The sequence below is a fragment of the Quercus robur genome, chromosome 8 (assembly GCF_932294415.1).
Source record: "Quercus robur chromosome 8, dhQueRobu3.1, whole genome shotgun sequence".
NCBI classification, from domain to species: Eukaryota; Viridiplantae; Streptophyta; class Magnoliopsida; order Fagales; family Fagaceae; genus Quercus; species Quercus robur.
The window spans coordinates 9,427,852-9,486,175 of NC_065541.1; the positions used below are offsets into that span (position 1 = coordinate 9,427,852).

At 34.2% G+C, this 58,324-nt stretch overlaps 5 protein-coding genes and 1 long non-coding RNA gene across 11 annotated transcripts; 1 reads left to right on the plus strand and 5 right to left on the minus strand.

Moving 5' to 3' along the window:
• Positions 1–6,307: 6,307 nt before the first annotated feature.
• LOC126694489 (protein HOMOLOG OF MAMMALIAN LYST-INTERACTING PROTEIN 5) lies at positions 6,308–15,800 on the minus strand. The gene is made up of 6 exons (XM_050390810.1): positions 15,507–15,800; positions 15,295–15,395; positions 10,511–10,620; positions 8,195–8,270; positions 7,930–8,064; positions 6,308–7,365 (listed from the first exon to the last, which is right to left on the minus strand). The coding sequence occupies exons 1-6, from the start codon at positions 15,598–15,600 to the stop codon at positions 6,556–6,558; spliced, it is 1,326 nt and encodes a 441-aa protein (XP_050246767.1). The 5' UTR covers positions 15,601–15,800; the 3' UTR covers positions 6,308–6,555.
• A 5,344-nt stretch (positions 15,801–21,144) lies between these two features.
• On the minus strand, positions 21,145–23,912 carry LOC126694493 (uncharacterized). The gene is made up of 2 exons (XM_050390811.1): positions 23,244–23,912; positions 21,145–21,407 (listed from the first exon to the last, which is right to left on the minus strand). The coding sequence occupies exon 1, from the start codon at positions 23,781–23,783 to the stop codon at positions 23,250–23,252; it is 534 nt and encodes a 177-aa protein (XP_050246768.1). The 5' UTR covers positions 23,784–23,912; the 3' UTR covers positions 21,145–21,407; positions 23,244–23,249.
• Positions 23,913–26,423: 2,511 nt separating this feature from the next.
• On the minus strand, positions 26,424–42,523 carry LOC126694495 (uncharacterized). 4 transcript variants are annotated; one of them, XM_050390816.1, is made up of 2 exons: positions 41,524–42,523; positions 26,424–26,444 (listed from the first exon to the last, which is right to left on the minus strand). In XM_050390816.1, the coding sequence occupies exon 1, from the start codon at positions 42,493–42,495 to the stop codon at positions 41,530–41,532; it is 966 nt and encodes a 321-aa protein (XP_050246773.1). In that variant the 5' UTR covers positions 42,496–42,523; the 3' UTR covers positions 26,424–26,444; positions 41,524–41,529. The 4 variants fall into 4 exon arrangements, with proteins under 4 accessions (XP_050246773.1, XP_050246770.1, XP_050246772.1 ...); XM_050390813.1 differs by lacking the exon at positions 26,424–26,444 and adding an exon at positions 40,192–40,429; XM_050390815.1 differs by lacking the exon at positions 26,424–26,444 and adding an exon at positions 40,192–40,451.
• Positions 34,562–36,892, minus strand: LOC126694494 (uncharacterized). Its single transcript, XM_050390812.1, has 2 exons — positions 35,691–36,892; positions 34,562–34,802 (listed from the first exon to the last, which is right to left on the minus strand). Exons 1-2 carry the CDS (start codon positions 36,660–36,662, stop codon positions 34,785–34,787), a joined length of 990 nt encoding a protein of 329 aa, XP_050246769.1. The 5' UTR covers positions 36,663–36,892; the 3' UTR covers positions 34,562–34,784.
• LOC126694497 (uncharacterized) lies at positions 42,072–52,595 on the plus strand. The gene is made up of 2 exons (XR_007645796.1): positions 42,072–42,162; positions 52,307–52,595. It is a non-coding gene; the product is annotated as an uncharacterized LOC126694497 (long non-coding RNA).
• LOC126694496 (uncharacterized) lies at positions 50,288–52,474 on the minus strand. Of its 3 annotated transcripts, none has more exons than XR_007645795.1 (2): positions 51,600–52,474; positions 50,288–50,532 (listed from the first exon to the last, which is right to left on the minus strand). XR_007645795.1 is itself a non-coding variant. In XM_050390817.1 (2 exons), the coding sequence occupies exon 1, from the start codon at positions 52,472–52,474 to the stop codon at positions 51,686–51,688; it is 789 nt and encodes a 262-aa protein (XP_050246774.1). In that variant the 3' UTR covers positions 50,288–50,532; positions 51,680–51,685. The 3 variants fall into 3 exon arrangements, 2 of the variants coding, with proteins under 2 accessions (XP_050246774.1, XP_050246775.1); XM_050390817.1 differs by having other exon boundaries at positions 51,680–52,474; XM_050390818.1 differs by lacking the exon at positions 50,288–50,532 and adding an exon at positions 50,539–50,795 and having other exon boundaries at positions 51,680–52,474.
• Positions 52,596–58,324: the final 5,729 nt, after the last annotated feature.

Sequence of the window (58,324 nt, forward strand, 5' to 3'; positions counted from 1 at the left end):
ACAATTAAAGTCTAATTTTGCGCCATATGTTTCAAAATTTTTCTAAATTTAGGTGTTAAGTGGGGACTACCCCATAAATATACATACAGATTTCCTCAAATCACGTATAACTCTTTAATGACTCTCTCTATCTCTTGTCTATATATATATATATATATATATATATATTAAAAGCCAAAGCTAAAAAAAAAAAAAAAAAATCAAATTAGAATCCAAATTGAATATGAATTGGAGTCCAATTGTGCGCCATGTGTCCCATTTAATTTTTAATTCTTGTGCCAAGTGAATTATTGAGTATAAAAATTGAAAATTCTTAATTCAATTAGGTTTTAAATTGGATTTCAATTGGAGTCCAATTTTGCGCCATGTGTCCCATTTAATTTTTAATTCTTGTGCCAAGTGAATTATTGAGTATAAAAATTGAAAATTCTTAATTCAATTAGGTTTTAAATTGGATTTCAATTGGAGTCCAATTTTGCGCTATGAATCCACCTAATTTTTTAATTTTTGTGGTAAGTGAATTATTGGGTGCAAAAACCAAAGAGTCTAAATGTGTATGTGTGTGTCTATATAGATATATTTAGAAACCATTACATATTTTAAAAATCTATGATTTAAAAAAAGTGTAAGCTAATACACTATGTATAATTTCAACCTCTTCTAATTATTTTTATTTTTTTTATTTTATAATTTGAATAGTATAATTGTGATTGTTTTAAATTGTACTTGTGCTTATGCATGAGATTACACGCTAGTATATATATATATATATATATAGATAAAAAGTCTTGTAAGAATATTATTAGGAATAAAATGTAAACTGTCTATGTTTATTTATTTATTTTTATTACTTCTTAATTTTTGTTATTGTGAAACACTTTTTTTATTCTTACGATTCACTTATTTTACACTCTTTGGTTTTTGTATTCAATAACTCACTTGGATGAATATTTATAATGTGATACCACATTTGATTTCTCTTTCTAAAAATAAATAATTTAGGAAACATGGTGCAAAATTAGACTATAATTTGAATTGTAATTGGACTTTCTCTAAATTTTTCTTATTAATATGTATACACACACACACACACTAGTGTGTAGCCCCGTGCATATGCACGGGTATATTTAAAAACAATCACAATTATACATTTTTTTTGGCAGAGATTCAAATTATACGTAGTATTAACTTATTTCTTTTTTTAAACCATACAGTTCTAAAATATTTAATGGTTTCTCATATTATATATATATATATATATAATTTAGAATTTAATAGGATTTAGACTTTTCGATTTTTTCATCCAATAATTCAATTGCCACAAAAAAAAAAAGAAGGATACGTGGTGAAAAATTGAAATCCAATTTAGAATCTAGTTGGATTTGGATTCTTCGATTTTTACACTCTATCATTCACTTGGCTCAAAATTAAAAATTAAATGAGACACATGGCATAAAATTGAGAATCCAGTTAAAATCTAATTGGATTTTCTCTAAGCTTCGGCTATTAATATATAGTAGCATGTAACTCTGTGCATATGCATAGGTACATTTAAAACCAATCACAATTATATATATATATATATTTATATTTATATGATTTGGAATCTAATTGGATCTAGACTCCTTAGTTTTTGCATCCAATAATTCACTTGCCAGCACATGACACAAAATTGAACTTCAATTAAAACTCAATTTAGAATCTAATTGAATTTAGACTCTTTGATTTTTGCACCTAATAATTCACTTGACACAAAAATTAAAAAATTGGATGAGACACATGGTGCAAAATTAGACATGATTTAGAATCTAATTGGATCTAGACTCTTCTGTTTTTGCACCCAATAATTCACTTGCCACAAAAATTAAAATATTAGATGGGGCACATGGCACAAAATTGAACTTTAATTAAAATTCAATTTAGAATCTAATTGAATTTAGACTCTTTGATTTTTGCACATAATAATTCATTTGACACATAAATTATATATATATATATATATATATGATTTGGAATCTAATTGGATCTAGACTCTTCAGTTATTGCACTCAATAATTCACTTGCCATAAAAATTAAAAAATTAGATGAAGCACATGACACAAAATTGAACTTCAATTAAAATTCAATTTAGAATCTAATTGAATTTAGACTTTTTGATTTTTGCAACTAATAATTCACTTGACACAAAAAATAAAAAATTAGATGAAACACATGGCGCAAAATTAGATATGATTTAAAATTTAATTGGATCTAGACTTTTACTCTTCGCTTTTTTCACCCAATAATTCACTTGTTACAAAAATTAAAAATTTAGATGGACACATGACGAAAAATTGGACTTCAATTGAAATCCAATTCTGAATCTAATTGGATTTGGTCTCTTTGATTTTTACACTCAATAATTCAATTGGCACTAAATTAAAAATTAAATGAGACACATGGCGCAAAATTAAGAATTCCTAAATTATTTATTTTTAGAGAGTTTTGTTTCCTAATTTTAGAATCAAATGTTGACCATATCATAAATATTCATCCAAGTGAGTTATTGAGTACAAAAATCAAAAAGTCTAAAATAAATTAATTGAAAAAAATAAGTGATTCACAATAACAAAAAATAAGAAGTAATAAATAAATATTGACAGTTTACATTTTATACCTAATAATATTCTTACAAGACTTTTTAAAGAGTTAACAAAATATAAGAAAGGCTATCAATAGTATTTAAATTATATATATAGAAATTATATTATGCATCTTATTTTATATCTTTAAGTGTATTAATATATACGCATAAAGTTACAAGCTAGTATATATATATATATATATATATGTGGTATTTAAAAATCAAATAAATGTCATATGTCACGTCTAGATAAAAATGAAAAGGAATCACTAGATTCAATTGAAGAATTCCATTGATGTGATCCATATCATAATCATTAACATGTCAACTTGTAAATATTTTGAAATAAAATTGTTAATAGTTTCCTTACCTTCATTACTGCTTATCCACCTTTTCACGAGGACAAATTTTCAAATGGTAAATGTGTTGATGAACAAGATCGACCTTGTAAATTAGCATGGTTATTGGACACAAAACAAGAAAGACAACATTTTACTTATATTGAGGACAAACCAAGGCCTTGTATTCAGTAGATAAGGTACTGAATGGTTAAGCATATTACTTTGGTCAATTAACTAAATTGGAAAATGGTTTATATCCCAAACTTTTTGACGGTTAGCAGTTGTATTACTTATGGTTTGTCTTGGTAGTATCTATTCATTAAGAAGAGTCTGCGTAAATGTTAAAAAGGGTCCTGAATTGAGATTAAGAATTTAGAACACACTGCCTGAACCCTGAAGACCTTATTCATGATGCCAATGTGGCCATGGGAATAGCAAGTACGAAGAAATGATTATTAGGTGCTCTCATAATATAATTGATGTAGTAGTACAATACAAATAAGTCACCTAATTCAAAATTTTAACTTTTTTTACACTTTTTAGTTTGAAGAACAAGGCAACTATTGCTATTGTGGAATTAGTGTCCCATCCAACTAGAATCATTCTGTTCCAAGTTTCAACATTGGAAGCTAATAAAATTTATCCATATATGCTACAATTAAAGGACACCTTAATTGGGCTTGGCTATCGTTCAATTAGGAAAGACTCCTAGAGTTGTAGTCCACGAAAACCATTTTTCTCGTTTTTGACTCTACTTGTGGGGCATGAAAATTGAAGAAAACACTTGTTCAATAACAAACCACCCTCTGAAGTTGCCATTAACAAAACACTGTACCAATTTGATACTCTCCTTTTTTTTTTTTTTTTTTTGATCATTAATTTGATACTCTCTAATAGTTTAGCTAGAAGCAAAGTAACTCAATTCTAACAATTCAATGGGCTGTACCAGAAAATAAGTAATTTGGTCAGGGTAAATAGTTGGGTAATAAATATATGTATCTACTCAACTGCAAGCAATTTTGTATTTTTTTACCCCCATTAACTGGACTGTTTTAACTTTATATTTATGTGAAGACAGCATATTGTGTATTAACTGGGCAGACACCACCAGTATCACGAAGTCCAAAAAACTTGGGCCACATAATGTTTGTTCTATGATCACTTCCCTTTCCTAATTATTCATATGACCACTTTTTGGCACGACACAACCGACACTACATAGTACATGGTACATACTTATTGAGATTTGAGACGGCCCAGAAGTAATGGCCTTTTCCTTTTCTGTTCTTACAAAACCACGCCTGAGTTGAGCCTCAGGCTCAACCAAACAATTGAGGGTTCCAAGATCACTGCCACTAGTTAACAATTTTGCCTTAATAATATGAACCACTTATTTTATGTGACAGGCATTCTGAGTCTCTGACATCACAATACTTTTTTGAGACAATTTAGAAGCAATTCTCTTTCTTCAGTTGTTATCAACATATGTTAACAACAGTGTCTTAACAATTCTGAACCAAAAAAAAAAGAAAGACATAGAAAGTATAGTCTGATGCTTGAGCCTCATGCTTGACTAATAACTTCCACACCAACGCATCTCTGGCATTACATTTGAGACAGTCCAGAAATTTGTTGCTCTTCTTGAGCTCTATGACCACTGACCACTGACCACTCCATCCTTCGACAATCCGACATTACATGCTTATTTGAGACAACCCAGAATTATTGCTCTTCTGGAGTTCTTACTGTTAGTCACATAAAGCTGAATCCAGACCCGATTCCCACTGTCCGTGGTTAGGTCTAAAATTAATATGTTCTTACATCAACGATTTTTATGTGCAAGGAGTGACTTGTAAGAGCATCTCCAACAGCCACTGTAAAGCCGTTTTTGGACCACCAAATGTTACTGTTCACGCTCCAACAGGTTCTCCAAACGCGTAGGTTCTCCAAATTTTTTTTGAAGTTGCTACAGTAGTTCTCTAAATCTAGAGAATACTGTAGCACCTTCAAATCAATTTTTTTGCTTAAAAAATTATCCCAGCTACTATTATATCAATTCTTGCTCTCTCCTCCGGATTTCTTTTTTTCTCTCATTCTCTCCGTTTCTCACATAATCCAAACACAAAACAAAATCTAATTCTTAAAATAAAGTTGAATCAGGACAAGCAAATATGAAAAAAAAAAAAAAAAAGAACAAGCCGATTTGACCCCGTTTCTCACATAATCCAAACACAAAATACAAAACAAAATCCAATTCTTAAAATAAAGTTGAATTAGAACAAGCCAAAAAAAAAAAAAAAAAAAAAAAAAAAAGAACAAGCCGATCTGATCCAAGCCGATCGGTGGGGAGGACGAGGAGCAGCGGTGGAGATGCATGCAGTGGAGGCCCAAGCCAATCTCTCCTCTCTCTCTCTCTCTCTCTCTCTTTTCTCTGATGTGAAGCGCTAGAATGTTCTTGAGGTGAAAAAGAAAATAAAAATAAAGGGGGGCTGTGTGTCTTGTGTGGAGGAGAAAAACAAGAAAAAGAAAAAAAGAAATGAAACATGGATGAAAATGAAATGAAAGGAAGAAAAATAATATAAAAAATAAAAAATCTTAATTGAAAAATACTACCACAATATTTTTACAATAAATTTTAAGTAATAGATTATTATTAGTTAATATTGGTGAGTAAAAAAATAATTTCAGTAGTGGGTTCAAATTAGAACTAGTAACAACTTTCCACATAAATTTTGTTGTAAAAGTATTGCGTAAAATGTTGTAAACATAACATTTCTCATTGAAAAATATAATTGTTAAAAAAAGAATAAATGATGATTAAAAAAAGAATAAACAATAAATGAAGAAATAATATTTGAATGAGATAAAGAATGGAATAGAGAATCTGTTGGAAGTGTATTTGAAAAAATAGGTAGGTAAAAACTAAATGTCACTGTTCATTCTCCAAACAGTAGAAAAACTTGGAAGCGGCTAGAGATGCTCTAAGGGGTTTAGGATTCGAAAAAAAAAAACATAGGAAACTATTATTGATCTTCTTGAGTTATTACTGTTGTCATATAAAGCTAAATCCAGACCGATTCGCACTGTCCATGGCCCGTTAAGTCTGAAATTAATATGTTCTTACATCAAAAGTTTTTTATGTGCAGGGACAACATGTACGGGGATTCAGGATTCAAAAACAACATAGGAAACATTATTACTGTTGTCACATAAAGTTGAATCCAGACTGATTCCCACAGGCCATTAGGTCTGAAATTAATATGTTCTCACATCAACATTTTTTATGTGCAAGGAGCAACATGTTAAGGGGATCTAGGATTCAAAAGCAACATAGGAAACAGTATTGGTCTGTATGATGGGAGGCAAACCCACTCCCACTTGTAACCATCTTGAATCCATATAATCAGACTCATAAAGCAGCAAAAGAATCTGTGGTGTATCAATAATTACATTCACATAGTCTCATAACATAAATAAAACCCTTGGCATTTCATTTATGATTCCAAATAATATTTACAAATCAAACCATGCAAAATACGAAACAGAATACAGAACCAACTCTAAAATGCCATTCTGCCAGACATTAAAGACTTAGTGACTGGCGGATGGTTTTGTCAGCAATTCAAGCGATTTCTTCAAGTAGTCTACTGCAATTGACACGTCGTCAAATGCCAGCGCCCCTACCGCAAATCTTGCAGCTTTATGTGCCTCGGCAATTTTCTCGGGTGATGGCTGATAGTTACTGTCATATTGATATGTTTGAGCAGCAGCAGGGGAAGGTTCTGAAACAGTCCCATTTGTGCTGCTCGAACGCTGTGGGGCATTTGGTGTGTAGTTTGTCGCAGGAGGAGCTGTGTGATGAGAGTAGGAAGCATCAGAGCCCTGATAGTAAGAAGGATAGTTAGATGGAACTGCAGGGAGGCTACTTTCTGAAAAACTTGGATAAGTTTGGAAATGGGGATAAGAGTAAGAGGAAGTTTCATGAGGAGGGAAATTGGAAGGCAGATGCTGTTGAGGTTCTTGTGGGTAAGATTGATGGTGGTATGGCTGAGGATAAGTAGGACTTTCTGAACTGTTTGTTGCGGGTGGTGGATGAAAGTCATGGGATGGGTAACTGGAAGTAGGGTAAGAAGGAGGTGATGGTGAAACATAGGTTGAACGCTGGTTGTCTTTATCATGGAACTGAACTGCTGGAGGAATGATTGGAGAATGTTGGTCATCTCTATCATGGAACTGAGCAGCTGGAGGAATGTTTGTAGAATGCGGATTGTCAATATCATGGCCCCGTGACGATGGAAGACTTTGTGTAGAATGCAGGCTGTTTCCCTTATCATGGAACTGAAGTGATGGATCAGATTCAGGTCCAGGACTGGTAACTGCAGTTTCGCTTGGCCCAATATCCTGCAAAGATGAATATAATAAAAGATTTCTTAGAATTGTCATTCTTAAGAATATTACCTAACACAAGCAACTTTTGATTTATGAGCAATTAAAAATCAAGAGTTTCGAAGTGAACATTTATTAAATCAGTGGGTAAAATGCAAAAAAAAAACACTTTTTTGGAGTCAGCTTCTTAAACTGTAAGACATTTTCCACAGTATCCAAGATTATGATCCATCATGGAAAAGCAAACAAATCGATTCCTTGCTACAATTAAGCAAAAATTATTTCTTCTTTACCATATTCATGAACCAATAAACTAAAATTATTTAAAATATAGTTTCATTTAACGTAATGAGCTAACAAGGGGAGAAGAAGAGTGAGAATATTATTGTATGAATGTAAACATGTTCCCCACCCCCCAGAAGAGAGAGAGAGAGAGAGAGAGAGGGCAAAAGGGTTCCCAAGAAAATATACACGTGCATATATGTGTGTGTCACATTTCATGCTTATTCCAGATAATTCTAATAAAATCCCGTTGTTTTATTTTACAAGAGTAATCTAAATTAGAGTTTAGAACCATACATATGAGCCACTAAGTGATGGAATTGACAGATCATCATCACCAGCAGGCGGGCCTGGGTTTGGCTTCCTTCCTTCTTTTAAAGCTTTCCTTATATCTGCTGCTTTCCAAGCTGCATACTTCTGCTTCTCCTCAAGCTGTAAAAGAGGGCTATTGCTTGAAAACTATAAAAATGCTATCCTATGTTTTTGATAAGTGAAAGCCTATTCTATGTTCCTAATATCACAAAGAGTTACTAAGGCCATAAATAACATGATCAGAACTCACATCAAATTGGAGTACCCCAAACTGGTTGATAATCTCAAAGAAAATGCTTGCAGCATAAAATGTTTTTGCAGTATTCCTGTAAAAAGTTCAAAAAAAATAAATGTGAAATCAGTTGCATTATGTATGTATATATGTATATATGATTCAATAAAAATTTAGTGAGTAGTTTAACATTGCTTAAAATCACATTAAGTGTAACTTGATCCTCATTGAGGGAAAACAACTCTTCTTTTTGTTTCATTTTTCCCCCTTTCAAGCATGATGAACAACTTTTATTTTTGTTTCTTTTTTCCCCCTTACAAACATAATGATTCATCAGAAGTGTTTTAAGGTGATTCACATTGCGAAGTCTCTACTAGTAAACTATAAGCCCTCAATGGCTCAGGTTTATTGATGACAATTAAAATGAAGTTGCAAGCCATATAAGTGCGAAAAGTTAGAAATAATGAGGAGTCCTAAAAGTCGTATCTCCTATATTATTAACTCTTTGTTCAAAGATTTAGGATAATCAAGGTAAAGGACAGATTGAGGAAGATGAAAATGGGAAGCCGTGAGAACAGGTGAAATCCTTGTTGAAGTTTGGAAGTGCTTGGATGATGTGGGTTAGTGCTGATTCACAAACTTTTTCAATGAGATCTAGTGTTAACAAAATGCCTAGTGAGTGGAGTACTCTAATAACTATTTACAACAGCAAGAGAGATCTTTAAAATTGTACAAAATACTGTAGAATTTAAATAAATAAATAAAATGAGTCACACTATGAAATTTTAGGAGAGAGTAATTGAACATAGGTTAATAAACAAAACAAAAATATTATAGAATCAATTTGGTTTTATGTCAAAGTGATTTGCATAGAAGCTATTTTCTTACTTAGATGCCTAATAGAAAAATATGGGAGAGGCCAGTAAAGATCTTCATATGGTTTTATTGACCTAGAAAAAGCATATGATAGGGTCCCAAGAGGGGTAAAAAAAGAAAAAGTTCCTTTGAAGTGTGTGTGTGTATATATATATATATTTTTTTGATAGGTAAAGTTCCTCTGAAATATATTAAGTTGATTAAGGATACATATTTTAACTAGTGAGAACAAGTGAAGGCATTATAAGTGAGTTTCCTATTACTATAGGTTTGCATCAAGAATCAGCACTAAGTCCAAATCTCTTTGCATTAGTGATGGATGAGCTCACTAGAATTGATTCAAGAGGAAGTCCTTGGTGTATGATTTTTGTAAATGATATGGTTTTAGTGGATGAAATCAAACATAGAGTTTATGTCAAGTTAGAAATTTGGAAAGAAGAATCTAAAGGCTTTCAATTAATTTGAAACAAAGATGAAAGGGTTATAAGACTTGACCAAAAAAGAGAGAGCTTATGATATCTTGGACCAATAATTCATAAGGATGGAGAGACTGAAGAGGATGTGAATCAAAGATAAGAGCAAGTGGATGAAGTGGACAAGTGCATCAAAAGTTGTGTCATCGTAGAATACCTATTAAATAAAAGATTTAATTTCATACAACCTGCTATGTTCTATGGTACTCTAAATGTTGGGTTGTTAAGAAACAACATTCATAAAATGAGTGTAATTAAAATGAGTGTTGAGAGTCACTTAAGATGGTTTGTCATGAGAGAGATTAATGCACCAGTGAGAAAGAGCGAGTTTATTCAAGTTAAGGAAACCAAAAAAGGTAGAGAAAGACCAAAAATGACATTTGTATTAGTGAAAAAAGACATGTCAATTAAGAAAGTAACAAAGAGTATGACTTTGGATAGAATAGAATGATGGAAAAAAATACATATAGCCAACCCTGACTAATCTGTTGAGAATTCATAGTCGATCCCAAAAATTTTGGAACTAAGCCTTGGTTGTTTTTTTTTTTTTTTTGATAGGTTGAACTAAGCCTTAGTTGTTGTCGTTGTAATGTTTTTACAAGATTGTTAATTCGTTATATCGATACCATACCCAACACCAGGCATTTACATACATTACAAATCACATATACCATCACTATACTCTACCACAACCATCAACTAATTTGCAAAAGTCATCAACCATCAACTGTTTAGGTCACATTGCTAGATTTCCATATTCAAATCTTGTGAAAATAACGAAACAAAGGACCCTCAAGTCATGAGTTATTCATTTCATCAGTGCCTCACAACAAGAGGTGTAGATAAACTATAGTCTCTAAGATTACAACTATAGGTGTAGACAGACTAGAGTCTCTAAGAATATAACTAGAGGTTAGTCAAGAGGCAATAGCATTCAACGTCTTTTAAAATGATAGTCATATATGAGAAACAAGATTCGACTTACAAGTCAGCTCGTCCTGCACGATCTTGCTTGTCTGCCTTCGCAAAGACATTTAAGGCAAAACCCTCCAGATGCAATCGGTCTTCAGGCCCCAACTTTAGTGACTTCTTGTCCTGTAAAGGACAAATGGCAATAGACATCAATATGGTGAGAGATATTGAGATTAAACAAACTTAATAAATTTCTATAGATCTTCAAGAGACAAGTTTTTTATGCTCCCTGTATACTTGGGCGACTCAATTTTTTTATATCAATGAATTTTTCCATTATTACTCTTAAAAAAAAAAAAGTTCTGCCTACATAATGCTTGAAGTTTTGAGGACTTTGTTTTATTGGATGTTAGATTGGGGTTCTTTTTCCATGTATTCATTAATAGATATGCTTGATCTTTGTACTTTGAAAGGTTGATTTTCATGCTCCCATGTATACTCCCTATGTACTTGGGGCTCTTTTTTTTTTTTATCAATAAGATTGTTATTTATCAAACACACACACACCAAGTTCCATCTATCTCCTACAACAACTCAATGTGAGTAGATATTCTTTCACAATATCTACCTGATAAGTCCATTGAAACTATAAAACTGAGTGATACGTATCCGTTTGGGAACAGCTTATCTAGCTTTTTGCTGAAAGTATTATAGATAAAAGGTAAAAGCTAAATAAAATAAGTGGGTGACTCACGTGAGACCCCCAAATAGTAAGAAAAATAAGCAATAAGTTAGCTTATAAGTGCTTCCCAAACAGGCATGTAGGATAGAAGGTATAGGATGGAACAGAATTGAGCCTATGGGCTAGTTGCTCCTTAGAATGCCCCACCAAAAAAAACATAATAATAATAAATAAAAATTCAAAGTTTCCACTCTTAAAAATAACTATGACATCTTATAAAGAATTAACCTCATGATGTTCTAAATTCTAATATACAACTATTTCAATGGTTTTCAATAATGATTTCAGCTTAAGTATTAGTCATCATCAAATGGGGCAATATCCCAAACTTCCATTTGAAACAATAAGAACTTGGAAATTTCCCTATAAATAAGCAAATCCAAGATTCAAATTTAACGCTTGGAGGACCGTAATAACTTCATGAACTTCGAAGTTCAAACAAAATTCTAGTTACAATGAGCGTCGCTTGTAGTAATTGCTTCCACCCTGAAGCACTAGAATTATAAACGAATTGATAAACCGAATGAAAACCCCACATTTTGAAAGAACATACTCTCCAGTCAAATCCAAAGAAGCAGCATATAAGAAGTAAAGAAATCATTTCATTCTTAAAAAATGACCAACTTTTGTTAAAGAAATCATTTCATTCTTTAAAAATGATCAACTTTTGTCACCATATTAATAACATTTAAGCCTAAAACCTATCCCACAAGCAACCACAAACTCTCACTATGGAGCAAAATATATGAACAATGTGAGGGCATTACAGGCAGAAGAAACATATTGTATAAAGTTCAAGCAGCGAAGTGGTTGCCAAAAAATGTTTTAGCACATTTGGATTAGGCAACAGGAAAATTGACACTCTGCTTGAAAGCCTCAGTACCAGTGCAAATACAAATCAGACCAACATTTAAATTTGCAACAGTTTTCCCAGCAGACAAACAGTATATGAAATATTTACTATTAATTCTAATATGCATGAAATATAGAACCAAAATAATGGTCTTAGAGCATGATTTCCACATAAGTATAATTCAACGTTAAATCAGGATATTATTAACCCCAAAGAATAGCACAAGCTGCTAGGGACCATGCCTCATGAAGAGGTGGTCACTAGTTTTAATCTCCCATTCACCCTCCCCTTGGGGCCAAATCTGAGAAAAGGGACATTATTCCAAACATTTCAAAATTCAAATTATCACTTGGAGCACCACAATAACTCCACAAACTTCGGACAACATTTTTCTTTTTTTCTTTTTTATGATGTGGAACCTCACCAAGGCAAGGCCCTTTGGACCTACCACTGGGGAGTAGACAATAACATTCTAGTTACTATTAGTTTCACACAAAGTAATTGCCTCCACGCTCAAAGCTACAAAATTTATAATTCTCCTTACCAAAACTATCAACAGAGTGAACAGACAACCCTAAACTCTACTCAAATACACATAAAAGGTACACAAAAAGTAAAGAAATCCTTTTGTTCATGATTAATAAGATTTAAGCACGAGACCTATCCAACTAAAGAGCAAAAATAAATTACCAGTGTCAATGAAAATTCATATGTGAGGGCATTACAGGCAGCAGAAACATATTGTATCAAGTTTAAGCTGCAAAGCGGTTCCCAAATTGTTTTAGCACATTCAGATTAGGCAACCGGCAAATTAATGCTCTGCTCGGAAGACTTAGTACCAGTGCAAATACAAATCAGACTAAATTTTTAGTTTCTATGAGTTTCCCAGCAACCAAACAATAAATGAAATATTTACTACATATATTCTAATATGCATAAAATATATGACTGTAACGATGGTTTTGAATCAAAATTTCAACAGGAAGTGCTGTTCATTTATAAAACAGGAAATTAATAATCCCAAGGGGTGGCACAATCAACTAGGGACCACACCTCATGAAGTAAGGTCACTATTATAAATCTCCCATTCCCCCTTCCCTTGAGGCTAAAGTTCAACCCAAAAAGAAAGAACATATTCCAAAATTCTTTGGAACCAAAGAGTTTGGATATTCCCCTATAAAATTAAGTCCAAAATTTGAATTATCACTCAGAGGACGATAATGACTTCACGAGAATTCATAAACGATGTGAGGGCATTACAGGCAGCAGAAACATACCACATAAAGTTTAAGCTGCAAAGCGGTTCCCAACAATTGTTCTGGCACACTCAGATTAGGCAACCGGCTAATTAACCTTTGCTTGGAAGCCGCAGTACCAGTGCAAATACAAATCAGACTAAACCTTTAGATTTTACCAATTATACCAGCAACCAAACGGTAAATGAATATTTCCTATTTATATTCTAAAATGAATAAAATATAAAACTGTAACAATGGCTTTGAATCATGATTCCACAGTAAGTATTATTCAACATTAAAATGGGATATTATGAATGCCAAACTGTAGCACATTCAGCTGGGAACCATGACTCATGAAGTAGAGGCCACTAGTTCAAATTTCTAATTCTCCGTCCCCTTGGGGCCAAAACTAAAAAAATAAGGACATTATTCCAAACCTCTTTTGTAATAAAAAAGAATTTGGAAATTTCCCTATAAAAACTGTCAAGTCCAAAATTGAACTGTCACTCTGAGCACCATAATAATAACTTCACAAACTTTGGGACAGCATTTTAGTTACCATTAGTTTCACACAAAGTAATTTTACCTCCACTCTCAAAAGCTTCAAAATCTAATCCTCCATACCAATACTATCAACAAATCAATGAATCTAATCTTTGATCAAATACAGATAAACGATACACAAAAAGTAAACAAATCCTTTCGTTCATAAAGTAATAAGATTTAAACCTAAGACCTATCTAACGAAAGAGCAAACACAAACTCTCACCATCCATAAACAATGTGAGGGCATTACAGGCAGCAGAAACATATTTTATAAGGTTTTAAGCTGCAAAGCGGTTCCCAATGATTGTTTTCACACATTCAGATTAGGCAACTGGCAAATTAAGATGCTCTGCTTGGAAGCCTCAGTACCAGTGCCAACACAAATCAGATAAAATTTTTAGGAGTTTTCAAAGCAACCAAACAGTAAATGAAAATTTTTACAATTTATATTCTAATATGCATAAAATATACAACCAAAACGAAGGTTGTAAATCATGATGTCAACAGTGAGTGTTATCCAACGTTAAAAAGGGACATTATAACCCCAAGGGGTAGTACAATTAGTAGGGGGCCACGCCTCATGAAGGGTCACTAGTTTAAATCTCCCTTTGCCTTTCCTTGAGGCAAAACTAAAGAAAAGGACATTATTCCAAAATTCTTGAAACCAATAAGAATTTCAAAATTTCCCAATAAAAACTTTGGTCCAAAATTCGTATTATCACTCAGAGCACCATAATAACTCACCGAAGTTCAGGGCAATATAGTAGCTACCATTAGTTTCTTTGATAACATAGGGAACCTTTCTAAAGAAGAGCCCTATGGACTCGCCTTTAGTCAGTAAAACCTACTGGCAACTGACCCAACCTGCCAGAACCAAGTGCCAAGAAATCCAGGGGCAGTTTATGCTCATGCTTAGGAGCACATAGTTACCATTACTTTCATACACACTTCATTACCTCCACTATCAAAAGCTTCAAAATTTATAATCCTTCATACCAAAAAATCAACAAATTGATAACCCTAACAACCCCCACCTCACACCACAACTCACCAAGCAATTCAAAAGAACATAAACTCCAATCAAATCCACATAAATGGTAAACAAATCCTTGTGTTCATGATTAATAAGATTCAAATCCAACGGAAAGAGCAATCACGAATTATCATTTCTCAATATGGGCGAAAAGTTCAGAAACAATGTGAGGGCAATACAGGCAGCAGAAACATATCGTAAAAAGTTTTAAGCCGCAAAGCGGTTCCCATCAATTGTTTTATCACATTCAGATTAGGCAACTGGCAAATTAAGACGCTCTGCTCAGAAGCCTCAGTAGCAGTGCAAAATTCAAATCAGATTAAAGTTTTTAGGTTTTTCTAATGATTTTCTCCGCAATCAAACAGTAAATAAAATAAAAAATACCGATCTAGAGCAATAATAATAAATAAATAAAAGAGAGAGACAGAGACAGAGAGAGAGAGACCTTTTCGAGCTGTTTCATGAGGGAAATAAGGAGGGAATTGGTGGTTTTGGTGCGCTCGCTTTGTGGTATTTTGAGCCCTCGTTCCATTGCGTATAATCGACCTGCTCATAATCGCAAACAGATTGGAGGACTATACTATACGGCGTCGTATTCAGAGTGATTTAGGGTTTTAGATAGAAAATGCAGAGAGAGAGAGAGAGAGAGATACATACAGTAATAAGCGACGAGAGGCTCGTGCTTTTGTAACTCATCGGCGCGTTGGAGATACGGTAGGAGAAGCTTCGCTGGCTCGTTCTCGCCCGCCATTGAATCTGATTCCCACAGAGAGAGAGAGAGAGAGAGAGAGAGAGAGATGCGTAGAGAGAGAGATTAGAGAAAATGCTACGATACGACGCCGTTAGGGGGAGTCTATATATCTTCGACGCTAAGATTTTAAACTGCAATTCGTACGTGTAAGGTTCGAGACTCGGACCAGGGGCGGCAATGCTAGTCACATTGAACACATCGTGTCAAAACCCGTCAACGCGTAAGCAATATGAGCTCGAGCTCATCAGTATCAAACAAGATTTTGTAGTCACATCTTGCTCTTTTTGATTATTAACTTATTATTTTTCTATATACTGTGAAATTATGGCTAAAATATTTTGACTATACACAATTTTATAAATTTTTACTACAAATAGACGCTTTATATCATCAATAAACTACTAACAATAATCAATCATCAATATACATATTGACAAACCTATACAATCAAATTTCAAGTGTATAAGTTACTCTAAAAAAAAAAAATTTCAAGTGTATAAAAATATTTTTAGACAAGTATACATATAAATATATAATATTATATATAGTTAAATCGAGCCTTCATGTTCACAAACAGTGGCAGCTCTAGGAATATTTTTGAGGGGAGTTATTAAGAAACTTAAATTAAATATAATTTAATAAAAATATAATTTGAATATATCTAGTTATCAATAAAAAAATTGCAAAAACATGAATTTTTACAATTTCCTTCTACAAGTTTTCATATTTTAAAATCGTTACATGATAGTTTATTATTAGCTATTATTATCTATTGTCAATGTAGATTTGACAATTTTATTTTGTTGATTTTATTTATCTTTTTTATTTTTATGCAATTTCAATTATCTATTTCTCATTGTTTTTATAAAAATGTTTTAATCTAAATGACAAAAATCAATTCACTTGCACTTTATTAATTATTGATCAACACGACTATACTCATCTATATATAAATAATACACTAAATGTCTATTTAACCAATTAAATTCTTGAACAATGACTAACTTTGTAACAAAAAATTATTATAACTTGATAACAATATACACACGTGTGACAAACCCTCTATATATTCTAATTATTAAATTATAAAAGTTATATTATATTTATACTATACATGAACATATTCACATACATTATAATTCACATAAATAACATTATAACAAAAAAATAATAAAAATAAAACACATATTAGACACACACACGTGCGCACACACACATAAAATATAAATTTATAATAAAGGGAATTTATAATAGATAGAGAGACACTTACAACTCACAAATATTCACTCTTTAATTTTAGAGTTGAAAGATACTGAGATAATCAAAATTGAGAAGAGTGAGATGAGATTCATTAAAGAGAGATCTACTATTTGTGTTGTTATTTGATTTTGGACTAGGCTGCCTGATATGTGATTAGAATGAGTAAGATTTAAGTCAGGGTGTGCAATAATATTTTTAATGGTAAATTGAACTAATAAAAAAAATATTATATACATAATTTTGTTTTCCTTTTTCAAGTTAGGGGGTTCATTTGAACCCCCGTAGTAGCTCTAGCGTCGCCCCTATTCACGAACTTGTTCATAAACACATTATAATGTTTGAGCTTAGTTCATTTAGTATTCAAGTCTAAACTTAGGGCTTAACTTGAATTGTTTTCTAAACAAAAGAACATAAACAAGCTTTTTCATGAACTGAGCTCGAGATGTTAGTAACCAACTTTGTTCATTTACAGTCCTACTTTCAATCACCTTGAGAATATTCTATTTATATGAATAAATGTCATTTTTATCATACATGCATTTGGATTCTAACCCTTTTTATCCAAAATAGTGAGAAAAATATATTTTCGGGTTGTTTTTCTTAGATTGTGTATAAAATGAGTCAAAATTGGTATAGTCATGCCAACTCACTTAATAAGCATATTGTGTTAGGATTGAGAGATTTTGACCAGTAGCGGCTTCATGATTTTTTATCTAGGGGGGTCAGCATTGGTGGAGCTAGAAATTTTATCGTGGGTAGGGAAGAAAACAAAAATGACTACTTTTTTTTTTTTCTTTATATACCACTTCCATACAATTTAGTATACAAAACAACTATATTGTACAATAGTCTAAAATTTATTAATGGTTTAAAGATCAGTAAGACAACAACTATTGAATGCATAAACAAATATAATTAAATAATTAATCATACAATTTTGTCAAATAACTAATCAAACATTTAATATAACACAGATGTGGATACAGATATGTTGGTTGTATCGCTAGTGTAATTTTTTGCTGGTGAAGAAGAAAGTGCAGGAAAAACAATCTCATTCCACTGTCAATGCTAAAGTAAGCCAAAGTCCAAGAGAGAAGGTTTTTTTTTTTTTTTTTTTTTTTTTTTTTTTTTTTTTTTTTTTATAATCGAAGAGCAAAAATCTGAAACATTTTTTTCTTTCTTATAAAATTAAATATTTTAAGAGCAATGCTATTAATACAACATTTTCACAAAAATTTCACAACAAAATTTAGGTGGCACAACTATATTGTATAATAGTCTTAAAAAATTATTAATGGTTTAAAGATCAGTAAGACAACAACTATTGAATGCATAAACAAATAGAATTAAATAATTAATCATACATTTTTGTCAAATAACTAATCAAACATTTAATATAACACAGATGTAGATACAGTTATGTTGGTTGTATTGCTAATGTAATTTTTGTTGATGAAGAAGAAAAGTATGGGAAAAACAACTTTATTCCATTGTCAATGCCAAAGTAAGCCAAAATCTAAGAGAGAAGGGTTTTTTTTTTTTTTTTTTTTTTAATCGAAGAGCAAAAATCTAGAACATTTTTTTCTTTCTTATAAAACTAAATATTTTAAGAGTGATGCTATTAATACAACACTTTCACAAAAATTTCACAACAAAATTTAGGTGGCAAGTCGTTAAATGTAGGTAACAAAGTTATGTTAGTTGCAGGTCCATATAAAAAAAGTTACAACTTACAACTTACCACTTAACTTTTTTGTGAAAATGGTACTAAGATGATCATATTTAAGTTAATTTCAGCTAGGTTTTTAAAAAATTAGGGTAAGCGTGTTCAAAATTTTATTTTAGGAGTCAAAACAAAAACAAAAAAATTATTTTATATATTTTTGTTTTGGGGGGCAGGTCGTAATGCAATCCCTGATTTTAACATGATTATTAAATAAATTGGATTAGAATTAAGCTATGTATTTGAAAACCCTTGCCATGACACAATAGGAGCATAACCCACTAACACAAATTGCTGCTTTGGATAAAGTTTATTACAAAATTGGTTGTAACCTAAGGTTACAATCTTACTTAATATCTTTTTTATTGGAGATGAATTTTGACAAATCCACCATTGGAGTATATTTTCTTCTTATGTTATCCATGTTTGCAAAATTTCTAGAAAATTAAAGATCAATAGTTATGTCATCAATAAACTATTTAAATTGCAATTTTGTAGTTTAAAATTATGCAAAAAATATAATCTTATAGATCATATAATAAATAATATTCGATTGGTACAAAATTTGACATGTGTGTGGTAATGTTAATTGTGGAAGGGGTAAGATCGGAATACAAAATATAGCCCGTGGGCCTAGTCCGAGGAGGTAGAAGAGCCCATACTCACATTAGACCTGAACCAACACGTAAATGAAAACTTGAGAATAAGGGATGAAGAAGTGATCGCCCAAGGATCAGGCCAAACTCTCATTGGGAGGCGTAAGGCAGGCCACTTGCACTAGAAAATAGAATACCGAAGAAAACGGTAGAGACGTGCAAGCAAAGAAGAAGGGAAGTATCCAGACAAAGTAACTATCATCTCCGCATTCAATGCACTGCACCAACTCAATTGACCGCATTAATGGAGGAATGATCTCTGAACAGTGCATTCACAGCTTGCAGCACATTCTACCACTTCCAGCAAAACCTTGATAGGACAAACATCTAAAGGAAGGTCAATGACTGTACAAGTGGAGGGCTAAGATGTAATTCAGCTGATTATATAAAGGAAGGAAGCCCCAGTAGAAGTAGAGATGAAAAAATGAAAAGAAATATTGGCATTGTATAGCACTATCCTGTGATTAAGACTTGAATATTATACGAACAACTACTCTTCGGCCAAACCCGAGGAAGAGTTAATCCCAAAAATCTATTCTTCTTTCATGAGTTATCTAACTTTATCCTATCCATTTAAAGATTAAATCATACAAGTACATTAAAGTTGACCTCAAAAGCCTATCCTCTAACAAATTAATTGTATTGGGCCGTCTAACCTAAATCCACTATTCTAAGTGGGTTTAGCTTGTTGGGCTCGCTTACATTAATGATATTGAGTAAAGTTATAAACTTAGGCTACAACCAATTTTGTAACTAAATTTTGTCCACCTCAAACTTCCTCTTTAGGAAATTGCATTAACAGGCAATTTAGTAATTTACATAACAATATAAAATAGGATTATCTAGAGCTGAAAATTTGATTTGGGTCAAAATAAGCAAAGATTACTCAAATGTGGTTCAGCTAGATCAACATTTTAAGTTCGAATCCTATATAAATGAGATGTTTGTTTTGCTTAAGAATGGCTAATGACATTATAAATATAACGAGGATGAGGTCAAAGTTATCAGTGAACCCGCTTGAAAGAGTGTTTGCAAAACTACCCACTTTGTTGTCCCGTCTAAGCCTCTCTTGTTATTGATTTCTCAGTTCTCACCCAGAAAGAAGTAATTATATTTAAGATTCTTTAGTTATCAGTTTCTAGCCTAGTAAAAAAAGTAATTATGGTCATGCTCAGACAGTAATACCATATCCCATTGCTGGGGGAGGAGGGGGCATTTGTCCTAAAATGTGATCCATAGAACATATCAATTTTTGTTGAAATAGAAATGGGGAAGTTAATAACAATTTTCAGATTCAATCTAAAGGCTGAATCTACTACGCAAGAAAGATAACATATTTCATTAAAAGTGAATTTTTAAACACTGCAAGACATCAACAATTTCTGAGATCATAATCATAGATTAATTTTCACATGGTGGTTTGTACGGCACCCCACCCTGTGGGGATCAGACCTAAGAAATGATGAACTTAAATTGATCACAAGTATCTTATCACCTCATCTCAAAGTGACATAAATGATAAATAGATCAAATTTATACTGATTTCATCAGCTAAATCAAGTTAAGTTAATATGGATTGGCTGTTCTCACAAGGACAGTTGTATTTTCATTTAATTGGAGACTTGGAGTTCAATATGAAAATGCTACAAACAAATTTTTGACCCAAGAGCTGTCAAACTTAGAGAAACACAGCCCTTGATTAGTAGATACATAGCAAGCTTTAGCATCCAACAAACTGTGGAAGGTCCAAAACTATAAATTGCAGGACATTCGAGATATCAAAAAGATATATTCTGCCATCCACCATAATCTTCCCTGTCCTCCCTACTCAATCTAGGGCTATATAGTATAAAAATTTGTATATAGTGTTATTGTATCTACAATAAACTATATCCATCCATGGCAGAGACTAACAGTTAGAGATTGTATTAACAAAAAGAGGGGCTACAAAAAGTTGTTATATGTTCAACATCTCCCAGTTCAAGCATGGTAAAGAGAAGCCTCTGTACCATCCAAGATCTTTTGGTGAGTTATATATTAATATACAAAGATAGCAGACATAGATATTATCATAAGTTGGCTTCTCCCTATCAAAAGAGCAATCAAAAACATGGTAGTACTAGTAGCTGCTGAAGCCAAGCTGTCGTCCATCAGTTATCACCACCAACCTGTGAAAAAGCACAAGTACATTGCAAATGAGTAAGTGTAACGCCAAAAGCCAACCTCTAGAAACTGTACAACATTGTCCACAATTTCTAAGATCACAACTATAGTATATAATTGGCAAGAATACAAATTATACCCTTTAAGTTTAGTCAATTGACATTTTAGTCCTTTTTAAGTTTCATTTTGTCATTTTAGTTCAATAAGTTCACATTTGCTATCACCTAATTAATTCTTTTGTCTATCTGCCTTTAACTATTAAAAAAATAATTTTTATATTAAAAAATTCTCTTTTAAATAATAAAAAAATTATTAATAAAAAACATGAATCCACACCAAGATATCAGATTTTCACACATAAAAAACACCCAAAAGAAATTACTACAAATCCAAATCAAACCCATGGAACCCAAAAAATCAAGCACGCCAACCAAAACCAAGACCAACAACGAAGCCACAGCAACCAGCCAATCTTGGAAGAAAAAACCTCACTACATGGAAAAAATTAGTTACAGAATGAATACTTAAAAACCACCACCCAAATCCATGAAACAAATCCTCCAATGTCTCCAATTTTAGCATCAAAGCTAAGAATGCACCTAAACAAATTCTAGCATTTTTGAGTAATTATCACTTGCAGAATCAAATATCTTACACCCAAAAAGCATAAGCAATCAAGGAAAACAAGCATGTCAATAACAAAATGGAAGGAACCTTCTGTGAACAGATATTAGAATTCCATTAAGACTTTCAATTTATAAACTTCAATGTCACAAACAACAGCCTAAACTCTACCTATTTTTTATACTTGGGCTCTCTATCATGTTAAGATAGAAAGTCAACACTTTGATAATTACAAGCACAGTTTTACAAGGTACTTCTAGAACCGACACCTCTCCCCCCCAGAGAAAATTGCACCCCTTCCATCTGCATCTCATAACTAGTTTAGAAATGTTCAAACAGAATAGCTTTCAATAAGAAAATGCAATATTTTCATGCAAATAACTAGGTCAAGACAGGCCAAACTTACAGAAACACAGCTTGTTGATTATGCAATCCCTATCAAGCATTAGTATCCGATAGATAATGACCAAGAACTTGAGGAAAAACTACATTTTAGGACAGTTGATGCACACAAAAAATTATTAGGTCATTAGGTGAGCCACTATCAATCTTCTCTCTTTGCCAATAAACTCTAGCTCAAAGGACACATTCTTGTCTTGTGAAGTGAAAGGTGAGGTTTTGAATTCAAAACTACAGGTGAGTGAAGTTACCAATGATAAGGAGATTAAAAAAATCTCTCCTCAATCTTGGGAACAAAGCTTAAATGACCAATTCAATTATTAATCTTTCTTATCAGAGAATGTTCATTTTACATATATGGTGATACTTCAATTAAAATTAGAAATAGGTTGACCAATTTCCAAGGGGCATAACAAAAAAAGTTCATCAAGTCCAATGATAAAAAAAATTTCACAATGACTAAGATGGGATGAGTCTAGTTGCACAATTTTTTTTAACAACTATTGAGATGACATGTTGTAATTGATACATGATATATCCAATTAAAAGTTCTGTAAAAAATGATTAATCTTGAGCATAAGTATTGCTAGCGAGTAGAGACACAGAAAGTTCACAACTTGACAAAGGTAGCTCATTGTGATTGTGAATCCACTTAGTGCACAATCACTTTCATCTGAGCCCACGATTCATTCCCACAAGATGCACACTACTGAAAAAAGTGATGATTTTTTTTTTTTTTTTTAAGACTTATTACAATATCATTGTTTAAAGAAGTCACTATTAGAGTTTGCAACAAAACAGAAGAAGTTTAACATTACATTGCTTTAGCAGAGAATTGACAACAGAGCCTTTATCGACTGTCGAACGCCAGCCTCGACCTCATCGAAACGCTGTTGGGTCTCTTCAAGGTTCCTATGCTTTTCAAACAATTGCCCATCAAACTCTCGCTCTTCATTCTTAATGGCAATGTGAGAATGGAGGCAACTCTTCCATTTTACATACAAAACATCGACCTCCCTCTCTTTCTCATTCGATTCCTCCTCGAGCTTTCGCAACACCTCTCGAGTCTCCGAGATCTTATCTTTCAACAAACTAAGTGGCCCCGTAGCTTTCATATACTCTGCTTCGGATCTAGCCAGCACTTCAGTCGCTTCTCTCGATCGAGCTCGAAGCTCATCGCCAGACAAAACGGCTTCAGTTTCGTCATTTTGGCGAGTTCGGAGTTCGATCTCGACGGAGGAGAGTTCAGCGTGCTGGCAAGAGAGGAGATCTCTGACAGCGTTATATAGCTCAGTGTAGTCTGCATTGACTCCATTGAGCCAAGCCAAGACCTTGTTCGTCAAATCCACCATAACCATTGTTGCCAAGTCATAATCCTCCCTCGACAACGTGAGCTCACGGACTAAAAGCTTCTTCACTGGCCCCGCCACTAAAAGCTTCTCTTCCCTCTACTTTTCATTTTCACAGTTTCATCTCCCTCTACTTCTCTTCCCTCTTAAAATAAAAAAGTGATTTTAATTAAAAAAAATACCATAAGCCAAACCTTATAAATTTTATAGACGAAGCACTTGGATACATGAAATAATAGAAATATGTGTCAAATATACATGTTCTTTAAAATTACTTACATTAATCAAGTTAAAAATGTGTAACTTTACTAAATTGCAGCTTTATATATTATATAATAAACAAAGAATGAAAAATGATTATTTAAATAAAATTAGAATGCATAATAGATAATTTGATATGGGTGATTTTGAAAAGTTGTAGTGTTAAATAAAAAAAAGAGATTCTTATACTAAAATAGATAGGAAATTTTGTAGGAGTTGATACAAATTTTATAACGAATTTAAATTATATAAATTTTAATAGTCTAAAAGTAAAATACTAAAATAATACTAAATAATATTGCCAAACTATTAAAGATTAAAATTTAATAATACATTTGGTACAATAGTCACTCCACAAGTATAAGTACTTGTGGGGTGTGAAGGCTAAGGGTTGGGGTTTAAGTTTTCAGGAGGAAGTTTCACGCACATATACATTTAAATTAGATTAGATTATAATTTCTATATTGTATAAAAATAAATAAATAATAATAATAATCTTTTTTTTAAGCTACTAGTCAATTATATGTATATATTAAAAATCGTAGTGAAAACAAACGCAAGAGTTGGGCAAAAGTCAAAGGGGGTTAAAATTAAAAACTAATAGAATAAAAAAGCAAAATGGGATTTGTGGTGGTCGATTTTCAATAATATTGGGCCTAGACCCCCAATTTACTTGTATTCTATCCCTCAATAGGAAGTCCAAAGAAGTGATTAGTGGTGTCACTAATGGTGTTATGGCGATCCCTTAATGCTGAGTTATCTTAATTCAACATGACCGTGAAGGCTACCAAGCAGTTGAGCCCCCTTTCTCAAGTCCAAACAGGACTACCTGCTCCTTAGATGTATCTTTCTCACTTCTCTTCTCCCCCCCCCCCCTCCCCCTCCCCCCCCCCCACCCCCCCCCCCCCCGGCCCAATTTTTGTTCCAACCCCTTCTTCTTAAATCTGCCTTCTTATATATAACCTTCTTTGAGTAGGATAGTCATGATGGGGAATATTTGGCAATTTAGGTCCCCCATATCATATCGCTTGTCAGGAGGGACCCATCTCTTGTTGTTTGAAATGACTCCCTAGTAACTTGTGCTTGATGCTGGGTTTTATTGTTCGGTGGGCGATTTCCCCTAAGGGATTATCTCTTGTTCTCGACATATCTGGGATACTTCCCATATGCTTGGCTAACTCTGAACTGCTTGGCTGTATGGTTTTGACTTGGGCGAGGTTGTCTCAATGGACATGGGTTTGGCATAATTCGGGGTCGGCCTGCTCTTCTCGGTCCATACAGGTGCCTGATGCTGGGTTTTATTGTTCGGTGGGCGATTTCCCCTAAGAGATTATCTCTTGTTCTCGACATATCTGGGATACTTCCCATATGCTTGGCTAACTCTGAACTGCTTGGCTGTATGGTTTTGACTTGGGCCGAGGTTGTCTCAATGGACATGGGTTTGGCATAATTCGGGGTCGGCCTGCTCTTCTCGGTCCATATAGGATTGATGTGAGATGAAGTGAGAACTGAAGTAATGAGAATAATTAAGTGAGAGAGAGTCTAGATTAATGGTGATAGAGAGAAGAAAGGAAATTAAGATACTCATTCCCTAACAGCCGCAGTAGGTAACCCATAGTGGCAGTTTTCGCAACTGCTAGAAAAAAACGTTGTTATAGAAGGTGCTTTGTGCAATGTCCTGTTACTCGCTCCAGAAAATCACCTTTGTAAGCTTTCTTTAATCAATTCTTTCCTCGTATTGAAATTTCAAAATATTTTGACGGAGAGTGAGAAATGCGCAGGCCTGAAGAGGAGATCATGGAACCGTTGTGGCAAAACAGGCAAGTAGTTACGCAGTCAGAACCAAAGATCTATAAGAGGATCTCCACCATCGGAATTGGAACAAGAGAACGAGAACAACAACCATCTATTTATGCAAGAAGATGAAATGGCAGCGTGGCTTCACTACCCTCTCGATGAGGACAATTTCAGTGCACAACTTGAACTTCTTGACAACAATATAAGTATGAGTAGTCAGACTCATACCAATAACCCTATGGTTCGGTCAAGCCACGTCACCACTGAGCCCGGAATGACGGAGCCGCCCTCGAGGCCTCCAATTCTGCCATCGAGGAGGAGTGAGTTGGACGGTGAGGAATTTTTTGTCGGTTCCCGTCAAGACAAAAGGGTTATGATGAAGAAACAAAGAGAATGGTGATTACATGCATTAACAAAAAGCTGTTATAATCAACATCTTCCAGTTGAGGCATGGGAAAGAGAAGCCCATGCACTATCCAAGTTCATTTGGTAAGTGCAATAAAAACAAAGAAGAAAATAGATATCATCAAAAGTCGGTTTCCCTCTATCAAAAGAGCAATCAAAATATTGGTAGTAGCTGCCGAAGCCAAGCTGCCATCGATCACCACCAACCTGTGAAAAAGCACAAGTACATTAATTGCAGATGAGTAAGGGTAACTCCAAATTTCAACATCTAGAAACTGTACAAGATTGTCTAAAATTCCTAAGATCACAACTATAGTATAAAATTTTACTATGTTGCTACTTGCTACTCTGCACTCTACACCCAATGATACTTCTTCTAAGTTCTAATTGTTCGAGTACCCATCCAGCCTCCTCATGGAGTTTTGGTTTTGGGTGTCTAAACCTGAGCTATCATCAAATAAAAAGACACCAGAGGGCTCTCCAAATGTGAAGTCAATTCTCTTAAGAAAAAATACAAATATTGGTAAAGCCAAATACAAGTTCATATCTAGCCTCTGTTTGGATAGCACTGAGAACGTGCGTTTTTGCGTTTTGCTGAAAAATAGTGGGTCTCACTGTACTGTTCACAGATCCACAAAAATCATCCAAACATAGATTTCAATATAAATTTGGATCATAACTATAGCGCAAATTGCAATAGTCAAAGAATATGAAACTCGCATCAGGTTGAAGTGCAACCAAACTGTTGAAGTTATACTAAAAAATGCTTGAAATGATGAAATTCACAATTATTAAATTATAGGATCCAAGAACAAACCTTTTCCAGTTTACTCTCAACTATTTTGTTATACTAGGGCTCTCTATCGTATTAAGATAGAAAGACAATACTTTAACAATGTAATTTCACTTTGACAATTGCAAGTAGAGTTTTAGAAGGCATTTATAGAACATTACCCCCTCCTTGCATCTCATATTTATAATAATTCAAAACAAAATAATGAGTTCAATAAGAAACTGCAATATTTTCAAACAAAGACAAGACATGCCTAACTTACAAAAACACAACCTATTGATCATATAATCCCTATCAAGCATATATATATATATATATATATGTGTATATATATTAATGGATAAAGACTAAGAACTTAAGAAAACTACATACATTTGAAAATTTTTATTAAACAGTTGCTATTATACACTCCGTATAAACTTCATTTTGAAAATTAACGTGACAGTACATGTATGGTAAGTGTGTAATAATGAGTATTTGACTATTATAACTCAACTACATTATAGGACAGCAAATGTACAATAATATTATTAGGTGACCCACAACCAATCTTCTCACTTGAACAATAAACTTAACTCAAATGACACTTTTTTTTTTCTTAAAAATTTTATTTATGTAAGCACACGAAGTGATCGGTGAGGCAATGAATTCAAGACCACTAGGTGTGTATGATTACTAATAATAAGAGGAGGAAAGTATTCTTTATCCTCATTCTTGGGAACGTAGCTTAAACGATCAACTCAATCATTAAGAGAATATACATTTGGGTAATTATAGATTTATATTGCTAGTAAAATGTAAACTAATAATCTTCCTATCCATTTTAGGTTTAAGTATCAAGAACTAAATTTCTATGAATAAAAGTACATGCATGGTGACACTTCATGTAAAATTAGGACTAGGTGGACCTTCCCATGGAGCACAACCAATGACAAAAGAATTTACAACAGTTAATGTAGCATAAGCCTAGTAGCTATTGGTCACAATTTTTGAGGTGACATGTTTTGGTCGATAAAAGATACATCTATGTGAAACTAATGTCAAATAAAGATGAGCGTGAGCATAAGTATGAACAAGGCTAGAGACACCCCCCCCCCCCCCCCCCCCAAAAAAAATCACAACTTAATTAAGTGGCATGTTGTGATTGTGATTGGTACATCTACGAGGGATACTACTTTTATCATATTTGAATCACAACATAAAATAAAAAATACAAAAAAGATATCTATTTAAAATAGGGGTCGGTTAACACATGCTCTTTAGGCATTAACAAATAACCTATTTTATAGAATTTTTAATATTACTTTTATAGAAAATATAAAAATTATAAAAAAGTTTTTTTCCCATAAATTTTTTTTAAAAAGTATTCACTAAGGCATTCCTTAAAATAAATCAATTTCATGATTTATTCCCTCAAGACACAGCTTTGTGAAAAAAAAATTTATTATTATTTTTTTCTAGAATTATTTCTCTATCATTTTCTCAAAGAAGTTATTAGAGTTTGCAACCAAAAAAAAGATTGGGGGTTTTGAATTAGGGAGAATTACCATGAACATTACATTGGTTTAGCAGAGAGATGACAAAGTCTCTTTACACCGTTTAACACCAGCCCTGACCTCGTCGCAACGCCCCTCGGTCATTTGGACGATCTTTCGTTTTTTCGTCACTTGCTCAGCAAACTCATACTTTTCATTCTTAATGGCCAAGTGAGACTCAAGGCAATGCATCCATTTCCCTTCCAGAACAGCAACCTCCTTCCTTTTCTGTGCCAATTCCTTCTCGAGCTTTCGCAACACCTCTCGGTGTTTTGAAACACTAGTGTTCAGTACACCAAGTTGCTTTTCGGCTTCCAGATACTCGGCTAAGGATCCAACCAACGCTTCAGACGCTTCTGCACACCGATGTTGAAGATCATCGCGATACGAAATGGCATTGGATTTGTCGTTTTGGTGCGATTGGAGCTCACTCTTGGCGGAGGAAAGTTGAGCACAGTGAGAAAGGAGAGCTCTAACAGCATCCAGGGACGGAACCAGGATTCATACCTGAGGGGGGCAAAGCTTAAAACCAAAAAAAAAATTATGAAAATAAAAACAAGCATCTATTTCATATTCAACAAAATACTACATACAAAATAAGTATTTCTTAAACATTTCATATTATAAAACACATCAACAAAGTATAACATACAAAATGAGTATTTCTTATTTTGTGTGCGATTTTTGTTTAGTCCATATTTATTTTTTTATTTTGTTTTTGTAGTTAAATGGGCATGAATTTTATTTATTTTCTTGTAGGTCAATATCTAAATATTTTAGAGGAGAAAAGACAAATATATATATATATATATATATAAGGGCAAATCTTAATTTTTTTTATACTAGTTTTTTATTTTTTATTTTTTATTTTTTTTTATTAATGTGGTGGGGGGCAATGGCCCCCCTCTGCCCCAACGTAGATCCGTCCCTGACAGCATCGTATAGGTCTGCGTAGTCAGCTCCAAGCCAATCCAAGGTCTCGAAAGCCTTGTTCGACAGTTCCACCATTGTTTCCACGTTAACATCCTCTCGAGACGAAGAGAGCTCCGATACTATCAGCTTCTTCACTGACAACGCCGTCGAAGCATAGAGTTCACTCGAATCCGGAGAGAGTTCGTTGAAGTTGCTGCTGTTGGGGGAGTTGTTCGTAAACTTCCGGAGTAGGAAGAGTGGCCCCGTATCTTCTCCGACCAAGTCATCCTCAGCTTGTACTGCAGGAGGGTCTTTGAATATCAACTTTTTGGGGGATGGGACTGATGGCGACGAAAACAGAGTCTCGTTCGCATTCTGACGATCCATTGCTCTAGCGGATGAGTTGTGGCCCTTGTGGGTCTTTTTTTTTTTCGACACACTAGCCTGTTGTACACCTCAAGTTGTCCCTTCAGTTCCCCCTCAAGGTTGTCCATTTAGTTCTTTCATCTGTATTCAATTTTAATTTACTTCCCAAGAGGAGGTAGCTTTGATCCATGCGGTTGTCAAAATTATGATTTGAATGGTAAGATCGCACTATTTACAATCCTACCTCATTAAAACGTTTAGGGTTGCATTAGGATCATAAAAATGGTAGGATCGTAGGAGATCCTACCGATTCTATCGATCCTACCAAAACATCAAATTTTGGTTTTTATTTTTTATGGCTTAAATTTTTGGTTTTGATAAAGTTTTAAGGGTATTTATTTTTTTATGTTGTGATGATATGACTTTTTATTTTATTTTTATATAATTGTCTTAATCTAAGCAAATATTTTCTAGTTTCTAGTTCATTTGTAATCAAAATGAAGAAATACTTCGTCATTTCTAAATGAAAATTTTATATTGACTTTGCTACCTTTTAAGCTATAATATTGTTAAATTTGTTTGATCAATATATTAATTTGTGTTCTAATATTACTCAAATGTTTTTCCTATATATAATTTTATTAGTATGCTTGTATTTTGTATATTGATTGATTGATTTTTTTGAGCATGCTCTATAATTGTTGTTGAGTGGTATAACTTGAATAGTTGAGTGTAAAATTGTATCTTGATCTCTTTTGTAACTCTAGTGTATAAATGTACAATGTCTACATAGATGATGAACTGGATGATTTTGATTAGGAGTTATGACGATGGTTATAGGAAACCTAGAATGAGAACAATTAAATGTTCATTTCACTTTAATATTCATCTTGCTTTTAGATTTCATAGTTTAGTTAGCTAGTTTCCATTTTGGATTTTAAACTTGAAACTTGGAAAATATTTCCATATGTGTTGATAAATATTTTGGTATTTGGTTGCTAATTAAACATTTATTGAATTTTTTAGATACATTGGGTCAAAACTTAACTAAATTTATTTTGTTAGTATAGCGTAGCAATGTATGACATGTAAATTGCATCATATGATGCAAATTTTTTTTAATTTTTTTTTATTTTTTATGGATAAAATCACAATTTACGTGATTATTCAACAAACAGAGTCATTATCATTGTGTTTTTTGCTTTAAATTTGAAAATATATAGGATCTTACAATTTACGATCCGATTCTACAATCTACGATCCCACCTACCTCTCATGATCCTACGTAGGATCCCGATTTTGACAACCTTGGATCCATGCGTAAATGGAATGACCATATATGTTTGGAATGAATGAAATTTAAGACAGAGAAATTGATGAAAAATAAAATAAAATAAAAAATTGGGAAACTCTTAAACTCCCTTTCTATTTTAATGTCAGTCTTCCTCTATCTATTTACTATCTTCTTTTATTTTGGCTCTATTTTCAACTCTCGGTCTCTCTCTTTTATTAATTTTCCAACTTATTGTTACACTTTCTCCAATACTTTTCACTCCCTTTTACTTTTTCATTTGTTTACAATATGATTATAGAGACATAGAATAAACTACATATTCTGTATATTGTGTATGTAACACTCCACAATAAAAGAGTATTTATATATGCATAATATGTGTGAAGTACAAGTAATAAGAGTGTTCTGGTCCCAAATCCCGTGGACTAGAATAACTAACATATATACTATTATCTTTTCACTACTCTTTACCTTAATATCATTCTTCTTCTATCTTTTTATCTTCTTTTATTTTGGCTTATATTATTATCATCCTCTTATTATAAATTTGTTATTCTACCTTCCATTCTATGCACATTTTTCCCACAAAAAAAAAAAAAAAAATGTTCTTTCCTCTCTCTCTCTCAATGCTTTTCATTTTTTGGTGGATTTTCTTATTTTTCTTGCATCTCTACTTTAAGTTGATAAATTATTGTGTTCTTAAGAACTCTACTTTGGGTTGATGTGATTTAGTTTAGTGTTTTTAAGTCATCTTTTTTCTTTTCTTTGATCGTTATATGTTATCATATTGCATCATAAAGATAGTGTATAAGAATATAATGTTATTTTATTACATAACATGACTTGGATAATTTGGTATTTATTACTATATATATATTTTTTATTTTTACTCTTCTTATTCTCATCTTATTTTCTTTAAATTTGTTATTCCATTTCACATTCTCTCATGAAAAAATGATTTCTCTCTCTCTCTCTCTCTCTCTCTCTCAGTTTTTTATTCTTTCTTGCAACTCTACTTAAGGTTGATGAATCATTGTGTTTTTTTTATTAATTCTATCTCGGTTTAATATGTTTTGGTGTTGTGTTTTAGAGTTTCTCATCACAAGTAGTCTCTCCCCCTCTTATAGTTTTGATTTGATTTTTATTTGAGTTAATAGTTAGTTACTTAGTTATTTTGAAAGTGAGAAGTTTAATTTATATAAAAACACAAATTTGGCTATACATTTAAATGTGTCTATCAATTATTTGAGTAGTATCAAGTACAATTTTGTTATGCTTTTTGATTATCATGATAATCACTTTTAAGAAAATGAGGAATTTGGCTAATTTATTTGAAACTTAAATAGTTTAATTGTACAAAAAAAGGGGGGGGGGGGGGGAAGAAGAAGGAAAACATAGCGCACTATAATACAATTTTGAAGAATATGAACCACCTCAGAAATGAATAATATCAATCAAACACACCTAAAATAATAGAATGATATATATAGAAAAAAAAAGATATAAAATAATTTAGAAAATTAATTAATTTTTAGGGAGAACGAATTATCTTCAACAAATTTTAAAGAACAATTTATACATTATACCACAATTACAAAATGATTATCTATTTTGCAACTATTAGAAGATAATGATGATGATGTTGTTGAGCCACCGGCATGAGTTAGGTGTCTGAGGACAAACGTTGTCACTTCTTGTCTACAAAGCCTTTCGACAATGCTAAAAATTTTCATCTTTGCCAAGCATAAATTTCTTTGATTCCTCGCTGCTAGTATTTCTTCTCTCTAAACTAAACTGTGAAGTTGTGTTTGGATGCCAATAAATTGTAGGATGGGGAGACAACTGAGAGTGTGAAAAAGGGCTAAATTGTAACTTTATCTTTAACCTACATTTTCCTCATATTTTCATCCTCATTTCAAACAAATTAAAACTGTGCTTGGTTGGAAAATACCACCTACCCCCACTGTTAATTTTATGGAAGAATGATTTCCAGATATTTTGAGAGCTGAAAATGTCGTTCTAAGCCAGTGAAACTTTTGGAAATTTTAGTGAACTACTATTCATTAATGAAACTTTTAGTGACAAAGAAGTAAAAATAAATATCATTGGGGGAAGTCAGGGAAACAAAAGTTCATTACCTATATAGAAATACAAATGAAAAAGAGCCTCTGATCAAAGCGAAGAGGCTGGTAAACAATTAAATTGCATACAGGACACGAGTTTAGAGACAAAAATAGTAAAGATTTATTTGAGAGCGAGTGCAGAGTCATGCCCAGTTACGTAGTGAATTATCAAGAAAAGAAAAGAAAAGAAAACAGTGAGGGTATGACTTTTTGCGTAGACAAATCTATGTGGAGAGAAACCACAAAATCAAGTTAGTTTATACCTTTTTTGCACTATGTTCTAAATCCATAAAAACACAAATTTTTACTCCCTTTTATAAGATACTGTTAAACACAAACATCTATTGAAATCGCATTGGTCTATGACACTGAAATGCTCAAGCCATTGTGCTCATTAACATCCTCAAGCTTACATAGCACAAGAATGACATGCACGCCCTCTACTACGGAAAAAGTATGTATATATTTTTTTATACATGTAATGTAATCCTTCACTCACCTGCGGGATCCACCATTGTGATTGAGAGGTTACATGTATAGAATAAATCATAAACCACCTCTGCTAGAATAAGAGGCACGACTGCACTAGCACAACAAGAAGAAAGAAAAGAATAATGGAATCATTTCAATGTGACATCCAAAGTTGTTCATCATCCAAAGAAAATGACCAAGAACTTAAATTGGTCACAAGTATAATATCACTTCGTCTCAAACTGACACATATATATATATATATATATATATATGATGATGATGATGATGATGAAAAACCTCACCCAACAGGGACAGATACCCGATCCCACCCACCAGAACTGTGTATTAGGTAACTCAGGGGAACTCTTAGTGGGGATCGAATCGACAATGTCTAATTTTACAGCTTATTCCAAGCCTCCAACAACTAGGCTGCACCCTAATGGGTAATTTCATCATATAAATCAACAGAAGTTAATATGGATTGGATGATTTCACTAGGGAAGTCAGAAATTTTTTTAATTGGAGTTCAATAAGAAAATGCAATAAACAAATGACTAACACAAGATGTCTAACTTAAAGAAACACAGCCTTTAGATTATCTAATAGTACATAGCAAGCTTTTAGCATTCAACAAACAGTGGCCCCTAGAAGGTCCAAAACTATAAATTGCAGGACATTCAAGATATCAAAAAAAATATTCTGCCATCCAAAATAATCTTCCCCATCCTCCCTACTCAATCTAGGGCTAAAAAGTATAAAAAGTATATTTGTATACTGTTAGACTGTCTACCATAACCTATATCCATCCGTGGCAGAAACTAAGCAGAAACAAAGAAACTAACAGTTAGAGATTGCATTAACAAAATTACAAAAAGTTGTTATATGCACAGCACATCTGAGGTCAAGCATGGGAAAGAGAAGCCTCTATACCATCCAAGTTCATCTGGCGAGTTATACACAAAGATATCAGACATAGATATTATCAAAAGTTGGCTCCTCTCTGTCAAAAGAGCAATCAAAAACATGGTAGTAGCTGCTAAAGCCAAGATGTCATTGATCACCACCAACCTGTGAAAAAGCACAAGAACATTACAGATGAGTAGGTGTCAATCCAAATGTCAACTTCTAGAAACTGTACCCACATTGTCCATAATTTCTGAGATCACAACTACAGTATAAAATTTCAGCATGTTGCTAGTTGCTACTTACAACCACCCCCACCCTGCACCCAACGATACTTCCTCTTCTAACTGTGCCAATACCCCTCAAGGCTCCTCAGGAAGTTTTGGCTCTTTGAAACCCAAGCTCTTATAGGACAAAGGCACTAGAGGACTCCAAAAGAGCGAAGTCAATTCTCTCAGAAAATACAAAAAAGGGTGAAGTCAAATACAATTGCACATCTCATACTAAGCACACAAAATTTCTGTGATCATAAGTACAGCACAAATTTTAATATGTTTTGCTAGGCACCCCCCTCTTCCTCTCTCTCTCTCTCTCTCTCTCTCTCTCTCTCTCTCTCTCTTCTTCTTCTTCTCCTCCCAACAAAAGAATAAAGAACTGAATATCATGTCAGTAATTTCACTTTCTGCTCAGAAGTGAAAATTGTTTATATAAATCAGCACTGATTCTAACAGATGATACTAATAAATCCATCATTTTTTGTATTCATTGAGGTCAAAGCTAAAACTCCAATACTCCATTATGAACTATTCATATGCACAATTAGACGTGTTTGGTATTTTCATAGTCAGCAGGCCCCTGGTTAGGGACAACACTTTCGCGAACCCATCCCTATGAACACCACTTTTATCACACACAATCACAACACGAAAAAACACATTCTATCCGCTCAATATTGGTCCTTGTTTTGTTCCCCACAATATGCAACCTCAACAATTGTGTGTATATATTAAAAAAAGAAGAAGATAGAATTGGGAGCGTTAGCAGTAACATTACATTGTTTTGGCAGAGAGAAGACAAAGCCTTTATAGAGGCCTGAACACCAGCCTCGACCTCATCGCGAAGCTGCTTGATCTTTTGGACAGCCTTTTGCTTCTCCTCCACTTGCTCAGTTAACTCTTTCTCTTCCTTCTTAATAGCCAAGTGAGATTCAAGGCATTGGTTCCATTCTTTTTCAATATCAGCAAGCACCCTCTCTTCCTTAGCAGATTCAATCACAAGCTTTCGCAAAATGTCCATGATCTCCGAAACCCGTCTCTTCAGACCACTAACCCGCTCTTTGGCTTTCCCAAGCTCGGCTTCGGATCTAGCCAGAGCTGCCATCGATTCTTTCGACCGAACTTCAACATCGCAGCGAGACGAAACGGCGTCGGATTCTTCGTTTTGGTGGGTTCGGAGCTCGGTCTCGACGGAGGAGAGTTGAGCGCGGAGAGAGAGGACGTCCTTAACGGCGTCGTAGAATTCAGAGTAGTCCGGTTGAAGCCAATCCAAGCTATTGAAAGCCTTGTTCGACAATTCCACCATCGTTTCCACGTCCCGAGCCGACGAGAGCTCCAAAAGTAACAGCTTCTTCACCGACTCCGCCGCCGTCGCGTAGTGTTCACGCGCCGCCGAATCCAGTTGGTTGAGATTGCTGCTGCTGCTGCTGTTGGAGGGGTCGCTGTTATGAAACTCCCGGAGACGCGAGAGTGGGCCGCCGCCCGAAACGTCTTGCGCGACTGCCACGTCAACGGTGGGACCCACCTTATCTGAAACGTCGTCGTTGCTGTTGTTATTGCTAGTCTCCTCCTCTTCCTCTTCGTGTTCCTCTCTCTCTTCCTCATATTGACACGTCATCGGTGTTGTCTTGGGTTTTGATCTTGTACGAGAGCAACGAGCGGGAGGGGTTTTGGTTTTGGTGATGACCCTGACTGGTCCTAGTAGTGATGGCGGCTCATTCAGACTCTGCTCCACTTTCACGCGAACCATTGCTCCACCGCCGGAGGAGGAGTTATATAAAACTAGAAAAGTAGTACGGCAATTGACTTTAAGAGGTAATAAGCGGAACCATCACAAGGTCAAGTAATGTTGGTGGCCGGACACGCACCTGACCTCGGCAATGGTTACTCGAGGTCGAGGGCCGGGGTTTAAATTGTTTGGAGAGAGACTTACACTGTTGGTAGCTGGATAAAAACTAGCCTCGTCAACGGGTCTCAATTAATTTGTGATATTTTGTGACTAACTAATTTGTGAGTTACACGACAAAACCAAATTAATTTTGCAACATGTATATAATCAAAGTAGAAGTATTTTATTTATTTAATTTGAGACATTTAATAGAATTTGAGGTGAGTGAAATATTAAAATTTGAGATTAAATCATATAATTAAGATTACTTTTATATATATACATAAAAATTATATATTCAAAACAATAGTGAGAAACCTATCAAAGTTTGATAGAATTAATTTAATTAAACAAATAACATGTTTCTATCATTCTTATCTCTTCTTCCATATTGGAAAGTTGCTCTTAAAATATTATGCTTGTGCAATCATGTGTAAACTAAATATTTTTTTGTTAATTTAATTAAAATTAAATAATAAAATATATTTAAGTGGTAAACTTAATTTAATAGTTAAGAATTATAAACTACCCAAATTACTAAACATTAAAAAAATAAAATAGTGAGGTTTGGACTAATCGTTCTAATTTAGCCAATTATTATAAGCTAGCCCACATATAAGAACCTTTTTAGATCCCTCTGTCTTCTGTATCCAATATCATGCTGGAAACAAATTTTGCTTTTAAGGAAGATAGACTACATCACCAAATGAAAACCACAACAAATTAAATCCACAATAGAATAATGATGTCAACAACAAACAATCATGTGATGAAAAAATAAATGATACAAATATTTTGCTTGCTATATAATCTACTCAAAGGGAAAACATTCCACACCATTACATCACAATTGAAACTTTATAAGCTATCATAAAAAAAATGCGACGTATATAACCCCAAGAAAAAAAGGTGTGATGTCTATGAGATTAAAAAAGGGGGAAATTGCACTTAACCCACTTGTGGTTTTGCCTGATTTAACAATGCCTACCTGTGATTTAAAAGTTGTCACTTAACCCACCTGAGCTTTAATATGTTAGCAGCCGTTACCCACCTCTCCCATTACCATTAGAAAAACACATTTTATCTCAAAAACATAAAAGAAATCGGATCAAACACCTCTAAAAAAAACAATTCTAAGGCCAAACCATTCAACCCATTTCGTGCATAACAAGAGAGCAATGAAGTCCAAGACAACACATTTCTCTCACCCATCTCATCAAAAACTCTCCTCCCATCTCCAACATTCTTAGTTTTCATGTACATATCAACAAGAGCAGTCCCAACACTTACATCATCCACAAACCTAGATTTTATACATTGACAATGCATCTGCCTACCCACGTTTTGATCAAACAAACATCCATAGATCTTCAACACACACGACATGGTCGACCCATCAACAGGTAAACTCAAATGATGAAGACCCACAAAGATATTGAGAGCCTCTTGGTTACATGATGGCCCATTATTTGAAACTTCAATTTTTGCTCTCCTAAAATTTCCGAAGACCTAGAGTTTTTTGTTGCAGTTTAAAAATTATAAATAAAATAATTAGATGGCCCCAACCCCAGATTTCTTGGCCTAGGCTTTCCCATCAAAGAAAATTCAAACACCTGGATTTCAAAAATGACCCGAAAAGAAATTACTTGGCCTAGACTTTCTCATTGAAGCAAATTCAAAAATCATCAAACCCAAAAGAAATTCAAACCAACCCCAAAAAATTTGAACCCACAAATCCATTAAACCCAAAAAATTCAAACCTACTTCAATTTCTTTAGCTCTTTCAACCATTTCTCCTCCAAATGAAATTGGGTTTTGTGTTTTTACTTCTTTAGTGGAAATGGAATCCCACTCAAGCCCTTCTTGTTGTAATCATAGCCCTAACCTTAGGAAAAAGAAGAACTTGAAGAAGAACATGAAGAGGAAGAAGAAGATGATTTACGATAATGTTAACTTCACTTACCTTACTTACGAATCCATTTTTGTACGTTATCTATTGTTGTTGACTTGTTTCTCTATTTTAATCTAGAAGATTTTAGGATAATTGGGGTTTTTTTTTTTTGTTTTTATGTGGAGAAGAAGAAGAAGGAGAGAAAAGAGGAGAGAGACATAAAATATAATAAAAAGATATATTTACCCCTATTTTTAACGGTGGAAAGGGAGAGGTGGTAACAGTTGCTAAAAGATTGAAACTCAGGTGGGTTAAGTGACAACTTTTAAACCACAAGTATGCAATGTTAAAACGGGCTAACCCATAGGTGGATAATGTGCAATTTCCCCTTAAAAAAGACAAAATTTTAGAGAAAAACGAACCAAGCTATAGACAATTGTTATAATCCCTTAGGGAATGAAATTATTCTCCATGGTCGTGTAAGTTAATCTTCAACTCCCGACAAGCACAATTTGTAAAAAACTTGGAATTTCAACCTATCTATAAATTGTAGATATAGGGTAGAGAGGAGAAAGGAAGAATACAACAAAAAATTATAAGATAGGTAGTAGAAAGGAAGAATACTCAGATAGTAAAAAGGAAGAATACACCCAAAAAAAAAACTATATATATATATATATAGAGGATTTTATATTGTGAAGAAGTTTATATAAAAAAAAAAAAGTAGTCTAAAAAAAAACGTACGTAGGTTGTTACAAAATAATATTTAATTCTATCTTATTTGCATTTTTTTTTTAAAATTTTTAATTCTATCTTCTTTGCTTTTACGTTTTGTTGTCGTTGTTTTTATTTATTTTTTTAATTCTATCCCATTACAAAATAATTATCTATTATGCAACTAGTAGAAGATAATGATAATGATGTTGTTGATGAGCCACCACTCGAGTAAGGGGTTTGAGGACAATGTCGTCACTTCCATTTGCAAAGCCTTTCAACAATGGTAAAAATTTTCATTTTTGCCAAGCATAAATTTATCTGATTCCTCTTTGCTAGTATTTCTTCTTTCTAAACTGTGAAATTTTATGCGAAGTTATCCCATATAATATCACTTTGTCCTAGAGTGACATATAAATAAATCGCATTTATACTATATATATATATTTATTATTATTTAAATTTAGAGAGTTTTAACTTATAGCATTGTACATAGCAAGCTTTAGCACTCAACAAATAGTGGCCCCTAGCTAGAAGGTCCAAAACTATAAATTGCGGGATATTTAAGATATCAAAAAACATATTGCCCCTAGAAGGTCCAAAACTATAAATTGCGGGATATTCAAGATATCAAAAAACATATGTTATCCACGATAATCTTCCCTGAATTCCTGTCCTCCCAACTCAAACAAGGGCTAAAAAGAATAAAAAGTAAATTTTTTGTATACTGTTAGTCTGTATACCATACATTATATTCATCCAAAGCAGAAACTGAAGAAGAAAACCAGAAACTAACAGTCAGAAATTGCATTAACAAAAGAGAGGGTTACAAAATATTGTCATTATGCACATCTCCCAGTACAAGCCTGAGAAAGAGAAGCCTCTATACTATCCAAGTTATTTGAGTTATATACAAAGAAAGTAGAAAATAGATATTATCAAAAGCTGTCTTCTCTCTATCAAAAAAGCAACCAAAAACATGGTAGTAGCTGCTAAAGCCAAGTTGTCATCGATCACCACCAGCCTGTGAAAAAGCACAAAGTACACTGCCGATGAATAGGTGTAAATCCAAATGTCAACTTCTAGAAACTGTTCCACATTGTTCAAAATTTCTGAGATCACATCTATAGCATGTTGCTAGTTGCTACTCACAACTAGGGATGGCCAAACCCACCCTGCACCCATTGATACTTCCTCTTCTAATCGTGCGAATACCCCTTAAGTGTCCTCAGGAAGTTTTGGGTCTTTGAAATCTAAGTACTGATCGAACAAATGCACCAGAGGACTCTAAAATAGTGAAGTCAATTCTCTCAGAAAATACAAAAACGGTGAAGTCAATTACAATTTCATCTCTCATATAATAAGCACACACAATTTCTGTGATCATAACAAATTTTAAAACGTTTAGCTAGCCCCCCCTGCACACGCAGAGCCCCCTCTCCCCTCCTTACAAGAGAATAAAGAAACTCCCAATATCATGTCAGTGATTTCACTTTCAGTGCTCAGGTGGAAAATTGTTTATATAAATCAGCACTGATTCTAATAGATGATACAGATAAATCCATCATGTTTTGCATTCAGCAAGGTCAAAGCTAAAGCTCCAATGCTCCATTAGATGTGCTTGGTATTTTCATAGTCAGCAGGCCCGTGGTTAGGGCCAAATTGCAATAGTTAACAGTGAAATGAGCATCAGATTGAAGTAATACCTATATGTGTGTGTGTGTGTTGTATGGACTGAAGGGCAAACCATTCGATTTTACTCTTATCTAATTTGGCATACTTGGGCTCTCTATCATAATAAGCTGGAGCTGGAAAGACAGCCCTTTGAAAATTGTATTTTCACTTCGATGATTGTATGCAGAGTTTACAAAGAACTTATAGAACCACCACCCCCCACAATGAGCTGCACCTCAAATGACACTATAATGAGCTCTACCTCCCATAGATAGAGTTTGATTGGTTAGGCATTTTGAGAGTTTAAAACAACATTTTTAGTACCTAAAACTCTGCTTTGCAAGCACAATTCTTCGTAACTTTTTCTCAAAACACCGTTGCAAAACAGCTTATATATATAAATTAAAAAAAAGTTAGAATTCGGAGAGATAAGAGTAACATTACATTGTTTTAGCAGAGAGAAGACAAAGCCTTTATAGAGCCTTGAACACCAGCCTCGGCCTCATCGCGAAGCCGCTTGATCTTTTCGATGGTCTTTTGCTTCTCCTCCATTTGCTCAGCTAACTCTCTCTCTTCCTTCTTAATAGCCAAGTGAGACTCAAGGCATTGTTCCCATTCTCTTTTCCGATCAGCAAGCACCACCTCTTCTCCCCACGCAGATTCAAGCTCGAGATTTTTCAGCGCTTTTCGGATTTCCGAAACCCGACTCTTCAGACCACTAACCCGCTCTATGGCTTTCCAATACTCGGCTTCGGATCTAGCCACCGCTTCCACCGCTTCTTTCAACCGAGCTTGAAAAGACGAAACGGCGCCGGATTCTTCGTTTTGGTGGGTTCGGAGCTCGGTCTCGAAATATGAGAGCTGAGCGCGGCGAGAGAGGACAGCCCTAACGGCGTCGTAGAACTCAGTGTAATCTGGTTGAAGCCAATCCAAGGTTTCGAAAGCCCTGTTCGCCGATGCCACCATCGTTTCCACGTCCCCAGACCACGGCGAAAGCTCCGAAACCAACAGCTTCTTCATAGACTCCGCCGTCTTCGCGTAGAGTTCACGCGTCGCCGGAGCGAGTTGGTTGAGATTATTGCTGTTGGCAGAGGAATTGTTTGGAAACTTCCGGAGTAGTGAGAGTGGGCCCGGAACTTCTCCGGACACGTCACCGGTGGCCGGCACCACTGCCACTGTAACAAGGTCGTCATCGTTGCTGTTGTTGTTGTTGTTATTACCGTTAGTCTCCTCTTCGTCTTCGTCTTCGTCTTCCTGTTTCTGTTTCTTTCTCTTGTATAGATTTAATTTTGATTTTCTTGTTCTCGTACGAGAGGGAGGGGATTTGGTTTTGGTTTTGGTATTGGGTTTGACTCTCACGGCTTGTGGGAGTGGTTGCGGCTTATACATACTCTGACCCGCTTTCAGCCTACCCATTTGAGCTCTTTTTTCCTGATTTTTGAATTATGAGGTAAGAGGAACACAGTTGTTACATGTCTTCTTGAGAAACTCTAAAGACAAAATAATAATAATTATAAAAAAAAAAGTGACACGTAGGGAAAAAAATTAACTCTAACATTAAAAATGTGGTGTTCCTTTGAGTTAAAAACTCATCACTCCTCTTGCAGTCTTGTGTTTGTTTCTCAGTATTAGAATATATACCAAGTATTTAAAAAAAAAAATAGAATATATAGTAGGTATTAATTTTAGTAATTTTTTTTAATATAAAATTACACTTTGCTCCCTTAATAATGTCGTTATTTTTTTTATAAGAATGATTTTATAAGCACAATTTTTTCTACAATATTTTTACAAATTCTTAAAATAGCAAATTCTTGTTGGTTTGCATCTAGACTTGTCACTTATACCACTTTTATACTTGCTAATAATCACTCACCATATTAATAATTTGTAAATAAATTTGTAGCTCTAGCATTTTATTCTTTTTAAAGACCATAAAAAATCTATAAATTTAAAATTTCTTTCATCTTAAACTCTTACCTTTAATTGGTTTCAATTTAGTCTTAACATCCAATATTGCTACCAATTTTAGTATTTTTGGAAACTTTCATCTTAAATCCTATAGTTTCAAAATAACAAATTAAATCATAAGATTTCAAAAAATAACATATTAAACCCTATAATCATACAATTAATAAGCATAATATGCACCTACACAGTAATTTTTTATTTTATTTTTAAATTTTGATTTGATACGTACTAAGTACAATTATTGTCTAACCTAAACTTAAGGTTGAGTTTAAAAGTCATTTGTTAAATAAACAAACTCTCCAAAAAGTCCTAGTACACTTATATAGAGGTGGCAAAATTAGATACCACCCGCAAACCTGACACAACACAACATGAAATTAGTAGGTTATGGATTGAAGCTTAATGGGTTTGTATCATATTTAGATTGATATGATTGACCCGTTTAATAAATGGGTTGGGTTAGTGTTCATCACATGGAACCCGTTTGACCTGTCTGATCTGTTTAATTAAATGACATTTTGCTAATATACCCTTCAAACCCTAGGTATATAAACTTATTAGTTGTTGTGATTTATTTTCTTTGACATATTATGATTGATTATTTGTGATATTGAGATATGTTTTAGTTTTGAATGATTATTTGTGATGCAATTACTTGTTAATTTTGAATTTTATATTTAAAATATTTATTTGTTTGGCTTTTCATAATTCATATCAATTTGGTTAATACTAAAATTAGTTTTTTTAATTTTTTAAGTTTGATAAAATCTAATAAACAGGTCGACACGATTGACCAGTTTAATAAATGGGTTGTGTTAGGGTTGAGGAATCTTGACCCATTTAATAAACATGTCAAGTTAGAGTTGATCCATATAGTCAAATACTCATGAGTACATGACACGAATCCGACATGCGAACACGAATTGCCACCCTTACACTCATATGGTAGTGAAATTCCTCTATTTTAATCAGTGGGCTTTAACCTTCTCAGTACGCATCTTGTTAAGCGAAAATATTGCCAATAAGTGTTTACAAAACAATGACTCATAACACATTTGTATATCGCACTTTTGAAATTTTTTACCAAACACTCGTTTTGAGTTTTGGGCTAGAAAACGCATGTTTTGGCCCCTTAAAGTCGAACCAAATGGGCACATATTCTCAGTGAAAGAACGCTTTGCCTATGTTAAAGCCTAACTATAACACACTTTGATTTAGTTCTTTTATGTAGGTAATAGATTCTTTATTTATTAATGAAGAGGGAGACATTTTTTTTTTAGAAACAAACACACACAAGAAAGAGGGAAAAGAGTTCTAACACAAAAACACACCATAAACTCTACTCAAAATTTATGATAATGAAAAGGGAGATTTGAACTCTATTAGCAAAATCTTTTTTAATACTTGCGTACATAAGGTTTTCTTAAGAGAATCAATTCTAAATTTAAGATTAAAATATAAATTGCATTTGTAATAAAAAAAAAAATTAAGTCTTATTTTTTTATTCAAATTGTTATATCACTCACTTAGCTTGTTGGATTGAAGTTCACACTACTATTGACAAACCTTATTTATAAATTATAAGCCCAAGTATTAGATAATAAAGGTAATATATTTTTATAGTAACCAAACTATATTTGGTCAAAAAATCCTTGGTAATCTCCATCACAAGGTATTTCCCTTTCGAATGACTTCTTTTTGGTAATTTTCTTGTTGAAATTTAAATATAAGTCCTACGAAGTAGTTGCTGAAAATCTATTGTGATTTATGTACTAGGAAAAAATTTATTTCCTAGTGCATTTAAAAAAGTAATAAATAATTCTTTAATACTCTTGTGAAGGTTAAGACTACAATGAATAACTTGGTAAAACCTTTTACAAGGTAGATTTTGAATGAATAGTGCCTATTTTCTTTTCAATGAAGAATGACACATGACATTCATTAAAAAATGGGGTGGAAGGTTAGATTGATGAATTATCAAACAATCCACCAACTGGCAAAATTTTATGTCATCGTGTAATAATCATGATTATATTGTAGTCGAACATATTTATTCTCATAACAACAAAGGTAGTCTCAATCACAAAGTATCATCATTTCTAATCATTGTTTCTGGTAACTCTTTTATTCAATTTTAGAATAGTGTTTTGTTAGCATAAACGAATTCCTTTAAACCAAAATTTACCTATATCTTTAAATAAGATGATGGATATTCGGCCTATCGTAATTGTCCATATACTCGCCGATTCACCTTCCTTTATCTGAAAATGACTTTCACCTTCCCAGTTATACCATTGAGAATCATTTTGTCAACGCCTCGTTTTGTAACCAGGGATCCTCTTGAGGTCAAAATCCTAAGTTTCCTTTAGGAAATAGTAAATGTCATTCAAGCTTTTTCTAAAATCAATTACAAAAACATTGAATTTCACAACGATCAAAGTGACACATTGGATGCAATGATCAAAGAAACCTAGCGCAAAGATCAAATTTGTACAGTCAAAGTAGACCCTTGTAATTTAAAGCCTAAACGATGTGGGCATGATAAATTAATTCTAATTCGAAAATCCCATTGGTATATGTTTTTAGACAAGAATTTATTTTCACTTGAACTTTGTGGCCTAATGGCTCCCCCCTAGGTACTAAGTGACTAGGTGTGAGCAAGGTTTCCGATTTCTACAAATTGGGTGGGTGAAGGTATGGTAGATTTAGGAATTTCTAACAAAGATCCACACACACACAAAAGAAAAACAAGAATTTAATTAAAAGAATGGATGAATGTTTATTGATAATTATGATTTTAAAATTTTTTTTAAAATTGACACCGTGATTAAATAAAAAAAATGAAAGTATTAAAATTATAAATTTCTTTAATAAGGGTCATAGATTTGGAGTTAGTGAAAAATGGGGGGAAACGGAGGGTAAATTGAAATTTGAGTTTGCTCAAGGTCAAGTACAGACTGCTGCGACTTAAATAATGCTACCATGTTCAGGACTGTCGCGAAGTAATAACTCAGTAAGCCTGAGGTCGAATCCACAGGGAAAGGGAATTGATTAGCAAACCACAAGAGAATAAAACTAAAATAATAAAGTTTAATTGAAGAGATTTTTGATGGTTTAGTAAAGGTAATTTAAATTGAGAGAAAATAACAATATATTAACGCGCTAAAGTTTAGGGATCCGCACACAACACAACTATTGGTAGTCTTAACAATATTTATTTTATATCTCAACTAAAATTCATATGAAGGATGATCTTAGTCGGATGATTTAACAATAAAAACTCAAGAATTAATTGTCTAAGGTAGTTTCATGAGATTGATTGATTTTAGGCAAAACAAAACTAGTGAATTAGTTCGCAGGGAATATTAAGCATTTAACGTGCTTGGAGTCTACGATAAATCAAAATGTTATACAGAACTAAACACTTTTATAAATGAGTAAATCAATCAAAAACATAATAACATAAACATTAAAACCATCAAAGTTATTAACTTTTCAGTGCTTATTAATGGGTCTCCAGCTGGTTTCTTTGGTAGCTCTCATGGTCTCCGCCAAGGGGATCCCTTATCTCCACTCCTATTCTTGTTGGTAATGGAGTGTTGAGTAGGTTGTTGAAAAAGACAGAAGAGGGAGGTTTTCTCAGTGGATTCCAAGCAAGCCCCAATGCAGGTGAAGGTTTGCATATCTCTCACCTTTTGTTTGCTAACGATACTATTCTTTTTTGTGATGCATCTAGGGAACAATTATTACATATTTGTATGGTTTTAATTTTCTTTGAAGCTATCACAGGCTTGAAAGTAAATATTCGTAAGAGTAAGATTGCACCGGTTGGTGAGGTTGGGAATTTGGATGCCTTAGCTCGTATTTTATGTTGTAAAGTTGGCTGTTTGCCCATGTCTTATTTGGGTATGCCCTTGGGGGCTCATTATAAGGATTCTTCAATTTGGAACCCTATCATTGAAAGGATGGAAAAAAAGCTCTCAAGTTGGAAGCTGTTATATTTGTCAAAAAGAGGTAGACTTACTTTATTGAAGAGTACTTTATCAAGCCTCCCCACTTATTATTTATCTTTGTTTACTATTCTACAACATGTGGCGAATAGATTAGAGAGGAATCAAAGGAATTTCATTTGGGGGAGATCTACTGATATCTTTAATTTTTGCTTGTTGCTTGGGAGAAGGTTGTGTGGCCAATGGAGACAAATGGTTTGGGGATCCGGAAGATTGGGCTATTCAACCAAGCTTCGCTTGGGAAGTGGCTCTGGCAATTTGGGAATGAGGTCACGTTTATGGAGGCAGGTTATAGCTTCCAAATATGAGGAGGCCAGTGGGGGATGATGTACTAGAGTTGTTAGAGGGACACATGGATGTGGCATGTGGAAGAACATTAGGAAGGGGGCTGAGAGCTTCTTTGGTCATGTGTTGTATGCAACGGATGAGGGTTTTTGTATCAGATTCTGGCATGACCCTTAGAGTAGCCCTAATGCTTTGAAAGATTTATATCCGAAAATGTTTGTTGTTGCTGTGGATAAAGAAGCTACGATTTCTGATATAATTGATTTTGCACCTGATGGGGGTGGTAGAAGCTGGAACTTACTTTTACATCGTGAATTTCAGGACTGGGAGACAACGATTTTTTATGATTTCTTTGTGCATATCTCATCCAAGTTACCTAAAGGGGTGATGAGACCATGATATGGCAATTGAATCGTAGTAGTGTTTTTGATGTGCACTCTTTCTATATTTCATTGTTGAAAGCTTCGTAAATATCTTTTCCTTGGAAGAGCATTTGGTGTGTTAAGATACTTATAAGGGTAGCTTTTTTCTTTTGGACAGCTGCTAGGGGTGGGATTCTTACAATAGACAACCTTGTTAAGAAGAATTTACCTCTTATTAATTGGTGTTGTCAATGTCGATGTGAAGAGGAAACTGTGGACCATTTATTGCTCCATTGTAAGTTTGCTCATACCTTGTGGAGTGAAGTCCTTTCATTTGGGGTTCAGTGGGTGATGCCAACGACTTTTGTTTCTCTTCCCTTTGCATGGTGGAATTGGTTGGGAATTCATTCTTCAAATGTTTGGAATATAGTACCAGCGTGTCTTATGTGGTTAACCTAGAAGGAGCACAATGCCTGAACTTTTGAGGAAATTAAGAGACTTGTAGATTGTGTGAAGTCTTTACTACTTAAGACTTTGTTTGAGTGATCTCGTATTTGGGAGTTTACGCATTGTCTCTCTTTGTTTGACTTCCTTAATTCTGTTAGTTTTTCCATTTGAATGGTTTGTATTCATTTCTGTGCAGTGAACTGACTATCATAAATTCATTTTACTTTTATTATCAATAAAGATTGTTATTACCTATCAAAAAAAAAAAAAAAAGTGTTTCCCAAATAATAAAATAAGACAAAGACTAATTAGCTTATGAGGAATACCATGCCATCCATTTCTTGGTGGGATAACGTCATCAAAGATGGTTTAAACAAGGTAAATGTAGTTGATTCTAGTTTTTTTTTTTTTTTTTTGCCCATATTTTCTTTTGGTTGGGATGGTAAAACTAATAATAAAGGCACATTAAACTTTAATTAAGTCCTTAAATCATAATAAATATATAATCATTCCATATCACATTTGACATCATAGGGCTTTTTCACTTCAAGTTATATAAAAGTCTTGCAATTTTCTCTAGATATTGGTAAACTTATAAAATCTTAATCCCAAAACCATGGGGTTTGTATCAAAATACATAATTTTCAAATAGGTAAAATCAAGAACAATTATCATATGCGTAGCTATATAATTGGGTACCAATTTTTCTCCCATACAAGTCCCAAAAAAAAAAAAAAAAAAAAGAAGCTCATTAACAATAAAATAAGCTAATACACATCTATTTTTTTAAGATTAAATAATTTAAGTTCAGACTCACTATAAATAAAAAACTTGAAATATCGAATACCAAAATTTCAAGGAACTAAGTTTAGAGCTCACTCAACTTAGCATGAGATTTGATTCCATCACACTGTCTCTAGTGTTAATCGCATATGAGTTTGTCTAATTTTCCACCATTTTCATAGCTCGAAGAACAAAGCCTCCCTCCTATTTTAACAAATATTTGCTTTGAGGCGCGTTGTTTCACTGCACCTTTTTTAATTGAAAAGTGAGAAACTTTTTCACATCTTAAATAAAGAGATGAGCAAGGAAGAAATATACCTTATAACGATAATTTGAGAAGAGAAAGAAGTACTCCATTGACATCTTAGAGATATCAATGGAGTGTTGAACATAGTGTTGTCATAAGGTTTTGGGCTATGGATTTGGAGGATTCTCTGGGTTTATGGAATTCTCTGTGTACCAAAATCTTAAGGCTTTAAATATAAAAATGGAACCACACGCAAACTCTGGTTTGTATTACTCTACTATTTCCTCACAGATCAGCAATGGAACCACTGCAAAGTTGCAAGGAAGTGAAAATGAAGACAAAAATTCAGGCAAAATTCAAATACCTAAAACCAACACAGATTAAAGAAGGATATCTAAAACAAGAATGACAAAACCCACAGAAATTTCAGAGAATTGGGTTTTGGCGAAATTCCTATCCTTGAGTCAAAGCTTTCATCAAATATGTAAAAGGCTCACTACCAGTTTTCTGAAATCAGTATCTCAGTATAAAAATAAAATAAATAATAAAAAAGAGATAGATATCAACCAAACTATCAAGAAATTTAGAGAGAGAAAATACCTGTCGTGTACCTAGGCCACAAACCAGTCCTCTGCTTTTCCATTTCCTTCTCTCAACCTTCAAGAAAACCATCATCACTATCTGGTGAAAGAAAATTGGCAATTTTGCCTCACTCGATCTCCTCTCTCTTGCTTGTGGCTTCATCCAGTGTGCTGTGTGGTTTTTCAAAATTTTATTTTTTAATGAAACAGCACCGTTTTGGCTCACCACTTGACTAAACCAAACAAAATACTGTAGCTTTACTCATTCACTCTTTTTATATATAGAAGACATAGCAAGCTTTCGCATTCAACAAATAGTGGCCCCTAGAAGGTCCAAAACTACAAATTGCAGGGCATTCAAGATATCAAAAAATATATTCTGCCATCCACAATAATCTTCCCTGAATCCCTGTCCTCCCAACTCAAACTAGGGCTAAAAAGAATCAAAAGTAAAATTTGTATACTGTTAATCTGTCTACCATAAACTATATCCATCCACGGCAGAAACTAAAGCAGAAAACCAGAACTAACAGTCAGAGATTGCATTAACAAAAGAGAGGTTTACAAAAAATTGTCATTATGCACATCTCCCAGTACAAGCCTGAGAAAGAGAAGCCTCTATACTCTCCAACTATCCAAGTTATTTGAGTTATATAAAAAGAAAGCAGAAAATAGATATTATCACAAGATGCCATCTCTCTATCAAAAAAGCAATCAAAAACATGGTAGTAGCTGCTAAAGCCAAGATGCCATCGATCACCACCAACCTGTGAAAAAGCACAAAGTACATTGCAGATGAATAGGTGTAAATCCAAATGTAAACTGCTAGAAACTGTACCACATTGTCTACAATTTCTGAGATCACATCTACTGCATGTTGCTAGTTGCTACTTACAACTAGGGATGGCCAAACCCACCCTGCACCCATTGATACTTCCTCTTCTAATCATGCGAATACCCCTCAAGCATCCTCAGGAAATTTTGGGTCTTTGAAATTTAAGTACTTATCAAACAAAGGCACCAGAGGAATCTAAAATAGCAAAGTCAATTCTCTTAGAAAATACAAAAAATGGTGAAGTCAATTACAATTTCATCTCTCATATATTAAGCACATACAATTTCTGTGATAACAAATTTTAAAACGTTTACTAGCCCCCCTCTCCCCTCCCAACAAAGGAATAAAGAAATTTGCAATATCATGTCAGTGATTTCAATTTCAGCACTCAGGTGGAAAAATGTTTATATAAATCAGCACTGATTCAAACAGATGACACAAATAAATCCATCATGTTTTGTATTCAGCAGGCCCCTGGTTAGGGCCAAATTGCAATAGTTAACAGGATCTGAAATGAGCATCAGATTGAAGTAATACCTATGTGTGTGTGTGTGTGTGTTTTGAATGGACTGAAGAGCAAACCATTCGATTTGACTGTATCTATTTTGGCATACTTGGGCTCTCTATCATATTAAGCTGTAAAGACAGCCCTTTGACAATTGTATTTTCACTTTGATGATTGTATGCAGAGTTTACAAAGAACTTATGGAACCACCACCACCCCCCCCCCCCCCCCCCCCCCAATTTATTTTCTCTCTCTCATAGATAGGGAAGCAAATATACACTAAAAATCATTATATCTTTGCCAATGAGCTCCACCTCAAATGACACTGTAATGAGCTCTACCTCCCATAGAGGTAGAGTCTGATTGGTTAGATGTTTTGGGAGCTTAAAAGAGCAATTTTTAAAACTCAAAACTCTATTTTGCAACTACAACTCTTCGTAACTTTTTTACAAACCACTCATTTTAAACTCAAAAACGCTACATACAAACTCAACCAGTGTTGGTAGACTCTAGCCAAGTAGCCATTGCTCAAATAAGTTACTATCAGAATTCGGAGAGATAAGAGTAACATTACATTGATTTAGCAGAGAGAAGACAAAGCCTTTATAGAGCCTGGAACACCAGCCTCGGCCTCATCGCGAAGCTGCTTGATCTTTTTGATGATCTTTTGCTTCTCCTCCGTTTGCTCAGCCAACTCTTTCTCTTCCTTCTTAATAGCCAAGTGAGACTCAACGCATTGGTCCCATTCTCTTTTCCGATCAACAAGCATCACCTCTTCCCTCTTCGATTCATCCTCGAGCTTTTTCAGCACCACTCGGATCTCCGAAACCCGACTCTTCAGACAACTAACCAGCTCTCCGGCTTTCTTATACTCGGCTTCGGACCTAGCCAGCGCTTCCAGCGCTTCTTTCGACCGAGCTTGAAAATTGCCGGCGTCGGATTCTTCTTCGTTTTGGTGGGTTCGGAGCTCGGTCTCTAAGGAGGAGAATTGAGCGCGACGAGAGAGGAGATCCCCAACGGCGTCGTAGAATTCAGTGCAGTCTGGTTGAAGCCAATCCAAGGTTTCGAAAGCCCTGTTCGCCGATGCCACCATCGTTTCCACGTCCCCGGACCACAACGAAAGCTCCGAAACCAACAGCCTCTTCAACGACTCCGCCGTCATAGCGTAGAGTTCACGCGTCGCCGGAGCGAGTTGGTTGAGATTATTGCTGTTGTTGGAGGATGAATTGTTTGGAAACTTCCGGAGTAGTGAGAGTGGGCCCGTATTTTCTCCGGACACGTCACCGGTGGTGGCCACCACTGCCACTGTAACAACGTCGTCGTCGTCGTCGTCGTTGTTGCTGTTGTTACTGTTAGTCTCCCCTTCCATCTCATCCGGATTTTGTCATTGTCACGTCAACATCCCCCTCTTCGTTTTTCTCTTCCTGTTTCGTTTTTCTCTTGTACAGATTTAATTTTGGTTTTTTTGTTCTCCTACGAGAGGGAGGAGATTTGGTTTTGGTATTGGAATTGGAATTGGGGTTGAACCTTGCTGCTTTTGGGACTGGTGGAGGCTTATACAAACTCTCACCTGCTTTCAGACGACCCATTACTCCGCCGCCGGAGGAGTTGCTTTTGAGCTCTTTTTCTCTGAATAATCAAGTATTTGATTTGATTTCTGAAGCAAGCAAAACCATCGCACAGTAGTTATATATTTTCCCGAGGAATTCTGGAGGCAAAATAATAATAATAATAATAATAATAGTAAGAATTTTACTTAAGTGGTCGCTCAGGTATGGATAGATCATTTTAAGAAATTGTTTATGATAAAATAAAAAAAGAGATAAATTATGTTTTTGTATTATATTTTAATTTAATTTTCATCAATTTAATTGTATTAATTTGATTAAAAAAAATTTAGTATTGTATCAATTTAGTATTTACTGTCATCATCTATCTCTTGGATGGAAATTGTTAGTGTGGTTAATGGCTAAAAATATTTTAATTTCTATTGACGTAACAAAAAATTAATTTTTTATTTTAGAGTTTTGTCACGTTAGCAATTATTTTTTTATACAAGATAAAATTTTTTCTCAAGCCTAATCTAAAGTGTATATGTGTGTGAAGTTTCTCCTGAAAACTTGAACCCTGATTCTTATCCCCCACACCACACAAGCATGTTAGCAATTTTCATCTAAGAGATAATGGTATTGATTAAATTGACACAATATTAAAAAGTTAATGACCAAATTGACACATTTAAAATGTTAGAAAATCAAATTAAAATATAATACAAATGATAGAGATCAAATAAGTAGTTTATCCATAAAAAAGTGATAAACTTTTTCAATTTCACATTTTTAAAAAAAATTCTTAAAATTGATGGTTAATTTGTGCACTCAAGGCACACATTAACTAGACCCTAATAAAAAAAAAAATTTAAAAATTGTGACACGTAGGTTAAAAAAAAAATCATATCTATAAAAACGTGGTGTTTCTTTTAGTTAAAAACTCTGTCACTTTTGATAATTGTCTTACATTGTATAAACGAGTGTTGTCCTTGTACAGAAGACAGGGCCGGCTCTATGGTGGAGCAAAAAATGCAACCGTCTAAGGCCTCAAGTAAAAAAAAGGCTCCCAAATTTTAACCAATAGGATTATTTTTAATCAATAAATAAAATAAATTTTTTTATTAAATGAAAAAAAAATAAAAAAATAGAGAAAAATGCAACGTCGTTCACAATATTTTTCACAACACTTGTACAACTAATGCTAAGTAGCAAGTTATTACAGCCTATTGTTGATGGCAAAAAAATAATTATAGTGATATTTTTAAATAAAAAACAAAAAGCAGTTTAAAATCTAGGATTTGTTGTAAAAAATATTGTGAATGTTGCACTTCTAAAAAAAAGAATAATAATAAAAGTTTAATTAGCAAACTTTTACTAGTTTTCATCTAAATCTACTACTAACACCACTGTTTTACTTACCACTATCAATCTACCACATCAACAATTATGAAAAAATTTGTCAAATTTTTTTTGTCTTAAAAATTCAAAAAAAAAAAAAAATTCTATGTAGTTCATGTTAATTAGTAGTAATTTTGCATCTAAATAAGATGATCAATTTTCGCCTTAGGCCCCCAAATGCATCAAGCCGCCCCTGACAGAGGAGTGTTATGTATAGAATAATTTGCTCTACTTTCTTCCATCAAAAAAAAAAAAAGAAAAATTGCTCTACTTTCATAAAAGTTTTATAGCTTTTTTGAGTAGAGTTTCTACCCAGAAAAAACTTAAATAGTGTCAATTGAATTTAAGTATCAAAAAGGCATCTAGGCCGATAAAATATACATCCCAATGTACATTAAGGTAAAATAAAAAGAGATATATAATGTCTTTCATTTTATTTTTGAAGTCTTTTTCTTTTTGAGAAACAAAAAAAAAAAGATTTTTTTTCTTTTTTTTTTTTCTTTTCTTTCAAGATAGATTAAGGGTTCGTTTGGTTAGAGGAGTGGAAAAGTAGGAAAATAGAAAAGATTTTATTTTCTCTCCTTTTTGTCTGGTTGAGAGTAGAAAAGTGGAGGGATGGAAAAAATGAGTTTGAATAAATTTACTCATATACCATTGTTAAAGAATGATGGCAAATTTATAAAAATAAAAATAAAAATGACAAATAACCACATAAAAAAGAGCAATCACCCAAAAATTTTTATAAAAATAAAAAACATGTTCCAAAACAAAATCACGCCCAAGCCCTAAAAAATCAAAAGAAAAAAAATTAGATAAAAAAAAGTGACAACTGGCAACTTGATTACCCAAAAAAAGAAAAAAATATATAAATATAAATAAATAAAGGCAAAAAGAGGGGCAACATTGCTACCCAGGGAAGAGAGAAGAAAGAAAGAAAAAATGTAATTTAAATTAAGAGTATTTGTGTAAAGTGCATCTTTCAACACTTTTCCCTCCTCATTTTCCTTCCAAATTGGGAGAATAAAAAAAGGTGGGCCCAGAGGGAAAATGTTTCCCCTTATTTTCTATCTCTCTTGATTTCTCTTCTCAACCAAACAGTGAAAAATGTCATTTTCCATCCTATTTTCCATCCTCCCGTTTTCACCCCAACTAAACATACCCTAAGGCTACAAGTATCGAAAAAATGATCGAATTGCTCTAAGAGGGATGTGATATGCATGTTGCGTATGTGATCAGATAAATACACTCAAGTGTACTGTCCGGTGTATTTACAATGTATAATGAACTTTTGGTTCTCCAATGATATTTATTTTTTACTTAATTGTTACTGTATTTGAGTAGAAGAAAAAGAATCTATCTAAAAATTGAAGTATAGTAATTAATTCAGTTATTTTTTCATTGTACTATCATTTATTTATTTTCAACGTTCACTCTTATTTTTAACTCTTTTTTTTTTCTTATTAATTTTTTAATTTATTGTTACATATTTTTCTCTCTTTTTTGCATTTTCATCTTCCCACTACTTTACCTCTATCTATTTATCTTCCATTATTTTGGCTCTATTTTCAACTCTCTCTCTCTCTCTCTTATTAATTTCCTAACTTATTATTACACTTTTTTAACCTTTTTTCACTTCCTTTTACTTTTTCATTTGCTAACAATATAATTATAAAGACAAAGAGACATAAAATAATCTGTTAGCTCAACTGGTAAAGTTTCTGAAGGTTGAGTAGGAGATCTAGGGTACAATCCCCGCCTATACCAAAAATCGATTAATGTTTTGATCTGATAATAAAGAGCATCATTAAGAGCGGACACTATAGGTTGAAACTCTCTAAAAAAAAAAAAAATCTGTATATTTTGTATATTATTTGTGTGTAACACTACAATAAAAAGGCTTCTACATAGGCATAATATGTGTTAAATACAAGTAATAAAAGTGTATTGGGCCTAAATCCAGTAGGCTAGAATAACTAACATATATACTATCATCTTCCCACTACTCTTTACCTTAATGTAACTCTTTTTTTTTTTATCTCTTTATCTTCTTTTATTTTGGCTTATATTACTCTTATCCTCTTACTATAAATTTGTTATTCTATCTCCCATTCTATGCATATTTTTCTTGGACAAAAATACTCCCCCCCCCCCCAAAAAAAATCTTTTCATTTTTTGTGGATTTTATTATTTTCTTGCATCTCTACCTTTAATTGATAAATTATTGCATTCTTTAGAAATCTACTTTGGATTGATACAATTTAGTTTAGTGTTTTTAAGTTGTCTTTTCTTTTTCTTTGATTGCTAGATGTTATCCTATTACATTATAAAGATAACATATAAGAATATAATATTATTTTATTGCATGACATGACTTGGATAATTTGGTTTATATTACTTGTACAGCACCGAGCTTCCAAAACCCATACTGGCCTTGGGCCCAGACCCATCTAGGCCCCGGGCCCAAGCCCATACCGGTCTTGGGCGCAAGCCCAGCAGAAAGTTCCAGTTACCTTATGCCCTTCTTGAAACTGCCTTAGAGTAAAAACAAGTTTTGGGTATTAAGTTCCCGGGGTTGACCGGTTAATCTTTCCCGGTAGAGCGCATGAGTCATATCCGGGAAGGTCATGATATGCACGGGAACGTGAGTTGCCGAACATAATCGGTGAAAATGGAACCAAGTTCCAAGATCATAAATGCTGCACCGCCCTTTCACCTAAACAACCACTTTAACCAGATAATACTGGACCTTCAGTAGCACTAACGGTGACTGTAATCATGATCTCCCCACTAACCTTGGCTATAAATAGAAGAAAGTTGGGAGAAGAAGGGGTTCAGAAAAATTGAGGGAAAACAGTCAAGTAGAGGGTAGTAACTGGGTGTTACTTGGAGTCTCTCTGCCGAGAACGACCCATTGTAGGAAATACTTAAGCCCACTACAAATAAATTGTGAGCCCAAGTGACCTAAGGTCCAGAAGTCTTGCACTTGGTTCTTACAATTGGCGCCCACCGTGGGGCTCTCCTACGAAGCTGTGGTTTGAGAGAGACTCAAGCAAGGGAGATGTCTGAGGAGCGTTCAGGAGGGCACGTTCCGAGCAATTCCGCAGGATCTTCTCGGGGATCGACGTGGAGGGAGAGAAGGCAGAAACGACTGGAGGATAGGGAGCATCCAAGAGGAGAGGAAAGGTCCGGATTGGGAGAAGGATCGGCCCAGACACACCGGACAATTTCAAGCGTCTCAGCACATCGGCAACATGATGATAGAGACCGGGAGCTGGAGCGGTTACGCAGATTGGTAATGGACTTGGAGCTGGAAGCAAGGGGTCGGCGCCACGAAAGGAACCACAATCCCCAACCCAGGAGGAACCGTGGCGAGGAAGGTTCCAGCCGATCTGTTACGCAACAACACCAAGACCGATCACGTTCTCAAGAGTCACGTCGTCACTCCCGGGAGATGCGTCGTAGACGGGACCGTTCCCGGTCGCATGGATATGATAACCAAGGGTCAGAGTCGCCAGAGGAGCGGCGGCACCACAACGCCGCGATGGACGCCATGAGCAGGGCCTTGCGGATGGCAGCCCGGTCTCCATTCTTTGATGAGATTGAACGGGCACCCATGCCGAGCAGATTCACGCGTCCACCATTCAATTCCTATGAGGGGAGGACAGACCCCGTGGAGCATGTCAGTCATTACATCCACATGATGTCTTTGCATGCGCACAACGATGCATTGATGTGTAAAGTATTCCCCTCTAGTCTCGGTTCTACCGCACTGAGATGGTTCAATGGGTTGCGGAAAGGTTCTATACACAGCTTCGCCGAGCTGATTCAGGAGTTCGGCAGCAGGTTCGTAACATGCAGCCGAGTGCAACAACCGGTCGACGCGTTGCTTTCCATGAAAATGAGGGTCGGGGAAACCCTTCGGAGTTATGCCAACCGATACTGGGAACTTTACAATGAGATTGGTGGAGGAAACAAGAAAATTGCGGCTAGCACCTTCAGGATGGGGCTCCCCGAGGATTCTGAACTGCGGGAGTCGCTGACAAGAAGACCCCCGGAGGATATGAGGCAACTGATGAGACGCATAGAGGAGTACAAACGCCTGGAGGATGACCGGCTGCAAAGCAGGGGGAAAGCCCCTTTTACGGGGAGATCTCGGCAAAGCATCTTGCCGCCAAAGCCGAAAAGGGACTTCAGAATGCAGGAACCAGAGGTGCAGATCGAAGGGGTTAATGTGTTGTTTAAAGAGCCCGTGCACAAGATACTGGAACGGA

Excerpts from the sequence above, each read along its gene's own strand:
- LOC126694489 (XM_050390810.1), bottom strand. The coding sequence starts at position 15,600 with ATGGCGGGCGAGAACGAGCCAGCGAAGCTTCTCCTACCGTATCTCCAA. Across the intron at positions 8,065-8,194 it reads TTGGGGTACTCCAATTTGAT|CTTGAGGAGAAGCAGAAGTA; the intron begins GTGAGTTCTGAT and ends CCTCTTTTACAG. Across the intron at positions 7,366-7,929 it reads CATCACTTAGTGGCTCATAT|GATATTGGGCCAAGCGAAAC; the intron begins GTATGGTTCTAA and ends TCATCTTTGCAG.
- LOC126694493 (XM_050390811.1), bottom strand. The coding sequence starts at position 23,783 with ATGGTTATGGTGGATTTGACGAACAAGGTCTTGGCTTGGCTCAATGGA.
- LOC126694494 (XM_050390812.1), bottom strand. The coding sequence starts at position 36,662 with ATGGTTCGCGTGAAAGTGGAGCAGAGTCTGAATGAGCCGCCATCACTA.
- LOC126694495 (XM_050390816.1), bottom strand. The coding sequence starts at position 42,495 with ATGGGTAGGCTGAAAGCGGGTCAGAGTATGTATAAGCCGCAACCACTC.
- LOC126694496 (XM_050390817.1), bottom strand. The coding sequence starts at position 52,474 with ATGGAAGGGGAGACTAACAGTAACAACAGCAACAACGACGACGACGAC.